The 72,089-nt window shown below is 39.4% G+C and overlaps 2 protein-coding genes and 1 pseudogene across 2 annotated transcripts in view; all 3 read left to right on the forward strand.

Annotated features, from left to right (window-relative positions):
* The first annotated feature begins 5,605 nt into the window (after positions 1-5,605).
* Positions 5,606-40,229, forward strand: LOC132144311 (zinc finger protein 658-like; annotated as a pseudogene).
* Positions 40,230-46,896: 6,667 nt separating this feature from the next.
* On the forward strand, positions 46,897-55,211 carry LOC132144312 (zinc finger protein 665-like). Its single transcript, XM_059555089.1, has 8 exons — positions 46,897-46,917; positions 47,973-48,140; positions 48,257-48,509; positions 49,123-50,152; positions 52,671-52,686; positions 52,884-53,051; positions 53,168-53,395; positions 53,780-55,211. Exons 1-8 carry the CDS (start codon positions 46,897-46,899, stop codon positions 54,794-54,796), a joined length of 2,901 nt encoding a protein of 966 aa, XP_059411072.1. The 3' UTR covers positions 54,797-55,211.
* A 15,752-nt stretch (positions 55,212-70,963) lies between these two features.
* LOC132144313 (zinc finger protein 664-like) overlaps positions 70,964-72,089 on the forward strand; it is a 2,768-nt gene continuing 1,642 nt past the window's right edge. Inside the window, exons 1-2 of the mRNA XM_059555091.1 lie at positions 70,964-71,122; positions 71,239-71,491. Coding sequence (XP_059411074.1) covers positions 70,964-71,122; positions 71,239-71,491 — 412 coding nt within the window. The remainder of the gene's footprint in view (positions 71,123-71,238; positions 71,492-72,089) is intronic.

Consider the following 72,089-nt stretch of genomic DNA (forward strand, 5'->3'; position numbering starts at 1 on the left):
ACAATGGATGTGGACTTAAAATATGTTGGCACAGTTGCTTGGGTGAGGGACAGGTTGAAAATGTCTGTGAAGACCCCTGCAAGCTGCTCTGCACATGCCCTAAGCACACGTCCAGGAATGCCGTCAGGGCCAGCAGCCTTGCGTGCGTTGATCCGGCTCAGTGCAGTGTGGACATCTGTGGAGGTGAGTTTGAGAGGTTGGTGGTCTGCTGAGTGTGTAATTTTGGTGGCCGTCTCCTTGCTGTCGCTGTTGAAGCGAGCATAAAAGTAATTTAGCTCGTTAAGGAAGGAGACGTCCGTGACCGTTGGAGTGGAGTTGCTTGACTTGTAGTCACTGATGATTTGGATGCCCTGCCACATGCGTCGGGGGTCAGAGTTGGAAAAGTGTTCCTCTACCTTCAGCTTGTAGCAGTACTTGGCCTTTTTGATGCCCCTTTTCAGGTTAGCCCTGGATTTACTGTAGGCCTGAGCGTCATCTGACCTGAAGGCAGTGTTGCGGGCTTTCAGCAGAAGTCGCAACTCCTTGTTCATCCATGGCATCTGATTAGGGTATGTTGTTATGTTTTTCTGTTGTAACACTGTCAATGATGGTGTTGATGTGATCCAGTACAGAGGAGGTGTAGATATCAATGCACAATTCACCACCTCTTGTCTTGCCGGAATCATCTGCCGTTCTATCTGCCCGGAACTTGTAGCGTCCGGCTAGCTCAATAGCATTATTGGGTACGTCGCTGTGTGGCCATGTTTCTGTGAAAACCATGACATTGCAGTCCAAAAGTCTCTTACTGTGAGTGATGCGAAGTCGTAACTCATCAATTTTGTTCACCAGTGACCACACATTAGCGAGGAAAATGCTGAGTAAAGAGAGCCGGAGCGGTGTTGGCTTTAGCTTGACTCTTAAACCTCCGCGCTTCCCCTGCCTTTGTTTACGATCTCGACGACGCTTGCGAGCACTTCCGCCCGACTGGGTAGAGTGCGTAGCCTCGGGTGTTCTAGCGATCTCAGGGATGAGTCGAAGATTGGTGATAAAACTGTTGGAAAAGTCCTCACCGATATCCAAAAGCTCCTGTCTGGTGTATGATGTTAAAGCAAAGCTGTTCAGTACGAACAAACCCGAGATGAGCAGGAATAATACTGCAAAATTGCAAAAACTGGAGAGATGCTGAGCCTTGCGATGTGTTTGCGCCGCCATCTTGGTTTTTGGATTTAAAGGCTTTGCAGGTATTTTGAGTTGATTAGCTAATTAGAGTGTGGCACCAGGTGTCAAATAATGAGAAGGAACCAAATTGCCTATCACAGCTATGCTGATGATACCCAGATTCACCTAGCCTTATCTCCAAATGACAACAGCCCCATTGACTCCCTCTGCCAATGCATTGATGAAATTAATAGTTGGATGTGCCAGAACTTTCTTCAGTTAAACAAGGAAAAAACTGAAGTCATTGCATTTGGAAACAAAGATGAAGTTTTCAAGGTGAATGCATACCTTGACTCTAGGGTTCAAACAACTAAAAATCAAGTCAGATCTTAGTTTCAGTAGTCATGTCAAAGCAGTAACTAAATCAGCATACTATCATTTAAAAAACATTTCAAGAATTAATATTTTGTTTCTAGTCAAGACTTGGAGAAACTTGTTCATGCCTTCATCACCAGCAGGGTGGACTATTGTAATGGGCTCCTCACCGGCCTTCCCAAAAAGACCATTAGACAGCTGCAGCTCATCCAGAACACTGCTGCCAGGATTCTGACTAGAACCAGAAAATTTGAGCATATCACACCAGTCCTCAGGTCCTTACACTGGCTTCCAGTTACATTTACAGGGAACTACACTGCGACCAAAATGGTCGCATATGCGACCTTTTGAAATGACATTGCACATTTGCGACTAATTGTTATTTGGTCGCAAATGCATCACTGATTATTTTTGTACCTACCTTATGTTTTAGGCAATATCCTGATTTACTATGAGCATTTATTAAAACAGAAATTTTTATTTTAAAAAATGTTTTATAATGTGCTCTGGGCATTCAACACATCAAGTTGGCTTCAGCCAACTTCAGCACAAACTTTAAAAAAAGGAAACATTGTGTAAATAGAACGAACATACAGTAAATATTAAACCATTTCAAACAGGGCCCACTGTACAACCTGCACCAGCTGCGGCCCTGGGTTAAAGGTGCCATGTGCAAAAATTGAGCTAAAAATATTTTAAAAATTACCTACACGCATCAAAAGTATGAGAAGAAATAAGGGCGATGATGTCATTAAAAAAATGTAAAGTTATAATGCTGCAGAGATATCAATCTTAATTAGCAGTAGCATTACTAGCCCCGGCCCGACAGGTGTCGTAATACCAGTTTCGGCCATGGGAGGCGGTATGCGGGCAACATAACCACCAGCCAACCTGCAATACACGAATAACTCGCACGGCTTGTGGGCGTAATCTAACCTGATGTCAATCAAGCGGAAGGATGGTTGAAGCCCTTGGCAAGAGACCACCACCCGCTACAGGGAAACAACCGCGCTCGGAAACACAAATCAAATCCGATAAGAAAAGGAGCCGAACCAGAGTAAACATCGGCACTGCTTTCAATCGCTGGAGACAACTGATGGACCTGAAAGAAATGAGGTTCGACACCGAACTTGCAACATTTCTTTTGGATTGGTAAGTTAGATGCTGTTAGTATTTCGCTAGAAGTTTGTTTTATATGTTTGTGTATTTTTTTTCGGGAAGTTATAACATAGAAATGTATCGAAGGCTGTTCTATAAACGTGCTAATGTTAGCGATGGCTAACCGTAGCTGCGTTTGATAATTAGCTAGCTATAACTTACCCATATTTTTATATCATAAGTAACCTGCTCTGTCTAGTCTGTTGGTCTCCGTGTCCTCTTTGCTTCGTGGTTTTTCTATACGTGAGAATGTGTGGCGTGAAAGCGTGTGAAAAGAGTCAATTGCGTGTGTCTCACGGTGAATGCTTGAGAGTTGCCAGCTCTGGTTACGTTGGTTGGCGCTAGCTTGGTCAACATCAGCTGTCTGATGTTGACCAATGATGTTGACAGAATGCTGTCTGTCAAATTAATTTAATTCCAATAATGTGTATATACAACTCAATGTAATATGAACAAAATGAATATGAACATATTCACTGGTAAAGGTGAAGGGGAGTAGCTTGAAGATGTCATGTTTCAAAATCACTTGACATCACCCAACGTTCCTCTGGAGATAAAACGTCCTCTTATAGCAGCGGTTCTCAATTCCAGTCCTCGCGCCCCACTGCTCTGCATATTTTGCACGTTTCTATTTGTTAACACACCTGATTCAGATAATCAGCTCGTTAGAAATGAACTCCGTGCATGAACTGTGTTCTAATTGTTCATTGCTCCCTACTCTCTGAGCAGGGGAAATCTGTTGAAGTTTACCTCACATCTAAACATTCATTCACTGATTTGTGCTGTGCAGCGTCTTTAAACATGGACAACTGTGACATCATATACCTCTGTAAATCAATACAATTTAAATTCATGTCTTGCACACTTCGATGCACTTTGTTTGGAACATATAGCTACGTTCACTTCGAATTGGAATCATGGCTGAATATCCTGTGATGACCACTTCGCAGGGCACTTATGTTCGAATAGAACAAATGTCTGAAGCGCTAAGAGAAACGTTCAAAATGTGCAGAGCAGTGGGGCGTGAGGACTGCAATTGAGAACCGCTGTCTTATAGGCTTCGGCTATGCTCTAGTGTTGTTGTGAAGTTAGGGGCGGAGCATAGAGACTACGCAGTTTCTCGTTTGTTACTCTAGAGTAGACCAATTCACTTTATTGAAGCATACTGCCCCCATCTGGTATGGAATGTGGAGTATGACTTGATTTTTTTGCCAGATATGACAGATGGCACCTTTAAGGTACCAAGACGGAGCAATGCACTGTGTGAACTTTAAGAAATAAAACAAGAAGTAATGTGGTTCAAAAGATGGCAAGTAAAATAAAAAGCACATCTGTATGCAATACAGTTTCATTATTATCCAGAGCGGCATACTATAAAAAATTTGTGTGACCAAATTATGTTTTGCGCCAGTAACTGAAAAAGTTAGTCGCGCAAGTGCCACCAGTTGAAAAGGTTAGTGTAGTTTCCTGATTTTGGATTGATTTTAAAGTACTTTTACTCGTATATAAGTCATTAAATGAGCTAGGACCGAAATACATAGCAGATATGCTCACTGAATATAAACCTAACAGAGCACTCAGATCATTAGGATCGAGTCAGGGTTGACACAATACAAGGGGAGTCCTCCTTTAGTTACTATGCTGCCCGCAGTGGGAATCAACTTCCAGAAGAGATCAGATGTGCTAAAACACTAGTCACATTTAAATCTAGACTTAAAACTCATCTGTTTGGCTGTGCATTTATTGAGTGAGCACTGTGCAATGTACAAACTTATTCATTTTAAATAAGTATGTTTTTTTATAATTTTTAATAAAGTTTTAAAATTGCTTGTTTTATTCTTGTTATTATTTTTCTTCATTATTATTTTACTTTTATGCACTTCGAATTACCATTGTGCACGAAATGTGCAATATAAATAAACTTGCATTGCCTTCAATATTGAACCTTTTCACAATATTCTAATTTTCTGAGATACTGAATTTGGGATTTTCCTTAGTTTTCAGTTATAAACAACAAAATTATAAGAAAAACTTTTGAAATATATCAGTCTGTATGTAATTAATGAATAAAATATATAAGTTTCACTTTTGAATGGAATTAGTGAAATAAATCAACTCTCATCAACTCATCTCTCCCTCTCTCTCTCTCTCTCTCTCTCTCTATCTCTCTATATATATATATATAACAATAAGAATAAGAATATTTTCTATTCAACAATGAACTTAAACAGATGAGTCTTATCAAAAAAATAAATTTTATATCTGACTTGTTTCTAAATAGGGATGGGACGATAACCGGTTTTATCGATAACCGTGATAAAATGTGCTGAAGGTTAGTAATATCGTTTAAAAATGAATTATCATTAAAATCGTGTTTGATTATCGCGGTTTTAATAACTCGCTATTAAATCATGTCCAGTCAGCAACAGTCTGACGCAAGCGCAGCGCACAATGTTTTTTTGTTTGTTTTTCGAGAAGGAATGGCGAAAGTCAGTGACTTTTCTATGCTTTTCTATGCTTCTACACTTTTCATTGTAAGGAAGGAAATGCCACAGAATTTAATCTTTCTTTAAATTAAGTGCATAGAGTTGCTTGTTTTATTAGTTGTTTGTTGATTATTAAATATAAAACTTGCTGAAATGTTTTCAGTGTGAGCATCAACTATTTTTGAACACTTTCATCTCGTTTCAACAAAACCGTGATAATATTGATAATCGTGATAATTTTAGTGACTATAATCGTGATATTAAATTTTCATACCATCCCATCCCTATTTCTAAATATTATCCAGAAGTAAATTTTCTTCAGTTCTGTGTAGTTATGCTCTTATATTTGTTTGATCAGTTTATTATAATGTATGTTTATAATAAATATTAAAATATAAATACAGTATATCTTGTAATAATGATGAAGTGTTTGTGTTCAGATGTTGAGCATGAAAGCGCAGGTGGATGTGGTCTGCTGTAAATCAGTAGGAACTGATCTGTCCATGCTGGATATTGAGGATTTCATCACAGAAATCTGTCAGCTGAAGAAAGAGGTGGCTTCACTGGAGGCAAAGCTGAGAGAAAGAGGAGACAAACTGAACAGAGAGGTTTGAACAGATCTTCATTTCATCTTTAGCTGCTAATATGGACTGATTGTTGTGTGAATCAATGTCTTATTGTTAATCATACTCTCACTAGATATATTACTGATTGTGTTTGTCAGGATGTGGAGCAGGTTTGGGTGCGTGAGACTGATGGGACAGAAGCTCAGGATTCAGTCTGGAGCGTCAGAGATCAGAGATCCAGAGACACACAGGACTCAGAGCTCAGCCTCACTTTACTCTGTTATACTGACGCTCAGGATCATGAATCCACTGATCAAACCTCTGACTGTAACGCTGGAGAACAGCAGATGCTGCAGACGCCGCTGAAGATGTGCTCCGTCAAACTGGTGGACTGCAGGAACCTGATCGAGAGCAGAGGAGAAGAAACCACCGCAGAGAAACAACAACAACACACTGATGAGGAAGAGGAGGAGGAGGAGAATAATGGGGAGGAAGATGAAGATGGTGATGATGATGATGAAGATTTCATCCCTCCCGGTATGTTTCTTCCTTTTATGACCTTTCGTTGTTTTTCATGACACTTGAATGTCAGCAGAGACTCTGCAGAAACATGTTCATATTAACTGATGGTCTCTGATGATCTGATCAGGTTTGAGTAAAGATTTTCTGAGATATTTGGGAAAACAAAGGCAAATGATAGTATTTATTTTTTTCCTCTCTTGAGAGCTAGAATGTGTTTTGTAAGAGACAGATTTGCTGTGCCTGTTTGTAAGGCAGCCTAATTTGACCAAAAATCTAATTTAAATTAATTTTATTATGATATACAAAATCGTGAAAGAAAAACATTTTGATTGCGGTATTATTATACTGTAAAATGACATTGTACATAAAATGAAATGGTTGGCGGATGTTGCATTTCTAAACTCATTTTTTAATATGTCTGTGCATGGGTTTATTTAATTAACTTGAAGTGTTTCACACAAACTCTTTTCCAGTATATTTTAAAACCCAGAATTTATAACCATTTTGTTTATTTCAGATGATAAAGGCTGTTCATCTTCTGATGGAGAGACAGACTTAACATCAAAAGAGCAGCTGACGGTCAAGAGTTTCTCCTGCAGCACCTGTGGAAAAACACTGAGTTCAGAGGGTCATTTAAAGAGACACGAGAGAAAACACACAGAACAGAAAGACTTCAGCTGTAAGATATGCAACATCAGCTTTCCTACCGCAGAAGAGAGGAGACTTCATTCAAAAGAGCACAGCGGGAAGAAGGAGTATCACTGTGAACAGTGCGGGGAGATTTTTTTCATTCATTCTAGACTAAAAGTTCACTTGAAGACTCACGGTGAAAAGTCTTTCCACTGCAGTGAATGTGACAAGTATTTCAGCACCAAAGGAAGTCTTGATGCTCATAAGCGAATCCACACGGGAGAAAGACCATACAAGTGTCCGCACTGCGAGAGAAGATTCAATTATGGATCTCATCTGAAGACACACGTGCGTTTGCACAACAATGAGAGACCGTATCAGTGCAGTGAATGTGGGAAAGCCTTCACAAACTCATTCTGTCTAAAGTCACACCAGAAAATCCATTCAGATGAGAAACCGTTTCAGTGCAAACACTGCGACAAACGATTCCGTCAAAGATCTCATCTGAATTGTCACGAGAGGACACACACTGGAGAGAAACCATATCTGTGCGCCCACTGCGGGAAGAGCTTTTCTGATCCAACTCATTTCAGGGAACATAAGCGAGTCCACACTGGAGAAAAACCATATCAATGCAGCATTTGTGAAAAGAGTTTCAGTAAACATGGTACATTTCAAAACCACATGAGGACTCATACTGGAGAAAGACCGTTTAAATGCTCACAGTGTGAAAAGACGTTTGCTCGATCAGACGTCCTTAAGGTCCATCAGCGAGTTCATACAGGAGAGAAACCTTACTCCTGCTCCATCTGCAGCGAGAGATTCGCTTATTTAGGTAGTTTCCAGACCCACCAGAACAAACACGCTAAAGAACAAACTGAATCATCAGAGTGATTTTCATCAGTCAATCTGGGGAAAAAAAAATCTTTCAGCTCATAGTAAAACTGTACATTGAGCTCTTACTGCCAGTACGGGGCAATGAGCGTTCATGTGGTGGATTAAACCCAACGCTGAAGGCATGTTTGACAGAGTAGAACAATTATTTTATATTAAACAAGAGAGAACTATTAAAAATCTTCAAAATAAAATACTACAATATAAGCGCTTGGATTTCATAAGGATTTCAAAAAGTTTTGTGTGGTGAAATGCCATAAAGAATGCATGGAGGAGAGTCACTGGCAAAATACAGTTCTTCATTGCTGGACGGGTTTCTTTTAATCAAGAAAGAGCCATAGTTGAAAGATTATCTATTTCATCACTATATGGTAGAAACAAATCCTGTGGGTGGAAAAGTTTGAGGGTTTTGTGGCAGCTACTTGAACTTCACTGTAATGTCAGTAAGAAAGATTAGATAGTTAAGAAGTGTAGAATTTAAATGTTTGTGACATATTTGAAATATTGATCTCATGTGAACACAAAACTGAGAGCTAGCTGTTAATACTGAAAAAAAAATTGCCATTTATGACATCCACTTTAAACATTACAATGCTCATAATAACCTTTGCTAACTCTATAATAAATAAATCTGGATGGACACTGAGCAGATTTAATCTATAAATGGTTATTATTAGTCTATTTTCATAACTTAAAAAAAAAAAATTCAAATAAAAACGTTGCAGATGTTTTTGTTTAATGACTTAAAGAGCCCTGAAATTCGTTTAATGCAACATTTATGAAAATACAGAAATAAGATCAACCAAAACACGTTTTAAATTATCATTTCACAGACAAGGCTTATGCCTAAATGTAAGTCTGAGATGTTTCCACTTAATTAAACTTCTAAGCCACAAAAAAAAATCCTTATGTATTAAATTTAACTATGGCCTCCTGGCTAGTGTAAGACCTGTCTGTGAAACAGGCTGTTGAATCATATAACAGAAATCAATTTCGTTGGTAATCTCTATTTACTGAGCGCCTCTGATCTGCGCGCGCTTTTTCAGCAACAGCTTTTACTTCCACAGAGAGCCGCGCGATCGCGGGATTTAAAAAATAACGGTCGTTTTGTTTTACTGCCTGACTGACTCGCTCGTTTGTCGATCTCTTTACTAAATGATTACTTAAAATTAATATTATTATTAGGTTAAAGATGATGTCGGAGGAATTTGACATGCCTAACTGACGAGAACATGATGATCTTGCTAGTTTAAAAGAAATTAACTAGAGCGAATTCGTCACTGGAATTCAATTGCATTTTTGAATAAGATACAGACGAAAAGACCTATCCAGACCCAGCGCTTATTATTTACTCACCATCGCTCGTACTGTAGAGAAGGCGCTGTGACGAACTTTAGTTCACTGGTAAAACCACTGAAGAAAGCAAGAAGGTTGGTGTGTCTTTAATGTTTTATTTATGCGGTTTATCAGTGTGCATGTTTTATTTTTTTAAAGTGTTACAGTCACTTTAAATAAAGCTTGTGTCACCTAATCTCCTCGCTTGTGAAAATTAACTACGGTTTTACTTCAGGAACTATAATTTAATTGGGTATTTGTAATAAAACCACACTAACCACATTTGGCAATGTTTTGCTTCAGTGACCATGTTAAAAGTTTGTAATAAAGCCATAGATGCTTAAGTAGCACATTATTTTAGTTTCAATCCTGGACACTTTCAAAGAATGTTTAGAAATGGGTGCACATCTTAAAATATCATGCTTAGTTTACAACTATAATTTAGGATTTTTAAGCGTCTTTTATCACAAAGTGTTTGTGTTCAGATGTTGAGCATGAAAGCGCAGGTGGATGTGGTCTGCTGTAAATCAGTAGGAACTGATCTGTCCATGCTGGATATTGAGGATTTCATCACAGAAATCTGTCAGCTGAAGAAAGAGGTTTTTTATTTAAATGAGAAAAGCAGGTGCAGATATAATATCACACGCAGTCGTTCTGACTCGGAGAGATTAGCACTTCTCGAACTGTAGGAGGCGCTGTGACCATCTTAGTCCAGTAAATCCACCGGTAAAACCACTGAAGAAGAAAAGACGGTTGGAGGTTTACAGACTCGGTACGTGTTTTAACTCTTTATGTTTTGTTACCTTTAGCACGCTAATGAGCTTGAATGAAGCGTTTGATATCCAGATCTGGTTTAAATTAAGCCATAGGTTTTACTAAAGTAACCATAGTTTAACTTGGGTATTTGTTATAAAACCACATTAGGCTAAGCACAAATTTACCATTGTTTTACTTTACTGTAATTACAGAAAATTAATGGTAAATTTGTGCATAGCCTAAAATAAAAGTGTCCAGCATATAACCATATAACTATTGTAGTATGCCGGAATTTTTTTTAAAGGATGCCTAAAATCGATTAAATTTCAATCCTTTTTAAGTTAAAGCGTTAAGTTTATTAAATACAGCTTAACTTAATTGATAGATTTAAAATATTCCTATAAATAATATATTCCTATTCAGCAATGAGCCTAAACAGGTGAATCTTTTCAAATACATTTTAAATCTGATGTTTCTGAATATTCTTCAGAAGTTAATTTTCTTTATTCAGTTCTGTGTAGTTATGCTCTTAATTTTTTAGCAGTTTATTATAAATAAATGTAAAATGGTTTATAATAAATATTAATATTTAAATATTATATATATTATATTAATCACAAAGTGTTTGTGTTCAGATGTTGAGCATGAAAGCGCAGGTGGATGTGGTCTGCTGTAAATCAGTAGGAACTGATCTGTCCATGCTGGATATTGAGGATTTCATCACAGAAATCTGTCAGCTGAAGAAAGAGGTGGCTTCACTGGAGGCAAAGCTGAGAGAAAGAGGAGACAAACTGAACAGAGAGGTTTGAACGGATCTTCATTTCATCTTTAGCTGCTAATATGGACTGATTGTTGTGTGAATCAATGTCTTATTGTTAATCATACTCTCACTAGATATATTACTGATTGTGTTTGTCAGGATGTGGAGCAGGTTTGGGTGCGTGAGACTGATGGGACAGAAGCTCAGGATTCAGTCTGGAGCGTCAGAGATCAGAGATCCAGAGACACACAGGACTCAGAGCTCAGCCTCACTTTACTCTGTTATACTGACGCTCAGGATCATGAATCCACTGATCAAACCTCTGACTGTAACGCTGGAGAACAGCAGATGCTGCAGACGCCGCTGAAGATGTGCTCCGTCAAACTGGTGGACTGCAGGAACCTGATCGAGAGCAGAGGAGAAGAAACCACCGCAGAGAAACAACAACACCACACTGATGAGGAAGAGGAGGAGGAGGAGGAGAATAATGGGGAGGAAGATGATCAGAGTGATGATGATGATGATGACAGTGTTGATGAAAAAGATGAAGATTTCATCCCTCCAGGTAAGTTTCCTCCTTTTCTGAGATAATTTGGAAAAAAATGAAAAATGACAGTATTTTTCTCTCTTTCTATTTTGATCTCTGAAATGTGTTTTTTAAGTGAGCCAGATTTGCTGTGTCTGTGTGTATGACTGCACAATTTGGCCAAAAATGTAATTCATTTTTTTTATATTTAATGATTTATAAAATTATAAAAGATATACATTTTGATTAGTAATTATACTATTTTACTGTAAAATATCACAATAAATATTGTAAAATGTGTGCCATTTTCAAACTCGCTTATTAATTTGTAGGCTTTTTGCAATTGGATAACTGCAGTAAATTAATTGTTCACTCCTAGATGTTAGACAGATGTCACAGAATTTCTGTATGTTCCCTGAGTGACAAACAAATATATATTTTAAAACCCAGAATTTATAACCATTTTGTTTATTTCAGATGATAAAGGCTGTACATCTTCTGATGGAGAGACAGACTTAACATCAAAAGAGCAGCTGACGGTCAAGAGTTTCTCCTGCAGCACCTGTGGAAAAACACTGAGTTCAGAGGGTCATTTAAAGAGACACGAGAGAAAACACACAGAACAGAAAAGCTTTAGCTGTAGGAGATGCAAAATCAGCTTTCCTACCGCAGAAGAGAGGAGACTTCATTCAAAAGAGCACAGCGGGAAGAAGGAGTTTCACTGTGAACAGTGCGGGGAGATTTTTTTCATTCATTCTAGTTTAAAAGTTCACTTAAAGACTCACGGTGAAAAGTCTTTCCACTGCAGTGAATGTGACAAGTATTTCAGCACCAAAGCAAATCTTGATGCTCATAAGCGAATCCACACGGGAGAAAGACCATACAAGTGTCCGCACTGCAAGAAAAGCTTCAACCAGGGATCTCATCTGAAGAGACACGTGCGTTTGCACACTAATGAGAGACCGTATCAGTGCAGTGAATGTGGGAAAGCCTTCACAGACTTAGGCTCTCTAAAGTCACACCAGAAAATCCATTCTGATGAGAAACCGTTTCAGTGCAAACACTGCGACAAACGATTCCGTCATATTAATAGTTTGTACATTCACGAGAGGAAACACACTGGAGAGAAACCATATCTGTGCTCCTACTGCGGGAAGAGCTTTTCAAATCCATCTCATTTTATATTTCATAAGCGAGTCCACACCGGAGAAAAACCATATCACTGCAGCATTTGTGGAAAGAGTTTCGGTAAACATGGTACATTTCGAAACCACAAGAGGACTCATACTGGAGAAAGACCGTTTAAATGCTCACAGTGTGAAAAGACGTTTGCTCGATCAGACGTCCTTAAGGTCCATCAGCGAGTTCATACAGGAGAGAAACCTTACTCCTGCTCCATCTGCAGCGAGAGATTCGCTTATTTAGGTAGTTTCCAGACCCACCAGAACAAACACACTAAAGAACAAACTGCTCCAGAATCATCAGAGTGACTTTCATCAGTCAATCTGGGAAAGAAATCTTGTTTGGCTCGTCCTGAAAATGTTCATTGAGTTCTTACTGAGTGAACTTTTTTAATGCTGTGGATTGATCCAAGTGCTGTATATAATGTCACGTTTGACAGAGTAAAGCAATGATTTTATGTTAAACAAGACAGAACGATTAAAAATTCTCAAAATAAAATACTACAATAATATGATCTCCTAGGTTTTATAAGGCATGTTTTATGTGTTGAAATGCATGAAGGAGAGTCTGGCAAATACACTCTACTTTTTCATTGTTGGACCGGTTTCTTTTAATCAAGAAAGAGCCATGGTTTCTAAACTATCCATTTCATCACTGTTCTTCAAGAGCATTTATGCTGCTGTGTAAGGTAAGAGATTTACTTGGTAGAAACGAATCCTCTGGGAGGAAAAGTTTGGTGCTTGGACTGGAGTTGAAAACCTCTGCCACTGATGGTACATGGACTGTTCTGACGATGTCTTTCATACTTTTCTGGACCTTGACAATGTAGTCTATGCGAAAGTAACAAGCCTCCAAAAACGTAATTGTGCATTTTGGACTTTGCAAGCATGACGGTGTACACTGAAATTAAATATGCGGTTTTTATTTAAGTGAGAAAAGCAGGTGCAGATATAATATCAAACGCAGTCGTTCTGACTCAGAGAGATTAGCACTTCTCGAACTGTAGGAGGCGCTGTGACCATCTTAGTCCAGTAAATCCACCGGTAAAACCACTGAAGAAGAAAAGACGGTTGGAGGTTTACAGACTCGGTACGTGTTTTAACTCTTTATGTTTTGTTACCTTTAGCACGCTAATGAGCTTGAATGAAGCGTTTGTTATCCAGATCTGGTTTAAATTAAGCCATAGGTTTTACTAAAGTAACCATAGTTTAACTTGGGTATTTGTAATAAAACCATATGAGGCTAAACACAAAGGTTTATTAAATGCAGCTTAATTGAAGTGATAGATTTTAGATATTCCTATAAAGAATATATTCCTATTCAACAATGAGCCTAAACAGGTGAGTCTCATCAAATACTTTTGACATTTCCGAATATCCAAAAGTTAATTTTCTTTATTCAGTTCTGTGTAGTTATGCTTTTATTTATTTTTTTGATCAGTTTATTATTAATAATGTATATTTAAAATAATATATAAATATTGTATATATTGTAATAATCGTGACGTGTTTGTGTTCAGATGTTGAGCATGAAAGCGCAGGTGGATGTGGTCTGCTGTAAATCAGTAGGAACTGATCTGTCCATGCTGGATATTGAGGATTTCATCACAGAAATCTGTCAGCTGAAGAAAGAGGTGGCTTCACTGGAGGCAAAGCTGAGCGAAAGAGGAGACAAACTGAACAGAGAGGTTTGAACAGATCTTCAATTTATTCTTCAGCTCAGTCACTGTCAGTTTGTCCAGTAAAAATTGTATAGCTTCTATTAAAGGGATAGTTCACATAGAACTGAAAGTTATTTCATGAATCACTCGCCTTCGTGTAATTCCAAACCTGTAAGACCTTTGTTCATCTGTGGAACACAAATTAAGATATTGTTGATTAAATCCGAGAGCTTTTAGACCCTCCACAGACAGCAATGCAGCAGAAATGTTCCCAGTTTCAGAAATATTGCAAGAACATAGTTAAAACAGTCCATGTGCCATCAGTGGTTTAACTCTAACTTAATGAAGCTACAAGAATATTTTTTGCACAAAGAAAACAAAAAGAAGGCAGCGGTTATATTTAAGCCCTTTGTCTCACTAGAAATTTCGTTCCACTGACTTCCATTCATAGGCATGTGACTGCGTCAGACCGTAAACACAAGCCCATGCAAAGGTAATTTTGCATGCTCTAAGTCTAGTGTGGCCGCGCATTTACACTGTTAAAATAGCAGGATCTTCTGCTATTTAAACTATTTATTGCAAATAGTGGCAATTATCTGCTCCTTGGTATTGTAGTGCATTATAAAACATAATCCAAAAATAACGTATTTAGTTTAAATTATAATTTTTAAATGGATAACATTAACAGTAGAGCCTAAAAATCAAGTTCAGTGGTGCCTAGGGCAGAAGAGGGGAGGGGGGCAAGTTCGGGATGGAGTTCAGCTTCCTGACAACCTGGTGGATGAAGCTGTCCTTCAGTCTGCTGGTCCTGGCTTGGAGACTCTGCAGTCTCCTCCCTGATGGCAGCAGGCTGAAGAAGCTGCGTGACGGGTGGGTGGGATCACCTGCGATGCAGAGGGCTTTGTGAGTGAGACGGGTTCCGTAAATGTGCTGGAGGGAGGGGAGAGACACCAATGATCATCTCAGCTGCTCTCACTATGCGTTGCAGAGTCTTTCGGCAGGAAGCGTTTCAGGCGCCATACCACACAGTGATGCAGGCTGACATTATGCTCTCGATGGTGCCTCTGTAGAAGGTGTACATGATGGGGGCCGGGGCTCTGGCTCTCCTCAGTTTGCGGAGGAAGTAGAGACGCTGTTGTGATTTCTTGGCCAGTGCTGCTGTGTTTTCAGTCCAGGAGAGGTCCTCTGTGATGTGCACACCCAGGAACTTGGTGCTGCTCACTCTCTCCACAGTCGCACCATTGATGTTCAGAGGAATGTGCTGAGTGTGTGCTCTCCTGAAGTCTACAACAATCTCCTTCTTCTTCTCCACGTTCAGAGAGAGATTGTTGTCACTTGCCCACTCGGCCAGGCGGCTCACTGCGCTCCTGTAGTTTGTCCCATCTTTGTTGCTAATGATACCCACCACAGTCGTGTCATCCGTAAACTTAATGAAGAGGTTGGAGTTGTGTGACGGTGTGCAGTCATGGGTCAGTAGAGTGAAGAGGAGGGGGCTCAACACGCATCCTTGGGGGACACCAGTGTTCAGTGTGATGCTGCTGGATGTGTTGCTGCTGACCCGTACTGCCTGAGGTCTTCGTGAGCGGAAACCATCGCCTCGTTGGAATCATGAGCGGACACCACCGCCTCGGGGGCCTCGTGAGCGGACACCGCCGCCTCGGGGGCATAGTGAGCGGACACCGCCGCCTCGGTGGCATAGTGAGCGGACACAGCCATCTCGTGGGAATCGTGAGCAGACACCGCCGCCTCGGGGGCATCGTGAGCGAGCACCACCGCCTTGGGGGCATCGTGAGCGGACACCGCCGCCTCGTGGGAATCCTGAGCGGACACCGCCGCCTCGTGGGAATCCTGAGCGGACACCACCGCCTCGTGGGAATCCTGAGCGGACACCGCCGCCTCGTGGGAATCCTGAGCGGACACCGCCGCCTCGTGGAAATCCTGAGCGGTCACCACTGCCTCTGGAGCTGTCTGAGCGCACACTGCTGCCTCGGAGGAATCGTGAGCAGACACCGCTGCCTCGTGGGAATCCTGAGCGGACACCGCTGCCTCGTGGGAATCCTGAGCGGACACCGGCGCCTCGTGGGAATCCTGAGCGGACACCGCCGCCTCGTGGAAATTCTGAGCAGACACAACCGCCTCTGGAGCTCTCTGAGCGCACACCGCCGCCTCGGGGGAATCTTGAGCGGACACCGCTGCCTCTGGAGCTTTTTGAGAAGTCACCACCACCTCGGGGGAATCGTGAACCATATCTGCGGCTTCTGCAAAGCTAGCAGTGAGCCCCGCTGCCTAAGAGGGAACATCAGCAGGTTCCACCACTTTGTGAGTCTTACGCTTACCACGCTGCTCGCACCGACATCAGCAGTGATTCCTGCATGCAGCATATCAGCCCGTGAAGCTCCGGGAACCGGTGTGAGGCACTGGATGCAGCCGACGAGGCCTCTGGTGACTCCTGGACTGTCGCTTCGGGAGAACCTTGAGCCAGGTTGATGTAATCCTCCAGCCTCTCCTCAGGGTGCCAGAATGGCATTAGGGACTTGAAGGGCTCGGCTAGGCCTCCCCAGAAATAGACCATCAGGCAGGTTTTTTTCCGCAGCCGATAACCGAGCCGCCCCCACAAAGTCCCTGGCGTAATCCTCAAGGCTCCGATCTCCCTGGCGGACATTAAGGAACTTCCCTGCTGGGCCCATGTAGCTGGCTGTATTCTGTCACGGCGCGGTAGGACGCACAGAGGAAGAAACAGGGTCTGGGTCCAAATGCGGGGAATTTATAACTTTTTAATAAAAGAGAACAAAAAGGCCAACATGGAAAAAACAGAACAAATCACGGTGACAAGCAGGGATGCAAAGACACGAGTACCAGGAACCACAGCATACACAAACAACAATTAATACAGCCAGACAGAGTGGTGTGTGAGACGAGAATATATAGTCCATGACAATGAGCAACTGCTGCGTGTGTGATTGAGAGACAGGTGTGCGGAGTGAAGGTAAATGAGTCCGGGAGCAAGGAAGAAACACAGGTGTAGCAACTAAAGCAATGATGTGGTGACAAGATAGGCGGGGTAAGAAAAGAGACAGGACAAAGCACATGGCACCAAACAAACACAACACTCACAGAAGACAGTGACAGAAAGACAGAAGACTGTGACATTGTCCACTTGATCCGATTCCATCTCATCTCCTTCAAGCCATTTCTCCTGTAGTTGTACCTGCGTTCACTCACATCATCAACACATCCCACACTGGTGTTTTTCCCTCAGCATTTAGACCGGCTTATGTAACCCTACTTCTTAAGAAACCAACACTTAACCCACCTCTTTTAGAGAACTACAGACCAGTTTCCCTTTCTTTCATGGCAAAAACAGTTGAACGAGTTGTGTTCCACCAAGTCTCTTCTTTTCTCACGCAGAACAACCTCCTCGACAGCAACCAATCTGGGTTCAGAAGTTGACTTTCAACCAAGCCTGCCTTGTTCTCAGATTTTTAAGCCCTAAGACTGGCAAGAGCAGATTCCAAATTTTCAATACTTATTTTGCTGGATCTGTCCACTTCTTTTGACACGGCTAACCACCAGATCCTCCTGTCAACCCTACTGGCAAAGGGCATCTCAGGAACCACACTCCAGTGGTTTGAGTCTTATCTCTCAGATAGTTCCTTCAAGATTTCTTGGAGAAGTGAGTTTTCACAACATCTAACTACTGGGGTGCCTCAAGGCTCAGCTCTTGGATCACTTCTCTTCTCTGTCTACATGGCATCATTAGGTTCTGTCATTCAGATACATGGCTTTTCATACCACTGCTATACTAATGACACTTAACTCTACCTCTCATTCCATTCTGATGATCCGATGGTAGCTGCTCGCATCTCAGCTTGTCTAACAGGCATTTCTTGCTGGATGATGGACCTTCACCTTCAACTCAACCTTGCCAAGACAGAACTGCTTGTGGTTCCAGCAAACCCATCGTTTCATCACAATTTCACCATCAAGTTAAGCATATTAACCATAACTCTTTCTAAAATAGCCAGAAGCCTTGGAGTTATGATTGATGATCAACTGACTTTCTCAGACCAGATTGCTAAAACTGTCCAATCCTGCAGTTTTGCTTTATTCAACATCAAGAAGATCAGGGGTCTCATTTATAAAACTATGCGTAGGATCTTTACTAAAAGTTTACGTGCGCCCAAAAGCCAAAAATGGCGTACGCCAAAAAATATTCCGATTTATAAAACCGTGCGTACGCACACCTGTAAGCAATGTTCCCTTTATAAATCACAGATCACCCGCAGATGTGCGTACGTGAACCAGCCTCATATCCCGCCCTGTACACGCCCATTTTTAACCATAAATAGTCAATGCAAATCACCTCATGATTGCTGATCAGCATGTAAATGAGAGTGGAATCCCATATATACCTGGAAAACTGGCATGCGACCCGCCAATTAATTAATCCAAGAAAGTGAAAACGTGCATTTCTGTTAGCCTAATTGTAATAATGGCGACAGGTGAGAAAAGAGGAAAAAAACGTAATTTCTCAGATACTGAGATTGAAACACTTGTAGGGGAGGTGGAGGCTCGGAAAACTGTGTTATTTGGTGGCCACAGCAGTGGGGTCACTAATAAAAAGAAGCAGTGCGAGTGGCAAAGTATTGCTTCTGCCGTCAATTGTGTCAGTGGGACAGAACGGACAGTTGCAGAATTAAAGAAAAAATGGTCCGACCTGAAGGTATACAAATTTTTTTTTTACCAACATATTACATTTGTGTTTTATTAGGCTATATACCTATATAAATAGCAATATTGATTTTCAAAAAGTTTTATTTACATGTGCTTACAGTATGCAAAATATGTGAAATAAAGATTCTCATTCATTCAAGGTGGAGGCAAAGAGAAAACTGTCCTCCCACCGCCAGAGCGTGGCTGCAACTGGTGGGGGCCCATGTACAGCTGATCTCACATCAGTGGACAGCAAAATCGCGGCTATAATTGGGGAGGTCAGCGTGTGTGGTATTGTGTCGGAAAAGGAGGGAGACACTGACGTGACTGAAACCACAGAGGAGCAAGGTTAAACCGATTTTTAATCATTAACGCTGTACATTTGAGTGTGTGGGGTGATAAATGGATAAATGTTGCCAATTGTTTGTCCTCCAGTCCTTCCGGAGTCTGAAGCTGTAAATGAACAGGAGGTTCAGGGTGAGGGGTTCTCAGATGCAGATGCACAGCGTCCGGCTCAAAGCAGTGCCCCTTCTGCGTCTGGCACGTCCAAAAGTGGTCGGGTACTCACTGACGCAGTCCTGCAGTTACAGCGAGAGACAATAAACGCTGTCAACAGGGTTGCAGATGAGCTACGGCAGATGAGAGAAGTGATGCAAGAAATTGCACAATCATTAAAAGATGCAGTTAAAACATGAACCTTGAGTTTTGTCTTTCTTTACAAACGCCGCATGACATCCTCACGGATTCTTGCACCTCGTTGATATCCCTCTTGTCGGCCAGGGGGCTGTGGCTCGGGGTCGTAATGCTGGGGTAGAGGGAGATCAGGAGGGAGAGGAATACCGTTTCTCAGTGCTATATTGTGCAAAACACCACACGCCCTGACAATCTTGCACACTTTTGCTGGATGGTATAAAAGTCTGCCACCCGAGGCATCCAGAGCACGCCATCTGCATTTCAGGATGCCGATGGCACGCTCCACAACTGCGCGGGCACGAGAGTGGACCTCGTTATAATGAGTTTCCTCTGCGCTCTGCGGGTTTAAAAATGGGGTGAGGAGCCAGCGTCTCAGGGGGTAGCCACTGTCGCCTGCAGGTTATAATTATATTAAAAACAAAATTGTTACAGTTTCTACTTTTTAATATTGTTAAACTCACCAAGAAGCCAGCCATCACGTACTGCGCCTGCATTTAGTCTGTTCCCTACACTGCTATGTGTCAAGATAAAGGAATCATGTGTTGAACCAGGCCAGCGTGCCACAATGTTTGTGAGGGTCATGTTGGAGTCACATATGATTTGCACATTAATAGAATGCACATGCTTTCTATTAACATAAGCAAATTCATTTTCAGATGGTGCCCTTATAGCAACATGAGTGCAGTCAATTGCGCCGATTACATTTGGGAAACCAGACATTGCTGCAAATTGCGTTTTAATTTCGGCCTGTTCTCGCACAGTGTAGGGGAACCTGATGTATCGACTAACCATATTAAGTATACCATTTAAAACGACAGATATTATGGCACTCAGGGACGGCTGTGATATACCAGACCTATAGGGTGAGATGATAGATTCCAATAGAATTATTTCATATACAAAAAGGTCTTAGAGACAAATTTGAGGATTACTTATAGTTTTTTTATATTATTAATTTACCTGTCTGCCAATTCCCGCTGGAAACAGCCGGTTGCCAAGAACCCCAGAGTGGTGAGGACTTGTATTTGGACTGGGATGGCATGGTTCCGGCGTGTTGCCCTCTCTAATACTGGACCCAATTCAGCACATAGATCCAAGAGCACAGCTCTAGGGAATCTAAATCGGCTTATTAGCCAGTCATCATCATGGGCCAGGAAATCATCATGGTCCCTGAAAACTCGTTCTCTCCTTATTCTGCCATTAGCGTAATCCTCCAACAGTGCCAGGAGTGCCATCATGAAGCATTACATACCCGGGTCACCGGAGAATTTATATGTTTCTAGCAAATAGACTGATCGTTAACACCTTGACAAAATCACTTAATTAATTTGTGGGCGAAAATTTAAGACGAAAATGTTATAGTGAACACATGCTTCTTGACGGTTTTGTAATGAACACCGTAATAGTTAGGACCGATGATGAGTAGCGATTGTGCTTCATGACTGTATTTGCAGACTTTGACATTTTATGATATAGGCTATGTACATTAAGGAAAATATTTCCTTTTTACACTGTGTTCTGCAGTTCTCTAATAAAAGGGTATTTCATGCTATTCTGTAGGCTATCACATGTATCGCGCCATGTCCTCCTGTGCTCCCGTTGTGGACAATGTGACTGTAAGGCAGCGCTGATTATTATTTTATTTTACTTTTAATACATTTTGAATTACGTTTGGATTTTACTAGATGTATATAGCCTAAAACAATCGGCACAAATAACACTGTTGGATTTAATCTTCATGATAATGTGGATATAACGTATGAAATGGAGTGAAAATTAAATGTCATTCATTCTTATAATCGTTCTTCTCACATTTATTTTCTACAATCTAACTTCAGTTCACGACCTCACCATCGGTGTCGCCAATTCCCTTTGTCTCCAGAATGTGCGTACGCACGGCTCAAAGTTTGCTTAAAGGTGCGCACATTCTCCCGTCAAGTTTGTTTTTTATAGATCACAACCTTTGCGTGGGAACTGGCGTACGTACGTTTCCAGCCCCGTTTTGTGCGTACGCACGCTTTATAAATGAGGCCCCAGGCCCTTTCTTTCGAAACATGCTTCACAACTCCTTGTTCTGTCCAGGACAGGCAGGAGTATTGCATTGCTCTCTTGGCAGGTCTTCCAGCCAGTTCTATCAAACCTTTACAAAAACCTTTAGTGTCTGTGTGAATCACACTGTTCAGCTTTTATGCATGTTATTATTTAAAAGCTGCTTGTGATGGGCTTTGGTTCATCATGTGACTCTTATCACCACCTGCATTTAATGAATAACAGTGTATTACCCAGGTACAAAACCGATTTCAGTACTTCAATAGTATGTTGTATTAACATTATATCAGTTAATGAAATTAAGGTATTTCAATGTAAATTTAAGTTGAAACGTTAAATGTTGCTACCATATTTTACACTAAAATTCTGGCAACCACAGCTGTCATTTTGTACTGTAAACTTTACAGAATTTTCTTAAGGTGTATCTATGACACGTGTTTGGATGCTGCTGTTGCTCTGGGCCTTGTATACAAGATGAGGAAGACGCATGCTGTATGCAAGCTATTGAATTGTTCATTGATTGTAGGGATGTCCTGATACCACTTTTTCACTTCCGATACCGATAGCCGATTCCGATATCAATCCAATATTTTTATTTTATTCTTGAACTAATACTACTACTAATAATAAAATAAATGGAAGCACTTTACTCACTTAGCCACCTAAAAACTTTGTCATTATTTTGTCTTATAAAAAATAGAACAAAGATTCACATTACAATTATACACAATACACAAATAAATAGTGTTTTGCATGTACTATAGTATTTAGCAGGACCTTTCAAAAAAATTGAATGAACAAGTCAAAATAAAACAATTATTATTTACAAATTACAATTGTACCTAGACAGTTGCCTATGGCTATGATTTTACTAATACAGTTGTCTGATTAATTTTATAGTCTCAAGCATTAAGAAATGACATACAAGAAAATTTTACTTCAATAAAAACAAGGATTAGTTGTTTTTAAGGGTTGTGATGTCCACATGTTTTTGTTGAGGAAATTATAGAGGTTAGCATTTCTATCGAAAAAGGTGGCCAAAAATTAAAGATTAAGTGAATATTTGAATTGAATTAATTAAACGGTACGTTGAAACTCTAAGAGGATATTAAGGCAGATGCGGCTGTGATATTATCACCAACATTAAAACACGTTATTAACTTAATGCTATCAAAATCCAAAAAAGGATTATAACAGGATTATAAAAGTATCTAAGAGTAATGCATGGGCCTCATCTTGTGCTTTTTTCTTTTCCTTATCTCGGTGCCGGACTACTGTTGTCTGTTTCCGGGCAAAGTTGTCCAGCCACAAACATGAGGAAAGGTCAAGCACGACCGTGGCTGTGGGAATGGTGCATCATGTGTGCTTAGCCTGTCTACTGTCTTCATCGTGAAATGCATTTTTTATAATTCTGTTTACATGTTTATTTACGTATACGTTAATATACATGTAAAATGAATGTTTTTTTGTTGTTTTTTTGAGCAAATGGGATGGTGCCCTCCTGGGAGTTGGTGCCCTACTGCGTTCTCTGTATGGAAGCGGCGGTACTGGACATAGACATAAATACCTGTTTACTGGATATGTCGGCTGTCGCAGTATTCCATGGATAGAATGTGTGCAGCAGCATAATACAATGATATTTCTGCAGATTGTGGAGAATTTTTTATCGTCAACAATCAAAATGATTCATTTTGCACACCCCTTCCCTCGGAAAAAATCACAGACCGAAGGCAGACCGGAACTCAAAGGGACAGGGGCTCAAACCAACACACAAGAGAAGACCTATGATAAAACAAAAAAGGAAGCAAGAAGATATCAAAAGACCTTTCAACGAAAAGTGGAAGTCAGGTCGATAATGGCTGGTATAGGATATGAGAGTATATTCACAACAACAAAAATGTGGCTAGTAAAAATGCTGTGTGGCTAGTAACTTTGGAAAACCACTAGCCACATTTGCTAGTGAGCAAAAAATTTAATGTCAAGCCCTGCTGACAGCATTGCCACCCCTCTCAAAGATTTGCATCGCAAATTTTGCATTTGCTTTTTTCCTCTTTAAAGATAAAATACTTCCACACCACTGACATGGCTATTCTGTAAGTTAGCTAACTCTCATACTCATGCGAGTATAATTGGCTACTACTGTATTTTCCGCACTATAAGGCGCACCGGATTATAAGGCGCACCTTCATTGAATGGCCTATTTTAGAACTGTTTTCATATATAGGGCGCGCACCGGATTATAAGGCGCATAGAATAGAAGATACTGCAGTCAAACATTTGACTGGGTTTGCGTTATGCATCCACTAGATGGAGCTGTGCTAAAGGGAATGTCAACATTTTGACAGAGCGCCTTAATCCATATATAAGGCGCTCCGGATTATAAGGCGCACTTTTTTTGAGAGTATTAAAGGCTTTTAAGTGTGCCTTATAGTGCGGAAAATACGGTACTTTTATCATGTGAAAGGCTGCGTGAGTAACTGTATGTCGCAGCAAGGGAATTGCTCATATTCAAGCATTTAGGCAAAAAAAAAATTTAAGCTAGATTTTCCCATGGTTTGTGTTGAATAGGTATCGAATCACATTTTTCTTCGCTCCGATCTCTGATCTAGCGTTCTGGGCCATTATCTGCACAATACTGATGTCGTGGATCAGATCGGGACATCCCTAATTGTTTGTGCTTTACATCTTGGTGTGGTCTTTCAAATGGTGCTAAAGTGTGCATTTCCTGGATACCTGATTTGTGAGAAACCAGTGAGAGTTTGTAAAAGTACTTCACTAATGCTGACAGCTGAAAGGCTTACCTTTCAGACTTCGTATATACACGATTTAGAGCAAGTAAATGATTCAGAGCGACTGAAGCTATGGCTGTTGAGCGGGATGTTGATTTACTGCTTCGAAACATCAAGCAAATGAGGTTGTGCAGTGAACATTTTTCAGTGGACTACTTCAAACCGGGTCAAGGAAAGATATGATGATTTCTGAAATTTGCAAACCACAGAGGTATGAGTAGAAGCATCATGGGGAGATTGTTGAGGATGTTCAGTTGCTCTGAATCATCAGCTCTTGTGTCAACATGTGAACGCGCAGTGGAGACAGAGTGACACGGAAGATAGGACATTTCTGAATAAATGTATTTTTGTTTTTTTTGTGCAAAAAAAGTATAATTAAAGCTTCATAATATTAGAGTTGGACCACTGATATCACATGAACTGTTTAACCAAAGTCCTTCTAGTGTTGCTTTCCTTTCATCAACTAAAATTATGGCTAAATATCGTCGTCAACTAACCTTTATCATGTAACAAAAACGAAGAGAGACACAACAAAAATGCTGGCCATGTGACGATGACTATAATTAAATGTATAATGCAATATTGTTGACGAATAAAAACAAGACTAAATGTGGTTTACAAAATAAAAACTATGCTAAAATGTCTCTTCATTTTCATTGACTAAAACAATAATATAACAAGATAACCTTGTTTGAAATGGGTTTGGCTAAAATAAAATTTTGGTTTTGTCTATACTTCTAGGTATATACTGACTTAAATAAAATTGCGTTAGAATTGCACACAAAGACTAGACTAAAACTAAAATTAAAACAGCCCGCCAAAAACAACACTAGTTCTTACTGTGTTTCTAGGCCTGGGAACATTTAAGTTGCATAGCTGTCTATGGGATGGTCAGAAAGCTCTCGGATTTGATCAAAAATATCTTAATATCTGTTCTGAAGATGAACAAAGGGCTTACAGGTTTGAAATGACATGAAGGGGGAGTAATTAATGGCAGAATTTTCATTTTAGGATGAACTATACCTTAACGTTTCAAAGTTGATCCATGACTGTCCGAATCAATGGACATATGATTCTGTATTGATAAGCTGATTGTGTTTGTCAGGATGTGGAGCAGGTTTGGGTGCGTGAGACTGATGGGACAGAAGCTCAGGATTCAGTCTGGAGCGTCAGAGATCAGAGATCCAGAGACACACAGGACTCAGAGCTCAGCCTCACTTTACTCTGTTATACTGACGCTCAGGATCATGAATCCACTGATCAAACCTCTGACTGTAACGCTGGAGAACAGCAGATGCTGCAGACGCCGCTGAAGATGTGCTCCGTCAAACTGGTGGACTGCAGGAACCTGATCGAGAGCAGAGGAGAAGAAACCACCGCAGAGAAACAACAACAACACACTGATGAGGAAGAGGAGGAGGAGGAGAATAATGGGGAGGATGATGAAGATTTTTGTTTCTCCTTTTATGACTGTTTGTTGTATCTCTGACACTTGAATGTCAGCAGACTCTCTCCAGGATCAGGTTCATATTGGCTTTTGATCTCTGATGATTTGATCAGGTTTGAGTAAAGATTTTCTGAGATATTTGGGAACACAATGGCAAATGATAGTATTTATTTTTTCCTCTCTTGAGAGCTAGAATGTGTTTTTTAAGAGAGACAAATTAGCTGTGCCTATTTGTAAGGCTGCCCAATTTGATCAAAAAAATTATTTAAATTACTTTTATGATATAATTATAGCTAAACTATAGAATCATGAAGTAAAAATATTCCCTTGTGCATTGTTCAAATTCACTACCCTTACGTTATGTTCGGGATGAAATTTTTTTTTTACATTTTTTTACATAAATCTATTAATCAACTTCAGTCCTGATCAAAACTACCAAATGTTTTTAAATATTCAAGATTTTAACTCTTTAATTGCCAAGTTCATAAATGATGTCACTGATTTGGGGGGAGGGGGGGGGGCACACAAAATGACTTATTTTCAAAATAAAAGTAATTGTGGCTGGATTTTTTTTTTTTTTACTTTTTATAACAGTCTTGGGCATGTCAAAGATTAGTAGCAACATTGGCTTAGATGCATTTGTAGTTTTTGTGCAACATTAGATTTTAATTTTTTCTCCCTAATTTGTTGTTGGTGGCTGTTTTTGCCCCATTGACTTCCATTATAACAACATTTTTTGATTGCACAACCATGACACCATATAATCATGCATTCCGATTGTTTGTGGTTTTCCCTTTTGGGAAGAGGTAAAATTTGTTAATTTTACAGTTGATCACTAGGTGGGACCATTAACCCTTTAGATAGGCCTGTGCAAAAAAAGGCTTAGTTTCTGGCTTGTATATGGTGTTATATGGAGTATAACAGCAAATTATAGTGTGAGTGTGTGTGTGAGATTCTTGATTGTTGGTGGTTTTCCCTGTTGGGAAGAGGTAACATTTGTTATTTTTACAGTTGATCACTAGGTGGGACCATTAACCCTTTAGATAGGCCTGTGCAAAAAAAGCTTAGTTTCTGACTAGTATATGAAGCTATATGGAGTATAACAGCATAGTATATTATGTTGTTAAGTGATGACGTAAGAAGCGCTGTTTCCGGGTCCAGGCCTCAACTCGCTTCACTTGAGAATATGACCTCAGCAGCCGTTTATGAGCACTGTTTATTCATATTAATAATTTAAGCTAAACGCTTTCAAACTTACGGGATACACTACAGTCTCCGTGCTCACAGCGTTCCAAACACAAATAATTTATATATATATTTTTTTTTAATTTATATTTTCATTGTCTGGCTATCTAGGACTTCGGTATGGAGTAAAAGGAGATTATAACTTTTTCGCTAGTATTCTATCACATTGTGAGTTTATATTAGCACCTTTTGTTGTTTTCTCGTGGTAACTGATAGAGCGTTTGGACACGGAAGCGCTGCTACATGAAGTCAGACTTAACAAGCGAATAGACTAAACAAAAGCAAAGTACGTGGATTTAAACACTTGCATGCCATCGTGCTGGTCATTTAATGGTGAGAAGAGCAGTAAGCAACACGAGAAAGTGTACCAAAGACTTGTGCCAAAGTTTTAGAAATGATTATGCAGCTTGACCCCTCCAGCGAGCTGCAGTTTATTTGAAGTTGGTATTGGATTTTGGTTCATAATACATTGTTCATAAATTTGATGCAAAGTAGATTTTTTTACAGGATTTTAAAGTTTTAAACTGGCTTTACCATCAAGAAAAGCTGAGCATTTCACACATAGGCCATCCGTACTTTTCACCATCAGAAGGCAGCAGGTGCATAAACACACTCTTTTTTTTTATTGTTTACTCCCATGTAGTTCTGAGAGCATGAGGTGCATATTTGGATTTTTTCAGATACATCAAGGTAAGTGCACAAAGGTCTCTCCCTATCTCTCTCTCTCTCTCTCTCTCTCTCTCTCTCTCTCACTCACACACACACACACTATAATTTGCTATTATACTCCATATAACACCATATACAAGCCAGAAACTAAGCCTTTTTTTGCACAAGCCTATCTAAAGGGTTAATGTTCCCACCTAGTGATCAACTGTAAAAAATCACAAATGTTACCTCTTCCCAACAGGGAAAACCACCAACAATCAAGAATCACACACAAAAACACTATAATTTGCTGTCATACTCCATATACAAGCCAGAAACTAAGCCTTTTTTTGCTAGGGATGGGACGATACACTTAAACTCACGATACGATGCACCTCGATATGCCAGGGTCACGATACGATACGTCACGATACGATATCAAAACAGAAAGAAAAAGAAGAAAATATTACTGTATAACAACAACTTATTTATTTTTGTTTCAGCTGCACACAGGGAAACACAAGGCCTAACTGGCCAAACACAAACAAGAACACTCCCTTAGTGCTGCTCTAATCCTAGGTTAAGTTATCTCAGGACCGGTTCTTCTTCAAAAAAACTAACATATCAACATGTTCTGGTGTAATCAGTGATCTTTGAGCAGACACAATGTCTCCTGCTGTGGAAAAGACACGCTCACTGGGCACTGACGTAGCAGGAATGCAAAGACTTTGGCCAGGGGGGCAAGTATGGGGTAAGCATATGCATTAACTTTCCACCATTCAAGTGGACTACTGTTGAGTGGGATAGGAATCCCATTTCTGTAGGAGAGTATCTCCATTTCAATCCCTCTGCTGGACTGCACTGTCTCAACAACAGTAGTGTAGGAGCTCCCAAGGAGATCCTCTAACGCTGTCTTTTTTGGTGGGGGAGGCTGTGTCACGTCCTGCATCTGCCTTTCTCCTTCCACTGGCTCTGCTCTGCTCCCTGTGCTGCCTCAACCATGACCCTGGCCTGCTCTGCTGCTGCCCCTGATGTTGAAGCACTGGCCCTAGTGGTTCTTTCATCTATGTCACTGGTCTGAAAAAAAATAAAAACTAGCTCAAACATTTCTGTCTTTCAATCCTTCACTCCCTCCCTCTCTCACAGACACACGCACACAGAGACTCTCTCTCTCTCTCTCTCTCTTTCTCTCTCATCGACTAATAAAAAAACAAAACAAAAATATGAGAAATAAGTTTTCGGGCTCTGGCCTACACATACAGAGTTACACACACGCGCAGGGCACCTCATTTTTCTTTTCAATAAAAGTTAGCCTACCTGGTTGCGCTGCTCATGAAGTGCTGAAGCTTTTTCACATATTCGGGCCTAGACGGACTCGTGTTGTTCATCATTCAGATGGGACAGGCTTCGGAATCGTGGGTCAAGCGCAGTGCACTCCTGCAGCATGTCATTACAGTCCCCAGAGTACCGGTCCGAGATGTCGAGTAGAATGGCGCTTTTCATGTTGGTGATGGTCTGTGTGTCTTTTTCGTCTGGTGACATGCTTTGCTCGATCATGAACTTCAGTGGGATTATCAGTGAAACAGTGGGCTCTTTTTCATCACAGACAACTGTTGTGGCTGTCTTCAGTGGCTTAAGCAGTTTCACTATGTCCTCGACATCTGATATATCACTGTTATCCAGAGTGTCAATTTCTCTCGCATTCCTTCGGATTCCTGGGCAGCTCAGCGCTGCTGAGACAGCTGCTTGTTGCTCCAGGTAGCGCGCCAGCATGTCGTATGTGCTATTCCACCTGGTTTGGACATCGGTGATAAGTTTATGCCGAGGCAGCTCTAACTGGGTTTGCTTGTTGATCAGGACGGCGGTGGCCATGGTGCTCTTGTGAAAGAATGAAGTTATTCTTCGCACACGACCAAGAAGGCGCGCGACACGGGATACAGCCAAGCCTCGCTTACTGGCCAGATTCACAACATTCGCTAAGCACTTGATGTGAGGGTGGAGACCACTCTCTCTCACAGCAATGTCCATGTTGCTCGCGTTGTCTGTGACACAAGCAATGGTTGTTTGTGGCCTCGTTAGCTCCCACTCACTCACACAACACGTGAGCTATGTTAACACCAGTATGACTTTCACTTAGCTCACGAGTTTGCAACACAAAGCTTTTTCTCTCCCATTTCTCGTTGATGACTTCTGCCGTGATGGTTATATAACTCTGTGTTGCACGCGAGGTCCAGCTGTCGGTGGTCAGGGCGACACAGTCAGCATTTTTTAGATACTCTTTCACGCTTTGTTTGGTTTCTTGTAAATTTCCGGGATTACCTTCTCTGAAAAATGTCCTCAACATGGCATCTTAAACTTGGGCTCCAGCACATTGAACATTTGGATGAATTTTCTGTTCTCTACCATGTTAAATGGAGCCATATAGTCCGCTATGAATTCGTCAATGAGCCTGGTTATCTGTTTTGCACGCGGACTTGACGGAGGTAGAGTTGGTGTCAGTGCTTGTTTCATGGTCAGCTGTCCCTTCGGTAGGCTCGTTTTCTCTGGGGCCGTCTTCACATTTTTATGGTGACGTTGAAGGTGGTGGTTCATGTTTGATGTGTTAGATGTGGTGTACGGAATGACAGCATGGCATAGCTTATACACAGTCTTAGTCTTGTCAGTTACTCTATTGCCGTCTTTGTCTTTTTTAATGAGAAAGCCAAAATACTGCCAGACATATGACTTGTATCCAGGCGGAGCATCCTCAATTTCAACTCCATGGTCGGCTGTTTGGGGGCAAGGCAGTTGGTGCTAATGCTAATATTTGTTAGTTGTTGTTGCAACATGCGCTGTCTTGACGTGACGACGTACCGCACCATTCCCCGGATATAATTTTTTTTTTCATTTAGGTTTTTACTCTGCTTGATCAGCAGATAGTGCTGCCAGCCTGCCACCATAGACTGTATGTCTGCCCCATATACATACACACACATATAATACACTAAATTATTTATATACTACGCAAATCATGCAGCAGTGCCATCTATCTTTATTTCGCGATCCATTTTTTTCGACCTCGATGCGTTTCGTCACGTTTTGTATCGAGATATTTTGTCAAACGATATTTCGTCCCATCCCTATTTTTTGCACAGGCCTATCTAAAGGGTTAATGGTCCCACCTAGTGATAAACTGTAATAATAACAAATTTTACCTCTTCCCAAAAGGGAAAACCACAAACAATCAAGAATGCATGATTATATGGTGTCATGGCTTTGCAATCAAATAATGTTGTTATAATGGAAGTCAATGGGGCAAAAACACCAACAGTAAATGAGGGAGAAAAAATTAAAATCTAATGCTGCACAAAAACTTAATAAATGCATCAAAGCCAATCTTGTTACTAATCTTTGACATGCCCAAGACTGTGATAAAAGGTAAAAAAAATATCCAGTCCACAATCCCTTTTTATATTGAAAATATGTAATTTTGTGTGTTTTTGTCCCAAATCAGTGACATAATTTATGAACTTGGTAATTAAAGAGTTAAAATCTTGGATTTTTAAAAAAACATTTGGTAGTTTTGATCAGGACTGAGGTTGATTAATAGATGTATGCAAAAAAAATGTAAAAAAATATTTATCAGATTTTTACAGCAGTTTAATTTAGTGGATGTTTTCATCCACGAACATAACGAAAGGTTAGTGAATTTGCCCACAGTGTACCGTTGAGTTTTTGAAAAATTTCAAAGCATTTTCCCAAAATATGGGTCAAAATAAGATTTGCCACCAAAATCATTCCATTAGCTCAAACACACAGAAAGTTGTGGCCAAAATAAGACTCAACTTTACCCCCTAGACAACAACGCATAAGGGTTAAATTGTAAAATATGATGAATTGGGTGACGAATGTTGCATTTCCAAACTACTTTTTTCAATATGTCTGTGCATGGGTTTATTTAATTAATAAACTTGCGCAGAGTTTCACACAAACTCTTTTCAAATATATTTTAAAAAACAGAATTTATGATAATTTTGTTCATTTCAGATGATAAAGTCTGTACATCTTCTGATGGAGTAACAGACGTTACATTAAAAGAGCAGCTGACGGTCAAGAGTTTCTCCTGCAGCACCTGTGGAAAAACACTGAGTTCAGAGGATCATTTAAAGAGACACGAGAGAAAACACACAGAACAGAAAGACTTCAGCTGTAGGAGATGCAACATCAGCTTTCCTACCGCAGAAGAGAGGAGACTTCATTCAAAAGAGCACAGCGGGAAGAAGGAGTTTCACTGTGAACATTGCGGGGAGATTTTTTCATTCATTCTAGACTAAAAGTTCACTTGAAGACTCACGGTGAAAAGTCTTTCCACTGCAGTGAATGTGACAAGTATTTCAGCGCCAAAGGAAATCTTGATGCTCATAAGCGAATCCACACGGGAGAAAGACCATACAAGTGTCCTCACTGCGAGAGAAGATTCAATTACGCATCTCATCTGAAGAAACATATACATTTGCACACTAATGAGAGACCGTATCAGTGCAGTGAATGTGGGAAAGCCTTTACAAACTCCAAAAGATACACACTGGTGAGAAACCGTTTCAGTGCAAACACTGCGACAAACGTTTCCGTCAAAGATCTGCTCTGAACAGTCACGAGAGGACACACACCGGAGAGAAACCATATCTGTGCTTCCACTGCGGGAAGAGCTTTTCAAATTCAACTGATTGTGTATTTCATCAGAGAATCCACACCGGAGAAAAACCATATCAATGCACCGTTTGTGGGAAGAGTTTCATTAAACATGGTACTTTAAAAAACCACATGAGGATTCATACTGGAGAAAGACCGTTCAAATGCTCACAGTGTGAAAAGACGTTTGCTCGATCAGACGTCCTTAAGGTCCATCAGCGAGTTCATACAGGAGAGAAACCTTACTCCTGCTCCATCTGCAGCGAGAGATTCGCTTATTTAGGTAGTTTTCAGACCCACCAGAACAAACACTGTAAAGAACAAACTGCTCCAGAATCATCAGAGTGACTTTCATCAGTCAATCTGAGGAAAAACCTGTTCGGCCTGTCCTGAAAGTGTTCATTGAGTTCTTACTGCCAGTAGGTGGCAGTGAACTTTTTTAATGCTGCGGATTGATCCAAGTTCTGTATATAATGTCATGTTTGACAGAGTAAAGCAATGATTTTATGTTAAACCAGACAGAACTGTAAAACCATCCAAATAAAATACTACAATAATATGATCTCCTAGGTTTCATAAGGCATGTTTTATGTGTTGAAATGCATGAAGGAGAGTCTGGCAAATACACTCTGCTTTTTCATTGCTGGACCGGTTTCTTTTAATCAAGAAAGAGCCATGGTTTAACTATCAATTTCATCACTGTTCTTCAAGAACATTTATGCTGCTGTGTAAGGTAAGAGATTTACTTGGTAGAAACGAATCCTCTGGGAGGAAAAGTTTGTTTGTGCAAGGACTGGAGATTATCACTTCTCGAACTGTAGGAGGCGCTGTGACCATCTTAGTCCAGTAAATCCACCGGTAAAACCACTGAAGAAGAAAAGACGGTTGGAGGTTTACAGACTCGGTACGTGTTTTAACTCTTTATGTTTTGTTACCTTTAGCACGCTAATGAGCTTGAATGAAGCGTTTGTTATCCAGATCTGGTTTAAATTAAGCCATAGGTTTTACTAAAGTAACCATAGTTTAACTTGGGTATTTGTAATAAAACCACATTAGGCAAAACATAAACTTACCATTGTTTCACTTTACTGTAATTACAGAAAATTTTATGGTAAATCTGTGCTTAGCCTAAAATAAAAGTGTCAAGCATATAACCATATAACATTTGTAGTATGCTGGAAGTGTTTGAAGGATGCCTAAAATAGATTAAATCTCAGTCATATACAAGTTATAGCATTAAGTTTAATATATACAGCTTAATTGAAGTGATAGATTTTAGATATTCCTATGAAGAATATATTCCTATTCAACAATGAACCTAAACAGGTGAGTCTCATCAAATACTTTTTATATCTGACATGTTTCTGAATATTAAGAAGTTTTATTTATTCAGTTCTGTGTAGTTATGCTCTTATTTTTTGTTTGATCAGTTCATCATAAATCATATATTTATAATTAATATATAAATATGTAAAAATCCAGATGTGTTTGTGTTCAGATGTCGAGCATGAAAGCGCAGGTGGATGTGGTCTGCTGTAAATCAGTAGGAACTGATCTGTCCATGCTGGATATTGAGGATTTCATCACAGAAATCTGTCAGCTGAAGAAAGAGGTGGCTTCACTGGAGGCAAAGCTGAGAGAAAGAGGAGACAAACTGAACAGAGAGGTTTGAACAGATCTTCAATTTATTCTTCAGCTCAGTCACTGTCAGTTTGTCCAGTACAAATGTTATAGCTTCTATTAAAGGGATAGTTCACGTAGAACTGAAAGTTATTTCATGAATCACTCGCCTTTGTGTAATTCCAAACCTGTAAGACCTTTGTTCATCTGTGGAACACAAATGAAAATATTGTTGATGAAAGCCGAGAGCTTTCTGACCCTCCATAGACAGCAAAGCATTTGAAATGTTCCTAGGTTTAGAATTATTGCAAGAACATTGTTAAAACAGTCCATGTACCATCAGTGGTTTAACTGTAAACTTATGAAGCTACGTGAACACTATTTGTGCACAAAGAAAACAAAAAGAAGGCAGCAGCTATTTGCACTGTGTAAATAGTTAAAGGTTATATTTAAGCCACTGTCACACTAGAATTTTCGTTCCACTCACTTCCATTCATAGGCATGTGAATGCTTTAGACCGTAAACACAAGCCCATTATTTAGCATTTTGCTGCGTAGCAAAGTTCAAGTTTGGTGAACCTGCAAATTCGTATCATGTGTTACTGTGTGTCCAACAACAGATCGATACGTCACAGCATGACCTTATAGCTGAATTAAATCAACATTAATTTAAAACTGAGCCCTTCAAACTGGTGTTTTTCCCTCAGCATTTAGATAGGCTTGTATAACCCCACATCTTGAGAAACCCACTCTTAACCCATCTCTTTTAGAGAACTACAGACCAGTTTCCCTTCTTCCTTCCATGGCAAAAACACTTTAACGAGTTGTGTTCCACCAAGTGTCTTCCTTTTTCACACAGAACAACCTCCTTGACAGCAACCAATCTGGGTTCAGAAGTTGACATTCAACTGAGGCTCTCAGTTGTTGAATCCAAATCTTCAATACTTATCCTGCTGGATCTGTCCACTGCTTTTGACACTGTTAACCACCAGATCCTCCTGTCAACCCTACTGGCAAAGTAGGAACTACACTTCAGTGGTTTGAGTCTTATCTCTCAGATAGTTTCTTCAAGATTTCTCTGAGAGGTGAAGTGTCCAATCACAACATCTAACTACTGGGGTGCCTCAGGGCTCTGTTCTTGGACCACTTCTCTTCTCTGTCTACATGGCATCACTAGGTTCTGTCATTCAGATACATGGCTTTTCATATCACTGCTATGCTAATGACTGACAATAATAATGGTCTGACAATAGCTGCTTGTATCTAAGCTTGTCTAACAGACATTTCATGCTGGATGTAGGACCATCACCACTTGAAAATCATTGCCCTTTTGGTTAGTTTTGATTCCTTTCATTGTCCTCATTTGTAAGTTACTTTGTATAAAAGCATCAGCTATATGTCTAAAATCACAATGGAAATGTTAATTTCCTTAATTTCTATTGAAAACAAATGCTTTTCCAATGTGATATGAGATCTAAAAAAGGAGGGACAAAACATTTTGCAAAAGGTGAATTCAAACTTGTCGATTGCATCAAAAATGACCACTGCACGCACTTTACCTTCGACATCACTGGAGTTATTGTGTTTTCAGTCGGGCTCCAAAATATATCACCGCCCTGCCCAACGGGCTATCATGATGTAAAATTCCCAACTTGATTCGCGTTGTTCACATGCTTGAAGGGGTGAAACGGATCGTAGTTGATCATTTGCACTTGTTTCTAAATCTTGGCGATTTAAGAGTTTTAAACCATTCGCACGCATTCGGAGCTTGTGCTCACTCGTTCAAAGCACGTGCTGAGAACAGCATTTCAGACAATGCGCGTACACAGAAATTAATTCATCTTTCGTGTATCGTAACTTCTGAATGAACACATAACACACAAAATTATCTCAAAATAATTGTCTTTGCAAGTATTCTAGTAAACACAGTCGGTTATGTTTTAAGTGAAGGTTTTTACATTGTAACATGTGCATTGATTGTGCTTTACATCTTGTTGTAGTCAAGTTAAGTCACCTTTATTTATATAACGCTTTAAAATACATTGCGTCAAAGCAACTGAACAACATTCATTAGGAAAACAGTGTGTCAATAATGCAGAATGATAGTTAAAGGCAGTTCATCATTGAATTCAGTGATGTCATCTCTGTTCAGTTAAATAGTGTCTGTGCATTTATTTGCAATCAAGTCAACGATATCGCGATGGATGAAGTGTCCCCAACTAAGCAAGCCAGAGGCGACATCGGCAAGGAAGCGAAACTCCATCGGTGACAGAATGGAGAAAAAAACCTTGGGAGAAACCAAATGGTAGCCTTTCAAATGGTGCTAAAGCATGCATTTCCTGGATACCTGATTTGTGAGAAACCAGTGAGAGTTTGTAAAAGTACTTCACTAATGCTGACGGCTAAAAGGCTTACCTTTCAGACTTCGTATATACACGATTTAGAGCAAGTAAATGATTCAGAGCGACTGAAGCTATGGCTGTTGAGCGGGATGTTGATTTACTGCTTCGAAACAGTAGAAACAAAGTATTATCATAGCTTCATAACATTGTAATTGGACCACTGATATCACATGAACTGTTTAACCAAAGTTCTTACTGTGTTTTTGGGCCTGGAAACATTTAAGTTGCATAGCTGTCTATGGGATGGTCAGAAAGCTCTCGGATTTTTTCAAAAATATCTTAATATCTGTTCTGAAGATGAACAAAGAGCTTACAGGTTTGAAATGACATGAAGGGGGAGTAATTAATGGCAGAATTTTCATTTTAGGATGAACTATACCTTAACGTTTCAAAGTTGATCCATGACTGTCCGAATCAATGGACATATGATTCTGTATTGATAAGCTGATTGTGTTTGTCAGGATGTGGAGCAGGTTTGGGTGCGTGAGACTGATGGGACAGAAGCTCAGGATTCAGTCTGGAGCGTCAGAGATCAGAGATCCAGAGACACACAGGACTCAGAGCTCAGCCTCACTTTACTCTGTTATACTGACGCTCAGGATCATGAATCCACTGATCAAACCTCTGACTGTAACGCTGGAGAACAGCAGATGCTGCAGACGCCGCTGAAGATGTGCTCCGTCAAACTGGTGGACTGCAGGAACCTGATCGAGAGCAGAGGAGAAGAAACCACCGCAGAGAAACAACAACAACACACTGATGAGGAAGAGGAGGAGGAGGAGAATAATGGGGAGGATGATGATCAGAGTGATGATGATGAAGATTTCATCCCTCCAGGTTTGTTTCTCCTTTTATGACTGTTTGATGTTTCTCTAACACTTGAATGTCAGCAGACTCTCTCCAGGATCAGGTTCATATTGGCTGATGGTCTCTGATGATCTGATCAGGTTTGAGTAAAGATTTTCTGAGGTATTTGGGATTATATTTTTCCTCTCTTGAGAGCTAGAATGTGTTTTGTAAGAGACAGATTTGCTGTGCCTGTTTGTAAGGCAGCCTAATTTGACCAAAAATCTAATTTAATTTACTTTTTTTATGATATATATATACTAATAAAAGAAAAACATTGTGATAGCAGTTAGGGCTGTGACGGTGGCTGATTTTTACCACCGCGGTAATCATGGACCAACAACCGCCGGTGGCGCGGTGTTTGAAAAAAAAAAAAATTATATATATTAGTGTCAAAATTTGCTCGTTAACCAAGGCGATAATCTTTTTCCAGTTTAACTTATTCAAATTATTTTACGTAGGGGCGGGGATGGCCACCCACTCACAACTGCTGCTTCTGTCACTTTTTCTCATGACAAGAAGTGAATTTATTCAGTCGCAGACTCGCAGAATGACTGAACAGGAAACGTTTCAGACACGCGCTCCACTTCACTTTATTATCAGGTGTAAGTTAAGCGAGCGCGGACGGTCCTGTGCTCAAAGGCGGTGCGCGCTTCCTTTGTGCGTATCCTTTCATATCAAACTGTGAAATAAACTATATGCAAGCAGTGTCGTGGTCAGTTAATTCATGGAATTACCAAAAAAGGTGATTAAAGCTGACTTAAACTGTGCATGCATGTAATATATTTTATATATATTATATACAGGATATATTTATATGCACGTCTAGAAATCAGCCCAGCACTGTCTCACTCATCTAACACATCCTATTTAACTCGTCAGTTAGTGTTTATTTGAGCACTTCTGTCAGTGAATGCCACCTGCAAAACACTAAAATAAATATCAAATAAATAATGCTTATTTAGGCTACAAGAAAGTAGCCTAAATAAGAAAGTTAAATTCACCCTAACGGACGCGAGCGACGCAACACGAGAAAATACTCATTATAATCAGTGATGCTACACTGGATGCAGCACAACACGACATGATAAATCCTCGTCCGGTCTGTGATGTAGGCTACTGACACGGAGTTCATATGTCCTGTATAGACACTAGACAGACTAAACCTGTCGCAACGCGGTTGTTGCGTCTGGTTTACTTTTCCGCCACCAAGCAAGCTCAGTAACTCCTCATCTGCACCTCTTTGAAATAGGAATCGTTGCCATATTTCTTGTTACCATCTTTTATTTATCGCTGTCTCGTTTGTATTTAGCCAGTTTATAGAAAGCCTCACCAAACCTGACCAGCCAGCGTTTGCGATCACGAGAACTTGTGTAAACGCTGATGGGTGACATGAATGCAGATGACTCCAGATCGGTGATGTGGTATTTGCTTTCCCAACAAGATCCATCGCCCAACACTAAATTAATTTGTTGAATGTATAAACTGTATTTTCCCGCGCTCAAATCTGCCAATCTAAAGGAAACGCTGTGTTTGAGGTAATTTGTTAATTACCATAGACTTAGAATTTGCAACTATTACAGTTATTACACTTATATACAAAACTTTGTATTATGTTTGTGACGCCACGTGCACTACCGCCGGTGGCAGTAGACAACCGCGGTAGCAACCGACCACCGCAGTGACGCGGTTGTCACGGCAACCGTCACAGCCCTAATAGCAGTATTATACTGTAAAATGACATTGTAAAATATGATGAAATGGGAGGCGGATGTTGCATTTCCAAATTCATTTTTCAATATGTCTGTGCATGGGTTTATTTAATTAACCCGCAGATTTTCACACAAATACTTCATATGTTTTAAAACCCAGAATTTATTATAATTTTGTTCATTTCAGATGATAAAGGCTGTTCATCTTCTGATGGAGAGACAGACTTAACATCAAAAGAGCAGCTGACGGTCAAGAGTTTCTCCTGCAGCACCTGTGGAAAAACACTGAGTTCAGAGGGTCATTTAAAGAGACACGAGAGAAAACACACAGAACAGAAAAGCTTTAGCTGTAGGAGATGCAAAATCAGCTTTCCTACCGCAGAAGAGAGGAGACTTCATTGGAAAGAGCACAGCGGGAAGGAGTATCACTGTGAACAGTGCGGGGAGGTTTTTTTCATTCGTTCTAGTTTAAAAGTTCACTTAAAGACTCACGGTGAAAAGTCTTTCCACTGCAGTGAATGTGACAAGTATTTCAGCACCAAAGGAAATCTTGATGCTCATAAGCGAATCCACACAGGAGAAAGACCATACAAGTGTCCTCACTGCGAGAAGAGCTTCAATCATGGATCTCATCTGAAGAAACATATACGTTTGCACACTAATGAGAGACCGTATCAGTGCAGTGAATGTGGGAAAGCCTTCACAGACTTAGGCTCTCTAAAGTCACACCAAAAGATACACACTGGTGAGAAACCGTTTCAGTGCAAACACTGCGACAAACGATTCCGTCAAAGATCTAATCTGAACAATCACGAGAGGATTCACACTGGAGAGAAACCATATCTGTGCTCCCACTGTGGGAAGAGTTTTTCCAATCCATCTCATTTTGTATTTCATAAGCGAGTCCACACCGGAGAAAAACCATATCACTGCAGCGTCTGTGGAAAGAGTTTCAGTAAGGTTGATACTTTACAAAAGCACAAGAGGACTCATACTGGAGAAAGACCGTTCAAATGCTCACAGTGTGAAAAGACGTTTGCTCGATCAGACGTCCTTAAGGTCCATCAGCGAGTTCATACAGGAGAGAAACCTTACTCCTGCTCCATCTGCAGCGAGAGATTCGCTTATTTAGGTAGTTTCCAGACCCACCAGAACAAACACGCTAAAGAACAAACTGCTCCAGAATCATCAGAGTGACTTTCATCAGTCAATATGGGAAAGAAAAAAACATGTCAGCTTGTCCTGAAAGTGTTCATTGAGTTCTTACTGCCAGTAGGTGGCAGTGAAATTTTTAATGCTGTGGATTGATCCAAGTTCTGTATATAATGTCATTTTTGACAGAGTAGAGCAATAATTTTAAACCAGACCGAACTATTAAAAATCATCCAAATAAAATACTACAATAATATGATTGCCTAGGTTTCATAAGGCATGTTTTATGTGGTGAAATGCATGATGGAAAGTCATTGGCCTAGTGAATAGAGAATTGGACTCCTAATCCTAAGGTTGTGGGTTCGATTCTTGGGCCGGCAATACCACATCTGAGGTGCTCCTGAGCAAGGCACCGAACCCCAAACTGCTGCCCGGGCACCGCACCATAAATGATGCCCTTGTGTGTGCGTGCGCGCCAAGCGTGCCGCACAAGCCCTGAAAAGTGAAGCCAAAACGTCTCGATCGCCCCCTGGTGAGTGGTCCTAGTATAAACCCCGCCTCCCCATGTTATTCAATGGGACGCGAGACCAACTAAACAATTAAATTACCCTTCAAATATCTTTTTTCCGAAGCTGTTTTTTGTCATTTACTGTAGTTTGTATTACGCTAATGTAAATTCAAGTGTTCGTTTTTAAAATAAGTTGTTTTTTAGATAGTTATTTAATGCTCTAAAAACGGTGGTGTGACGTCGTGATTGACAGCTCTCTGAGCCGAGGAGGCACTGAAGCGTCAACAGGCTTTTTTCATGATCTTCGGAGGACTGAGGAGATTGTATTTGCCTTATTTTAATGAGATTGGAGTGGAACGGAGCAGACAGAGTTCACAGGAGCAGGACTCCACTTCCAAAACAGTGCAGCCCAGCTAGCAAAAAGTCGTCTATTAGACGTTGAATAGACGTAAACCTTCAACGTCTAATTACGGTCCACTGAAGGTTGAAAATGAAAATTGAAAAGACGTCAAATTTGTCCAACTTTTCAACGTTGAAAACAGGTCGATCTTCAACGTCTAATTGCGGTCCACTGAAGGTTGAAAAGACGTGAATTTGTCCTACTTTTCAACGTTGAAAACAGGTCGATCTTTAACATTTACTAAATGCCTATTGTCAATTCTCAAGTCCACATTAACATGCCAAATAACATTTTATATTAACATATGAAAGAAATAAAGCTTTAAATGGTTAGCTTTTAATAACTTTATTAAAACAAGACATTTTAAATGGTGCAAACAGTCAGTAACCAACACAGATTTCACATTAGAGTAGTGCAATAAACACAGGTCGGTCCAGTAACCAACACAGTTCACTTTCCAAGAGTCAACAAACCACAACTCTAAGAAAGAAAATGTACACTAAATGTTCACACTTTGCGACCTCCACCTCCAGCTCTCCCTGGAGCATGTTTAAGTGTCTCAGCCATGGCAGCCCTGATTTCCACTTCTGTGGCTGTTTTACTCCACTTCATTACTGCGGCTGCAAAAGAAAATATATTAGATGGTGCATGAATAAACCACGTCTTACATCATCTTACATACTACACATTGTATTTACATTATCAATTGCATGGATTTGCATACCTTGCCAAAAGAAATACAATTGGTAAGCTAAAGTAGATATATACACAGGTGCTCCTCAAATTAGAATGTCATGAAAAAGTTAATTTCAGGAATTCAACTTAACAGATGAAACTAATATATTATATAGACTCATTACATGCAAAGTGAGATATTTCAAGCCTTAAATTTGTTGTAATTTTGATGATTATTGGCTTACAGCTTATGAAACCCCCAATTTCAAAATCTCAGAAAATTAAAATATTACATAAAAAAGATTGTAAATACACAAATGTTGGCCCTCTGAAAAGTATAATCATGCATATGTATTCAGCAGGGGTGATTCCAGGATTTAAAAAATGGGGGGACCAAGAGAACTAGTGAGGGGGGCCCATGGGAAATCAGAAAATTAAACTGGAAACAAATAATTTATTTAGAAAAGAAGCAAAGATTTTTTTGAAATGCCCAGTGCCTTAATATAGACACCACACAGTTTTGTTCTAATACATAAAAATAAAATAAATTCCATTTAAAAAACCAAGTACTGAGTACATATGCATGATTATACTTTTCAGAGAGCCAACATTACTGGATTTAAAATCCCCTTTTTTTTATCAATTTTGATGTAATATTCAAATTTTCTGAAATTTAGAATTTGTAGGTTTCATAAGCCATAATCAAAATTATAACAAATAAAGGCTTGAAATCTCTTTGCATGTAATCACTTTGCATGTAATGAGTCTATATAATAAATTTGTTTCACCTGTTAAAGGTCCAATATGTAGGAATTTTGTAATAAAATATTCCCAAATCACTTGAACAGTGTTATATTTCCTGCAGTTGTGTACTTAAAATATCCCAAAAGTCCCCAAAGATTTTTAATTTCAGAGAAATTTTAAATTAAATAATTATCCGCCCCAGAAATTTTTTTCACTTGTCGCCTGTCACTGACGTAATATCCGCGTTCTCCCTGGTTTCCGCTGTATTCGCTTGTTAAGTCTGACGTAACGTAGCAGCGCTTCCGTGTCCAAACGCTCCATCAGTTACCACGAGAAAATAACAAAAGGTGCTAATATAAACTCACAATATGACAGAATACTAGCGAAAAAGTTATAATCTTAACCTTTAACTCCATACCGAAGTCCCAGATAGCCAGACAATGAAAATATATATATAAAAAAATATACTGTATATAAAAATTATTTGTGTTTGGGACGCTGTGAGTACGGAGACTGTGGTGTATACCGTAAGATTGAAAGCGTTTAGCTTAAATTATCAATATGAATAAACAGTGCTCATAAACGGCTGCTGAGGTTGTATTCTCAAGTGAAGCGAGTTGAGGCCTGGACCCGGAAACAGCGCTTCTTACGTCATCACTTAACAACAGGATAGTAACCAGAGCCCTCTGATTGTAACCAAGGCGACAGACATGGACAACTGTGTAGTTCGAAATGTCTACCTGCACGCTTGTTGTTTCGTTCAAACATTATGGACCATGGCAAGCAGACTTTAGATGAAAAAAAAAACTAAAACGTGGATCAACATCAGCGCGGTGTTTTCAAGATGTTGAGAGCTCTATGTCCGAGACTAACTTCCACTTGACACTGCTCTTACATGTAATTTATTAGACAGGTAAGAAAATGTATGTAAAACTAATCAATGTTATATAGTTTACTTGATGAAATGTTATTATAAGATCTGTATGTTATTCTAATGTTGAAATTACTGCTAGTCTCATACAGACAAACTAACACATAGAATAACATTATAACTTACAAAACACTAGTTTAGTTTGATCGTGTAACAGTTTGACCAAGTGAAACAGCGCTGCAAGTTTCATTCGTCTAATAAACTGACCTGTGAGTAGTAATTCAACACTTCCATGTATTTCGGTAGAATTGTCAATATTGCTTTATATTCCAGGACTCGTGTCGCGTGTGTCTTGTAAGAGGTTAGCAACCCCCAGCGGCGAAGAAATTTACATATTGGACCTTTTAAGTTGAATTCCTAAAATGAATAGACTTTTCCACTATTCTAATTTGAGAAGCACCTGTATAAACATGAAAAATGCAGTTACCTTTTACCACAGAGTAATGAACGGTATCACTGCGACCCCGCCTCTTCATGTTGAAAGCAGCCATTAGGCTGTTGGTGAAAAGCTTGAGAAAACATGCAGAAAATCATAGTGAGGTCAACGCCTAAATTCTACAAATATTCCTTTATGCTTGCGTTATTCCTAATGAATCATCTCTTTCTGCATTTATGCTTTTATATGTGCTAAGAGGAGGGCAAACAGAGCAGAAAATGAGTAAAAATTTAACTGCATAATTACATTCTATATTCTGAGCATGTGACAGTTGTTTAATACCTGTCCATAACTTTATGGACGCAGTCTTTGTTATTCCTCCCTCCCACCTTTGAGAGCTGGGACACCTGTACATGACACATGATTGAGCTTAAAGTTGCCAGATTGAGCTTAAATGGGAACTAGTCATGTTGATTCATCCATACAATAACACATCCTATAAAGCTGTGTGCATGTTAACAGATGCTGCAAAAAGCATATTTTTTGCACAATATAGATAATTTCGACTTTTTGGAGACTTGGAGGTCTAGTCTTATTGACACGGTTTAGTCCAATTTCTGTGGAAATCATACCTTTTGTTCCCAGAGGTTGCGTTCCTTGAGACGTGCCTCTTCTTCAGCAAAATCTTCAAAGTTTTCTAGCCTAGCAACGTGGACAGCAGAATTCAGTGGCTCATAGTGCCTTCCGACTCTTTTTATCTCATCAAGAATTTCTACTAGCTTTCCAAGCACTGACTTCTGGTATTCTGTGGAAGAAAATACATTAATTTATTTATTTTTATTACTTTATGATTATTAAAGAATCATACAATAATAAATATTGAACATGGACGTACTAGCTTGAGACATGGGGAATAAGCCTCTCTCGGACTGTGATGGCATTTGAACTCCACGCTGAGGTGTGCGAGAACGCCTAGATCCTGAAAAAACAAACAAAAAAAGTTGAAGCTCATTAAAATTTAAAGACAGCTGCTCCTGCAATAATGTCAATAAGTGAGGTAGGAGAATTGACAACTATGAAGAATGCAACTGATCATGGACTCACTGGATGAGGACGCCCGACCTTTTCTGCTCCCGGACTGTGATTGCTTTCGAACTCCACGCTGAGGTGTGCGAGAACGCATAGACCCTTAACAAAAAAAAAAAACAAAAAAAAAAAACCTTCGTTGAAGCTCAATGAAATCGTTTTTTATTCCTGCAATAATGTCAATGAGTGAGGTAGGATAAATTACAACTATGAAGAATGCAATTGATCATGGACATGAAAAAGAAAATTGTACTAGCCAATTAAAAAATTTTTTTACTGACTTACTGGCTGACTCTGGACTAAATGCTTCTAATGATTCAGACCTTGTGGGTGAACGGTGATGCGTTGAAAAAGAACATCCAGAAACTGAAAAAGGAACAGGAATGGTTGAAATACTTTGTTTTGAACCCAGACTTAAAAATACTTTATATTGCATTTGCATTGTGAACAAGTAGAATAAATAAAAACATGAAATTACTGTCTGAAGATGCAGGACTCTCTGGTTGTCTAATGGTAGTGTTAGCCAGTTCAATGGGGTTTTGTGCTTGTTAGCTTGAAGAAAAAACACATATTTTTTTATGAAAAAACATAAGAAAAAACACATATCTACCTCGATATAAAATTACTACGTTACAAAATAATCACAAACAGTTAAACCTTAATGGCTTATTAATATCCGCATTTGGGTAATTTATTAGCTAACTTTCCATCCGTGGTGTGGCTGTGGACACTCATGGTAGCCGAATGTCTAGCTAGCTACTGCTACAGTACTTACGTTTACAATAAAAAAAGTCAGGTTTGGTTGAAATAAGGTAAACGTTTATAACGTTACACTTATTTTGCTATCATATCTAATTATTTTGTCATAGCTACTTACTTTACACAGCTGCTTTCTGAGTCGTGAAGAGCTTTCTGGAATCTGGCGGTTGGCTGCCTGGGCTTTTTTCGCGCCACATTCACGCGCCTCTGCGTCAGTTTAATGGCGGTTGGCAATTATCTTTAATGGTGCATTACCGCCACCTGGTGGGGTGGGGTAATTATTGCAATGTATGAATCCTCACCTCAATCGCAGTTGTGTCTAACTTTGACGGAATATGTAAAACTCTTTACATTTATTTAAGATAATAATGAACATGGTTTGGTAATTTGTTTTCTCCGTTGTTTTAGCATGTATAACAGATTATCTAGCTGTCTTTAGATTATCAGAAAACATGATCAGTTGAAAACACGTAGTCAAACAGTCCAGCCTAAACTACTTAGTTGAAATCACGTCGTAAACCAGTCCCAGGCAGACCGACTTATTTTCAACCATATTTCAACGTTGAAAGACGGTAATTGTTTACTGGGAGATTACGGTATGTGCATTCTGCGAGGGAGAGTGAGGGCGGGGCACAGGGGCGGGGCCGTTGATTTCGCGGCTTTAAGGCTTTACTTCCTGCTTGCTACTGCGCATAGCTACTGCGCAGAACTGGTCCCTAGATCGCTATCTGCGCAGGCGCAAGTCCAAGATGTCAGCGCCATGTCGGAACACTGGCGGCTTCAGTTTTGACCAATGGAAGAGAGCGAAGGCGAGTCGTCCATCTTTTTTTACAGTCTATGGTGCGCGCACACTTTGGATGGGTTAAATGTAGAGCACAAATTCTGAGGGTCACCATACTTGGCTGTATGTCACTTCATTTCACTAGCAAATCACTCTGCTTTTTCATTATTGGTCTGGTTTCTTTTAATCAAGAACGTGCCATGGTTTATAAACTATCCATTTCATCACTGTACTTCAAGAGCTTTTATGTGTCAGTGTGATGTTGGTAGAAACAAATCCCCTGAAAGGAAAAGTTTGTTGGTTTTGTGGCAGCTACTTGAACTTCACTGTAATGTCAAATAGAATTAAAGATCAGATAGAATTAAAGTGTATGTTTATATAATATTTGGAATTATGACCACACAAAAGTGTCACAGCTTCTTTTGGCCACATCATGGCTATAAATGACAGTTTTTTTACTTTAATTTGCAGTAGAAATTCAAAGAAATACAAAAAAAACAGTATATTCAATAATAATAAGAATGAAGATAGTATGAATTAAATTAGCACTATTTCTCCCATGGTGTTACGGTCACATAACCTACCAGAGTTGGTAAAGTTGTGTTACTTAAAAGCCATTTATAAATCTGCTCCGTGTTCTGACGGAACACCATTCCCGTAAGAATGGAGCGGACGTTAACCCGGGTACTTTTTGCCTACTTTTTTTCAAATATGAATGTCGTGCTTTCTTATTGTGTACCACGTGAATAACTTGACCAAACAAGTATGTAGCAATTCAAAAGGATGACTCTGAAGTGTCCATATGGTCATTTTAGTGCCCCTTGTGTCACATTTGAGCGTCATTACTTGGATGAATTAAATGTTTATTTGACCATAGAAAACCATTTAACACATAAGTATATACGTTTCAAAAACTAAATCGTGTATTTCGGGCTTTGAGAATCGGGCTTTGCAAGCATGACGCTGTACAGTGAAATTAAACGTGCAGTTTTTATTTAAGTGAGAAAAGCAGGTGCAGATATAATATCACACGCAGTCGTTCTGACTCAGAGAGATTAGCACTTCTCGAACTGTAGGAGGCGCTGTGACCATCTTAGTCCAGTAAATCCACCGGTAAAACCACTGAAGAAGAAAAGACGGTTGGAGGTTTACAGACTCGGTACGTGTTTTAACTCTTTATGTTTTGTTACCTTTAGCACGCTAATGAGCTTGAATGAAGCGTTTGATATCCAGATCTGGTTTAAATTAAGCCATAGGTTTTACTAAAGTAACCATAGTTTAACTTGGGTATTTGTAATAAAACCACATTTAGGCTAAACACAAATTTATCATTGTTTTACTTTACTGTAATTACAGCAAAATAATGGTAAATTTGTGCTTAGCCTAAAATAAAAGTGACCAGCATATAACTATTGTAGTATGCTGGACACATTTAAAAGATGATTCAAATCGATAAAAAAAACAGTCATGTTTAAGTTATAGCATTTAGTTTATTAAATGCAGCTTAATGGAAGTGATTGATAGATATTAATAATGTATGATATATTCCTTCTTGAAAATGAAACCAATCAAATCATTCAAAACAAATACATTTATATCTGACATTAATGTTCTTGAATATTCTCCAGAAGTTAATTTTCTATTGGCTGTTCAGTTCTGTGTAGTAATGCTCAGATTTTTTGTTAGATTTAGTCCATTATAAATGCATCTTGTAATAATCGTGATGTGTTTGTGTTCAGATGTTGAGCATGAAAGCGCAGGTGGATGTGGTCTGCTGTAAATCAGTAGGAACTGATCTGTCCATGCTGGATATTGAGGATTTCATCACAGAAATCTGTCAGCTGAAGAAAGAGGTGGCTTCACTGGAGGCAAAGCTGAGAGAAAGAGGAGACAAACTGAACAGAGAGGTTTGAACAGATCTTCATTTCATCTTTAGCTGCTAATATGGACTGATTGTTGTGTGAATCAATGTCTTATTGTTAATCATACTCTCACTAGATATATTACTGATTGTGTTTGTCAGGATGTGGAGCAGGTTTGGGTGCGTGAGACTGATGGGACAGAAGCTCAGGATTCAGTCTGGAGCGTCAGAGATCAGAGATCCAGAGACACACAGGACTCAGAGCTCAGCCTCACTTTACTCTGTTATACTGACGCTCAGGATCATGAATCCACTGATCAAACCTCTGACTGTAACGCTGGAGAACAGCAGATGCTGCAGACGCCGCTGAAGATGTGCTCCGTCAAACTGGTGGACTGCAGGAACCTGATCGAGAGCAGAGGAGAAGAAACCACCGCAGAGAAACAACAACAACACACTGATGAGGAAGAGGAGGAGGAGGAGGAGGAGGAGGAGAATAATGGGGAGGAAGATGAAGATGGTGATGATGATGATGAAGATTTCATCCCTCCCGGTATGTTTCTTCCTTTTATGACCTTTCGTTGTTTTTCATGACACTTGAATGTCAGCAGAGACTCTGCAGAAACATGTTCATATTAACTGATGGTCTCTGATGATCTGATCAGGTTTGAGTAAAGATTTTCTGAGATATTTGGGAAAACAAAGGCAAATGATAGTATTTATTTTTTTCCTCTCTTGAGAGCTAGAATGTGTTTTGTAAGAGACAGATTTGCTGTGCCTGTTTGTAAGGCAGCCTAATTTGACCAAAAATCTAATTTAAATTAATTTTATTATGATATACAAAATCGTGAAAGAAAAACATTTTGATTGCGGTATTATTATACTGTAAAATGACATTGTACATAAAATGAAATGGTTGGCGGATGTTGCATTTCTAAACTCATTTTTTAATATGTCTGTGCATGGGTTTATTTAATTAACTTGAAGTGTTTCACACAAACTCTTTTCCAGTATATTTTAAAACCCAGAATTTATAACCATTTTGTTTATTTCAGATGATAAAGGCTGTTCATCTTCTGATGGAGAGACAGACTTAACATCAAAAGAGCAACTGACGGTCAAGAGTTTCTCCTGCAGCACCTGTGGAAAAACACTGAGTTCAGAGGGTCATTTAAAGAGACACGAGAGAAAACACACAGAACAGAAAAACTTCAGCTGTAAGATATGCAACATCAGCTTTCCTACCGCAGAAGAGAGGAGACTTCATTCAAAAGAGCACAGCGGGAAGAAGGAGTTTCACTGTGAACAGTGCGGGGAGATTTTTTTCATTCATTCTAGTTTAAAAGTTCACTTAAAGACTCACGGTGAAAAGTCTTTCCACTGCAGTGAATGTGACAAGTATTTCAGCACCAAAGGAAATCTTGATGCTCATAAGCGAATCCACACGGGAGAAAGACCATACAAGTGTCCTCACTGCAAGAAGAGCTTCAGTCATGGATCTCATCTGAAGAGACACGTGCGTTTGCACAACAATGAGAGACCGTATCAGTGCAGTGAATGTGGGAAAGCCTTCACAAACTCATTCTGTCTAAAGTCACACCAGAAAATCCATTCAGATGAGAAACCGTTTCAGTGCAAACACTGCGACAAACGATTCCGTCAAAGATCTCATCTGAATTGTCACGAGAGGATTCACACCGGAGAGAAACCATATCTGTGCGCCCACTGCGGGAAGAGCTTTTCTGATCCAACTCATTTCAGGGAACATAAGCGAGTCCACACTGGAGAAAAACCATATCAATGCAGCATTTGTGAAAAGAGTTTCAGTAAACATGGTACATTTCAAAACCACATGAGGACTCATACTGGAGAAAGACCGTTTAAATGCTCACAGTGTGAAAAGACGTTTGCTCGATCAGACGTCCTTAAGGTCCATCAGCGAGTTCATACAGGAGAGAAACCTTACTCCTGCTCCATCTGCAGTGAGAGATTCGCTTATTTAGGTAGTTTCCAGACCCACCAGAACAAACACGCTAAAGCACAAACTGAATCATCAGAGTGATTTTCATCAGTCAATCTGGGGAAAAAAAAATCTTTCAGCTCATAGTAAAACTGTACATTGAGCTCTTACTGCCAGTACGGGGCAATGAGCGTTCATGTGGTGGATTAAACCCAACGCTGAAGGCATGTTTGACAGAGTAGAACAATTATTTTATATTAAACAAGAGAGAACTATTAAAAATCTTCAAAATAAAATACTACAATATAAGCGCTTGGATTTCATAAGGATTTCAAAAAGTTTTGTGTGGTGAAATGCTGTAAAGAATGCATGGAGGAGAGTCACTGGCAAAATACAGTTCATCATTGCTGGACGGGTTTCTTTTAATCAAGAAAGAGCCATAGTTGAAAGATTATCTATTTCATCACTATATGGTAGAAACAAATCCTGTGGGTGGAAAAGTTTGAGGGTTTTGTGGCAGCTACTTGAACTTCACTGTAATGTCAGTAAGAAAGATTAGATAGTTAAGAAGTGTAGAATTTAAATATTTGTGACATATTTGAAATATTGACCTCATGTGAACACAAAACTGAGAGCTAGCTGTTAATACTGAAAAAAAAATTGCCATTTATGACATCCACTTTAAACATTACAATGCTCATAATAACTTTTGCTAACTCTATAATAAATAAATCTGGATGGACACTGAGCAGATTTAATCTATAAATGGTTATTATTAGTCTATTTTCATAACTTAAAAAAAAAAATTCCAATAAAAACGTTGCAGATGTTTTTGTTTAATGACTTAAAGAGCCCTGAAATTCGTTTAATGCAACATTTATGAAAATACAGAAATAAGATCAACCAAAACACGTTTTAAATTATCATTTCACAGACAAGGCTTATGCCTAAATGTAAGTCTGAGATGTTTCCACTTAATTAAACTTCTAAGCCACAAAAAAAAATCCTTATGTATTAAATTTAACTATGGCCTCCTGGCTAGTGTAAGACCTGTCTGTGAAACAGGCTCTTGAATCATATAACAGAAATCAATTTCGTTGGTAATCTCTATTTACTGAGCGCCTCTGATCTGCGCGCGCTTTTTCAGCAAGAGCTTTTACTTCCACAGAGAGCCGCGCGATCGCGGGATTTAAAAAATAACGGTCGTTTTGTTTTACTGCCTGACTGACTCGCTCGTTTGTCGATCTCTTTACTAAATGATTACTTAAAATTAATATTATTATTAGGTTAAAGATGATGTCGGAGGAATTTGACATGCCTAACTGACGAGAACATGATGATCTTGCTAGTTTAAAAGAAATTAACTAGAGCGAATTCGTCACTGGAATTCAATTGCATTTTTGAATAAGATACAGACGAAAAGACCTATCCAGACCCAGCGCTTATTATTTACTCACCATCGCTCGTACTGTAGAGAAGGCGCTGTGACGAACTTTCACCGGTAAAACCACCGAAGAAAGCAAGAAGGTTGGTGTGTCTTTAATGTTTTATTTATGCGGTTTATCAGTGTGCATGTTTTATTTTTTTAAAGTGTTACAGTTACTTTAAATAAAGCTTGTGTCACCTAATCTCCTCGCTTGTGAAAATTAACTACGGTTTTACTACAGGAACTATAATTTAATTGGGTATTTGTAATAAAACCACAGTAACCACATTTGTCAATGTTTTGCTTCAGTGACCATGTTAAAAGTTTGTAATAAAGCCATAGATGCTTAAGTAGCACATTATTTTAGTTTCAATCCTGGACACTTTCAAAGAATGTTTAGAAATGGGTGCACATCTTAAAATATCATGCTTCGTTTACAACTTTAATTTAGGATTTTTAAGCGTCTTTTATCACAAAATGTTTGTGTTCAGATGTTGAGCATGAAAGCGCAGGTGGATGTGGTCTGCTGTAAATCAGTAGGAACTGATCTGTCCATGCTGGATATTGAAGATTTCATCACAGAAATCTGTCAGCTTAAGAAAGAGGTTTTTTATTTAAATGAGAAAAGCAGGTGCAGACAGAATATCTACTAACACGCAGTCGTTCTGACTCGGAGAGATTAGCACTTCTCGAACTGTAGGAGGCGCTGTGACCATCTTAGTCCAGTAAATCCACCGGTAAAACCACTGAAGAAGAAAAGACGGTTGGAGGTTTACAGACTCGGTACGTGTTTTAACTCTTTATGTTTTGTTACCTTTAGCACGCTAATGAGCTTGAATGAAGCGTTTGTTATCCAGATCTGGTTTAAATTAAGCCATAGGTTTTACTAAAGTAACCATAGTTTAACTTGGGTATTTGTTATAAAACCACATTAGGCTAAACACAAATTTACCATTGTTTTACTTTACTGTAATTACAGAAAATTAATGGTAAATTTGTGCATAGCCTAAAATAAAAGTGTCCAGCATATAACCATATAACTATTGTAGTATGCCGGAATTTTTTTTAAAGGATGCCTAAAATCGGCTAAATTTCAATCCTTTTTAAGTTAAAGCGTTAAGTTTATTAAATACAGCTTAACTTAATTGATATATTTAAAATATTCCTATAAATAATATATTCCTATTCAGCAATGAGCCTAAACAGGTGAATCTTTTCAAATACATTTTAAATCTGATGTTTCTGAATATTCTTCAGAAGTTAATTTTCTTTATTCAGTTCTGTGTAGTTATGCTCTTATTTTTTTTAGCAGTTTATTATAAATAAATGTAAAATGGTTTATAATAAATATTAATATTTAAATATTATATATATTATATTAATCACAAAGTGTTTGTGTTCAGATGTTGAGCATGAAAGCGCAGGTGGATGTGGTCTGCTGTAAATCAGTAGGAACTGATCTGTCCATGCTGGATATTGAGGATTTCATCACAGAAATCTGTCAGCTGAAGAAAGAGGTGGCTTCACTGGAGGCAAAGCTGAGAGAAAGAGGAGACAAACTGAACAGAGAGGTTTGAACAGATCTTCATTTCATCTTTAGCTGCTAATATGGACTGATTGTTGTGTGAATCAATGTCTTATTGTTAATCATACTCTCACTAGATATATTACTGATTGTGTTTGTCAGCATGTGGAGCAGGTTTGGGTGCGTGAGACTGATGGGACAGAAGCTCAGGATTCAGTCTGGAGCGTCAGAGATCAGAGATCCAGAGACACACAGGACTCAGAGCTCAGCCTCACTTTACTCTGTTATACTGACGCTCAGGATCATGAATCCACTGATCAAACCTCTGACTGTAACGCTGGAGAACAGCAGATGCTGCAGACGCCGCTGAAGATGTGCTCCGTCAAACTGGTGGACTGCAGGAACCTGATCGAGAGCAGAGGAGAAGAAACCACCGCAGAGAAACAACAACAACACACTGATGAGGAAGAGGAGGAGGAGGAGGAGGAGGAGGAGAATAATGGGGAGGAAGATGATGAAGATGATTTTATTCCTCCAGGTTTGTTTCTCCTTTTATGACCTTTCGTTGTTTTTCATGACACTTGAATGTCAGCAGAGACTCTGTGGAAACAGGCTCATATTGGCTGATGGTGAGTGAGTGGTGAATGCTGCATTTCCAAACTCATTTTATCAATACGTCTGTGCACAAATTGAATTACCTTGAAGTGTTCCACACAAATTATTTTCAAGTATATTTAAAATCCCGGAAATTATAACTTTTTCTTTTGTTTAATTTCAGATGATAAAGGCTGTTCATCTTCTGATGCAGAAACAGACTTAACATTAAAAGAGCAGCTGACGGTCAAGAGTTTCTCCTGCAGCACCTGTGGAAAAACACTGAGTTCAGAGGGTCATTTAGCAAGACATGAGAGAAAACACACAGAACAGAAAGACTTCAGCTGTAGGAGATGCAAAATCAGCTTTCCTACCGCAGAAGAGAGGAGACTTCATTGGAAAGAGCACAGCGGGAAGAAGGAGTATCACTGTGAACAGTGCGGGAAGGTTTTTTTCATTCATTCTAGACTAAAAGTTCACTTGAACAGTCACGGTGAAAAGTCTTTCCACTGCAGTGAATGTGACAAGTATTTCAGCACCAAAGCAAATCTTGATTCTCATAAGCGAATCCACACGGGAGAAAGACCATACAAGTGTCCGCACTGCGAGAAGAGCTTCAACCAGGGATCTCATCTGAAGAGACACGTGCGTGTTCACACCAATGAGAGACCGTATCAGTGCAGTGAATGTGGCAAAACGTTTAAAAGCTCATGCTCTCTAAAGTCACACCAGACAATCCACTCCGATGAGAAACCGTTTCAGTGCAAGCAATGTGACAAACGATTCCGTTTGATTTATCATCTGAAAAATCATGAGAGGACTCACACCGGAGAGAAACCATATCTGTGCTCCTACTGCGGGAAGAGCTATTCTGATCTACGTTCTTTTTTTTCTCATAAGAGAATCCACACTGGAGAAAAACCATATCACTGCAGCATCTGTGGGAGGAGTTTCAGAAAAAATAGTATTTTACAAAAGCACAAGAGGACTCATTCTGGAGAAAGACCGTTCAAATGCTTTCAGTGTGAAAAGACGTTTTCTCGAGCAGACATCCTTAAGGTCCATCAGCGAGTTCATACAGGAGAGAAACCTTACTCCTGCTCCATCTGCAGCGAGAGATTCGCTTATTTAGGTAGTTTCCAGACCCACCAGAACAAACACACTAAAGAACAAACTGCTCCAGAATCATCAGAATGACTTTCATCTGTCAATCTGGGAAAGAAATCTTGTTTGGCTCGTCCTGAAAGTGTTCATTGAGTTCTTACTGCCAGTAGGGGGCAGTGAACTTTTTTAATTCTGTAGATCAGGGTTATTCAAATCTTGCCCTGGAGGGCGAATGCGGTGGAGAGTTTGTCTCCAACCCTGATCAAAGTCATCTGCCTGTGATTTTCTAATGATCCTAAAAAATATTGATTCGCATGCTCAGGTGTGTTTGACTAGAGTTGGTGCCAAACTCTGCACCGCATTGGCCCTCCAGGGCAAGATTTGAATAGCCCTGCTGTAGATTGATCCAAGTACTGTATATAATGTCATGTTTGACAGAATAGAGCTATGATTTTGTTAAACCTGACAGAACTATTAAAAATCCTCAAAATAAAATACTACAATAATATATTCGCCTAGGTTTCATAAGGCATGTTTTATATGGTGCATGAAGGCGAGAAAATCTTTCAATCAAGAAAGAGCCATGCTTTAACTATCAATTTCATCACTGTTCTTCAAGAGCATTTATGCCGCCATGGAAGGTAAGATATTAACTTTGTAGAAACAAATCCTCTGGGAGGAAAAGTTTGTTGGTTTTGTGGCAGCTATTTGAACTTAACTGTAATGTCAAATAGAATTAAAGATCAGATAACATTAAAGTGTATGTTTATGGAATATTTAGAATTATGACCACACAAAAACGTCATGGCTTATTTTAGTAGTTTTTAATGCTGCCACATCATGGCTAAAAATTACTGTTTTTCCTTTATGTCCTTTAATTTGCATTAGAAAGTCAAAGTCCATTGTTTGTTCACTCTGCCATTACGTCTCCAAGGTAAAACAGGTGCTTCCCCAAAAATAAGAATATCATGGTAAAGGCCTTGAACGAGCTGTGTTCAACCAAGTTTCTGTCTTTCTCACACAGAACAACCTCCTTTATAGCAACAAATCTGGCTTTTGAAGTGGACATTCAACCGAGAATGCCTTGCTCTCAGTTGTTGAAGCCCTAATACTGACAAGAGCGGAATCCAAATCTTCAATACTTATCTTGCTTGATCTGTCAACTGTTTAGACATGGTTAACGACCAGATCCTCCTGTCAAATCTATTGGCAAAAGGCATCTCAGCAACCGCACTCCAGTGGTTTGAGTCTTACATTTACATTACATTTAATCATTTAGCAGACGCTTTTATCCATAGCGACTTACAAATGAGAACAACAGAAGCTATCAGACAACAAGAGAACAACAACAGTATACAAGTGCCATGACAAGTCTCAGTTAGGCTAATACAGAACACGTAGCCAGGTTTTTTTGTTTTGTTTGTTTTTTAAGAATATGATAGACAAGAAAAGAAAAGGTAAGTGCTAGTATTAGTTGGTTAAGTGCTGGTGAAAAAGATGAGTGTTTTTTGAAAATGAGTAAAGACTGTGAGAGTGATTTTGAACCTCTTTGGGATGGCACCACACAGTGTCGTTCATTTGCAGAGCGCAAACTTCTGGAAGCCATATAAGATTGAAATAGTGAGTTTAGGTATGTTTGTGCCGTGCCAGTGGTCGTCTTGTAGACAAGAATCAGTACCTTGAATTTGATGCGAGCGGCTACTGGTAGCCAGTGTAACCTGATGAGGAAAGGAGTAACATGAGCAGTTTTTGGCTCATTGAAGACAACCCTCGCTGCTGCATTCTGGATCAATTGCAGAGGCTTGATCGTACATGCAGGAAGAGCCAGGAGAGCATTACAATAGTCCAGTCTGGAGAGAACAAAAACTTAATGTGATAGTCTTACCTATCAGATAGATCCTTCAAAGCATCTTGGAGAGGTGAGGTGTCCAAGTCGCAACATCTAACTACTGGGGTGCCTCAAGGCTCAGTTCTTGGACCACTTCTCTTCTCTGTCTACATGGCATCATTAGGTTCTGTCATTCAGATACATGGCTTTTCATACCACTGCTATGCTGATGACACTCAACTCTACCTCTCATTCCATCCTGATGATCTGACGATAGCTACTCGCATCTCAGCTTGTCTAACAGACATTTCTTACTGGATGAAGGACCATCATCTTCAACACAACCTTGCCAAGACAGAACTGCTTGTGGTTCCAGCAAACATATCATTTCATCACAATTTCACCATCAAGTTGGGCACATCAAACATAACTCATTTAAAAACAGCCAGAAACCTTGGAGTTATGAAATGATGATCAGCTAACTTTCTCCGGTCCTGCAGATATGCTTTATGTCACATTAAGAAGATAAGGCCATTTCTTTCAGAACATGCTGCACAACTCCTTGTTCAAGTTCTTGTTCTGTTCAGGCTGGACTATTGCAATGCTCTCTTGGCAGGTCTTCCAGCCAGTTCTATCAAACCTTTACAATTAATCCAGAACGTGGCAGCAAAATTCATTTTTAATGAGCCGAAAAGAATACACGTCATACCTCTGTTTATCAATTTGCACTGGCTACCAATAGCTGTTCGTATACAATTCAAGGCATTGATGTTTGCCTGCAAAACCACCACTGGTTCTGCACGTCCTTACCTAAATTCATTACTTCTGACTTATGTGTCCTCTAGAAGCTTGCGTTCTGCATGTGAACGTCGCTTGATTGTGCCATCCCAAAAAAGCACAAATGTCCTTAGCCATCTTCAAGTATCAGCTTAAAACACATTTCTTCCATCTTTATTTGACCCTCTAACTGTAGCATTCACTATTCTAATGCAATTCTTTAAAAAAATCGAACTACCTATCGAATTTTTTATCTATTTGTATTTTATCCGTTTTCTTTTCATTTATTATACAATTATTAAAAAGAACTTGTGACACTAGTTGCTCTATTCTTTTTCTATTCTGTTTTCTTTTTATTTAGTATATTATTTAAAAGTCCTTTCTACGTGTTCTGCGTTTAAGCTAATTGAGACTTGTTATAGCACTTGAATATCTTTACTGACTTGACAGTTTTCCAGAAGATGATAATCAACACCCTCCACAAGGAGCTAAGTCACAGAAGGTAAGTGCTGAAAGGATTGGCTGTTCACTGAGTACTGTATCAAAATATATTCATAGAAAGTTGACTGAAAGGAAAAGGTGTGGTAAGATAAGGTGATTGATGACCACAGCCTTGGGAAGATTGTCAGGACAAGCCGATTCAAGAACTTGGTAGAGCTTCACTAGGAGTGGACTGAAGCCGGAGTCAGCGCATAAAGAGTCACCACACTCGGATGTCTTCAGGAAAAGGGCCACAGCTGTCACATTCCTAGAATCAAGCCACTCCTGAACCAGAAAAACAGAACAGTCTTCTTTTCAGATTAAAGTAACTTTAGCATTTCATTTGGAAATCAAGGTCTGGAGAGGCACAGAATCCAAAGTCCAGTATGAAGTTTCAGAAGTCAGTGATGATTTGGGTAGCTGTGACATCTGCTGGTGTTGCTCCATTGTGTTTTATCAGTCCAAAGTCAATGCAGCCATCTACCAGGAGATTTTGTAGCACTTTATGCTTCCATCTGCTGATATTGCTGACATATTTCAGTTTGTGTGCAATGAATCTAGAATATAATAAAGTGCTTTTTTGAATTAAAAAAAAGAGGAACATTTCCATGATATTCTAATTTTTTTTAGATGCACCTGTATTTCAGACATCCTAGGCTTACTGTGCACTGAAATTGCATACAGTGAGTAGGAAGTAAATTTGAATTTGAATTAGGATGCAAGTACTATATCTGCTATGGTGTTACAGTCACATGCCCTACCAGAGTCGGTTGTGTTGCTTAAAAGCCAATTTATAAATCTGCTCCGGTCCCATGGAATAGTAAGTGTCTATCGAATGCACACTTCAGAATCTTGGTGGAAGTGGACGTTGATCCGGGTACTTTTTGCCTATTTTTTTTTTCAAATATGAAATATAATGCTTCTTTATTGTATACCACGTGAATAACTTGATGAGTATGTCGGAATTCAAACGAATAGGTAAAAAATGCCTTGACAATACCTCCAGCGAGACTCTGAAGTGTCCATATGTTAATTTTAGTGTCCCGTGTGTCACATTTGATTGTCATTGAGCAACATGACTTGAATTAAGTGTTTATTTATACACTATTAACCACATTAGTTTATAAATTTCAAAAACGTAATTGTGAATTTTGGGCTTTGCAAGCACGACGGTGTACACTGAAATTAAATGTGCAGTTTTTATTTAAGTGAGAAAAGCAGGTGCAGATATAATATCACACGCAGTCGTTCTGACTCGGGAGAGATTAGCACTTCTCGAACTGTAGGAGGCGCTGTGACCATCTTAGTCCAGTAAATCCACCGGTAAAACCACTGAAGAAGAAAAGACGGTTGGAGGTTTACAGACTCGGTACGTGTTTTAACTCTTTATGTTTTGTTACCTTTAGCACGCTAATGAGCTTGAATGAAGCGTTTGTTATCCAGATCTGGTTTAAATTAAGCCATAGGTTTTACTAAAGTAACCATAGTTTAACTTGGGTATTTGTAATAAAACCACATTAGGCTAAGCACAAATTTACCATGGTTTTAATTACAGCAAAACAATGGTAAATTTGTGATTAGCCTAAAGTAACAGTGTCCAGCATAGAACTATATAATTGGGTCACTGTTGGTGTATGTTGGTGACATTTCTGTTTCAATGATTTATTCATATTCTCTCTAAAATGAGTCAAATATTTATAAGAAATTGATTAAATTGTATATTTAGGTCTTCATCACTTTAACCGAGATAATATACATTATAAATACTATTTCGAATTGTACACATCTTTTATTGATGTATGCATTAAATTTTATGTCATCAGTGCAAAGTAATCAACTTCCACAAGAAATGTAAACAATGAAATTATACAAATTATGGAAGTATGTTAGACTGGGCTAAACTGCCTCTTATCATACATATAAATCATGTGAAGTTATAGCTTGTTTTATTTTTATAGTTTTCTTCAATTACCATGTCCCTAAAGTCATCTTCCACTTTGTTAGTATATACTTTCTTGCCTTCCAAAACCAACTGCAATTTCAATTAAGACCATTTTCATTTATTTTTCCCACTGGAATTCAACCGTACAAACTGAGGTAAACTTTCTTTTTTAGTTTTTGAAATGTTATCCTGGTTGTCCCAGCCTTAAATTCCACCCTGTTAGGCTATATTGTGGAGAATGTTTGTCCTATCAAAAAACAAATCTGACATAGTTAAAAAAGTTCTGTGAATATGTAGAAGGTTAGCTAGCTAAATGTTAATCACTCAGAGCTATGGCTAATTTAGCTCAAAATGTTCAGTTCCTGCAAAGCGCAGGAATATGTTTCCAACACCCTGTTTTAATGTGCATTCTAAGTATCGAATAAGAAACGAGTGATGGAAATGCCAAATTCCCCTCCAAAATAAAATCCCTTAGTTTGCTTGCTTGAGGTGGATTTTGACTTGTGCAAAAAAGGATTAATGCGAATAATGGGAGATGGAAATGCATTTTGCGAATAAACTCCTCTAAGCGCATATAAAAAAATAACTGAATTTGCGATGAGGCAGCGGACTGCATGATCCCAAACAGCAGCATGCATCCGCCTCCGACAGCAATTACATCATATGTTGTTTTTCGCATGCTCACTCTGAGACGCAAGTCATTTATCATATATGACAATTATTATATTCAGTTCTCCTAGTTTTCTTACTAATATTTAGTGCCAGTGTAAGGATGAAAGAACCTGAGATACTTTGATCTCCTGAGAAACAGACAATACAAACATACACAGGCATCTTCGAGACACCCCACAGAGTGGAGGAGCAGGAGACCTCCTTCCCTTCTGGCCATTTGTTTCATTTTAAATCCCTTCACCCATTCTTCCTTCTACTCAGTCTGCTCAAAATGATTACATGAAAATGTTAATGCAAGTGAACTAACACTCATGTCTAGTAACATTTGAAATGTCTCAGTGCAACTGGTACAATGGTCTCAATCTTACAAACGTAGATTAAAAGATGATACAGATCCTAAGAGTTAAGAGATATTTTGTCTACTGTAATAGGAGTGCCCCTTCCCAGGATCCTCCATGTAAATTACCCCCTGTTCCCATTGAGTTGTAAAATCACCCAGGCTTTGGACCTGTTTGTCTTGGTTTTATGTATTTAAAGGACTGCAGCAAAAGGATCAAGGCCTTCTGTAGCTGGAATGAGCCCATAGCATGAAGTGTGAGATTTTAGATATCTGACTAACCGCTTGAGTTTAGTTAAGTTGTACTCAGTTGCATTAACTATGGGGGGCTAGTCAAAGTACTGGTCATAACCGCTGGTTATTGTCTCAGCTTTAATTAAGTTGTACGTAGTTATATGACTGTCGTGGGGGCTAGACAGATAGTGCTAGCATAACCGCTGATTATTGTTTTGAGCTTTAACTAAGTTGTACATGGGTAACTGAGGGGGACTACTAGTCATAACTAGGGATGTCCAGATCCGATCACGTGATCGGAAATCGGGCCCGATCGCGTGGTTTCAGACTCGATCGGAATCGGACGTTACCTCCCGATCAGGACTCGGATATATATATTCTCATAAATTTTTAACACATCTTTAGTTATGCGGTGGCACAGAGTTAGACCCTTTTGACTCCACACAGAAACAGCGACGCGTGCGGCATGACATCACTTTGATTTCAAGAGCTGGTGTGAATAAATATAGATTCAAACTCAAAGAGACATGATAGTTTGCGCATGACCTGATATTTCATTCGGACTCAGGATACAGTGAGATGAACATCACAGAGCACTAAACTCTCCTGCAGTGTGTGTTTCATTCATACTCGAAGCCGGAGCGCGCTCTCGCGCTGATATCAGGATATTCCTAATATGGACAAAAGCGTCCAGCTATGCTGTGGTGCGCACAGGAAAACAGAAACTTATGCAAACACGAAGACGTTAATATACGATCACGACAATAAATTGTTCTTCAAGTCATCTCCAGAAGGTGATAAATAAAGTATGAACAATGCAGTGCTGATTGACATAGTATTTATTACAGTATAGAAACTATTCTGCATTATTATGTGATAAACAGTGTTTGTAGTATATAAACAAATCATTATTATTTGTTATTGTCCAGCATTTATAGATTTCTAAGCCAATTAAAAGCTAGAAATTAGAGAAAAAATAAAGTTGCCTATACTACCAGTCAGAAGTTTTTGAACAGTAAGCTTAAGGTTTTTTTTTTTTTCTAAGTCCCTTCTATTCACCAAGCCTGCATTTATTTGATCCAAAGTACAATAAAACAGTAAGATTTTGAAATATTTTTACTAGCCTATTTACAATTGCTGATTTATATTTGAATATATTTCAAAATGTAATTTATTGAAGATCCTGGATCTGTTTTTTCGCTCTTCTTTATTCTTTTTTTATGTATTATAGAAGTATTGGATCGGGACTCGGTATCGGCAGATACTCAAAATCAAATGACTCGGACTCGAGGACAAAAAAACCTGATCGGGACATCCCTAGTCATAACCTCTAGCTACTGTTTAGACTGGCGAGTTTGTGATCGTGGGGCGCACGTAGAAGAACGGCCGTCGTGGGGCACCCTGAGCGACATAGTTTCCTAATAAACGAGTCAAATAAAGTAAAGGGTTAAATTAGAATAATCAAATATCATAAGAATAACAATAATAATAAGAGACCGACAAACAACCAATTTGCCTTTCAACCTAAATTCGAGGTCATAATAAAATGGAGTCAGATTAGATAATAAAATTGAGTCAGATTTGAGTTTAACCTAAATTGAATAACTCTACGTGCTGAAAGACAGAACATGCAGGAAACCTTCATCCAGCACCGGATACCTTCCTTGGGCCGAGTGCCTGGACCTTACACCAGTTTAACATGAAGTGATGGTTTTGTTCTATTCGATGCGTTGGATGGATTGGGGGTTCAATTCCCCGGGAACACATGATAGGTAAAAATTGATTGCCTGAATGCACTGCAAGTCACTTTGGATAAAAGCGTCTGCTAAATCCATAAATTTAATAAATTTTTATTTAATATGTTGGCTAACGTTATATGTAGATGAAGAATTCTATCAGGCTATTGATTGATTTTTAATTGTTCTGCATTTCCCAATCTGATTTTAATAAATAAGCATTGGGACATATATATAGCTGTGTTATATATTAAATTGTGTTCAATTTAATATATAAATATTAAATTTATATATTTGTGTTCAACCAAGCCTCTGCATTTCTCACACAGAACAACCTCCTTGACAGCAACCAATCTGGCTTCGGAAGTGGAAATTCAACTGAGAATGCCTTGCTCTCAGTTGTTGAAGCTCTAAGACTGGAAAGAGCGTAATCCATATGTTCAGTACTCAACCTGCTTGATCTGTCCGCTGCTTTTGACACGGTTAACCACCAGATCCTCCTGTCAAACCTATTAGCAAAGGTTATCTCAGGAACCACACTTCAGTGGTTTGAGTCTTACCTATCAGATAGGTCCTTCAAAGTATCTTGGAGAGGTGAGGTGTCCAAGTCACAACATCTAACTACTGGGGTGCCTCAGGGCTCAGTTCTTGGACCACTTCTCTGTCTACATGGCATCATTAGGTTCTGTCATTCAGAAACATGGCTTTTCATACCACTGCTATGCTGATGACTCTCAACTCTACCTCTCATTCCATCCTGATGATCCGACAGTAGCTACTCGCATCTCAGCTTGTCTAACAGACATTTCTTGCTGGATGATGGACCATCACCTTCATCTCAGCCTTGCCAAGACAGAACTGCTTGTGGTTCCACAATTTCACCATCAAGTTAGGTATATCACCCATAACTCCTTCAAAAACAGCCAGAAGCCTTGGAGTTATGATTGATGATCAGCTGACTTTCTCAGACCACATTGCTAAAACTGTCCGATCCTGCAGATTTGCTTTATTCAACATCAAGAAGATCAGGCCCTTTCTTTCGGAACATGCTGCACAACTCCTTGTTCAAGCTCTTGTTCTGTCCAGGCTGGACTATTGCAATGCTCTCTTGGCAGGTCTTCCAGCCAGTTCTATCAAACCTTTAAAAATTAATCCAGAACGTGGCAGCAAGATTACACCTCAAGAAAAGAATACACCTCACACCTCTGTTTATCAATTTGCACTGGCTACCAATAGCTGCTCGTATAAAATTCAAGGCATTGATGTTTGCCTACAAAACCACCACTGGTTCTGCACTCCTTTACATAAATTCATTGCTTCAGACTTATGTGCCATCTAGAAGCTTGCGTTCTGCAAGTGAATGTCGCTTGATCCTGCCATTCCAAAGAAGCACAAAGTCACTTTTACGTAGTTTTAAATTAAATGTTCCATCCTGGTGGAATGACCTCCCCAACTCAATCCGAGTAGCTGAGTCCTTAAATAAATCTTCAAGAATCGGCTTAAAACTCATCTCTTCCATCTTTATTTGACCCTCTAACTTTAGCACTCACTATTCTAATTCTATTCTTTAAAAAAAATCTAACTACCATTCTAATCTTTTTGTATTCTATTTTTTCATTTATTATGCAATTAGCCTTTCGCCGAGCCCCGACCCCCTTAGTTACTGTTGCTACTTCCGACAAACAAATGGTCAAACACGACCAGCGAGACGGATTGCCATGACGGGAAGAGGTATACCCGTGCGTGTCAGTGACCTTTTTTTGGTGTAATACCTCCGCGATATCCTCCAGATCGAGGCAAAAGGGGTTACAGTATGCCGTGGAGGGAAAAAAAGCGAAATCTAAGAAACACCATGACCTGTACCTCAAATGCAACCAGCACAGCCTTGTGTACCAGTCATGCTCTTGCACTGCCGGGAAAGTTCTCTTTCATATGTTATGGTCTATTATTGTCTATTGCGAGTAGCTATTTTTATTATTATCTTGGTGAGTAAAGGTTTTAAAAATGATAACTAAATACTAATTGAGTCTTAAATGCATAATGTAGACATGTAGGCTAGCCTATATAGGCTAATGTTGGCATTATTCTTTTATTAAATCTCAGCTGCTATGGCGAAGCAAATAAGATAAATGAGTCTCTATCTTAATTTCGTTATTGCCAAATACCCATCTTAATTTAGAATATCTTAATTAAAATTCTTAAGAAAGACTCGTTTTTATTGGTGCGTTGGTCTATTTATAGGCTAAATGAGTCTATACCTAGGGCTATTTAGAGTTCTGAGATGTTACGATGTCACAGAGGACTTATTTTATTTCTTTGTTCAAACTTCCAAGTGTCCTATTACGTTAGTCATGTATAAATTATGTTAAAACATGTATAAATGACTCATTCTTGACAAAAGGCAAAAGAGCTGTGTGCGTGCATACATTTGAATAATGTCGGGCTGTAAACGGGTTCGGGCTTTTAAAAATCTGCCGAAATCTGTCGGGCTTGGGTCCTGTCGGGCCTAACTTTTTTTAACCATCTTGCTTGGAGTCAAAGTTTGTCGGAACTGCCTCACATAGTAACGGTTGCTATGATGTGTGATTGGACAATGGCCGTTTTGGGGGAGGGGCCGGCGAAAGGCTAATTGTGTTTGTGTGTGTGTGTGTATGTATATATTATATATATATATATATATATACAAGACCTCTAACACTAGCTTGCTCTATTCTTTTTCTATTCTATCTGTTTTATTTTTATTTATTATATTATTTAAAAGCCCTTGCTACGTGTACTGTGTTAAGCTAACTGAGACTTGTTATAGGACTTACACTCACCTAAAGGATTATTAGGAACACCTGTTCAATTTCTCATTAATGCAATTATCTAATCAACCAATCATTTGACAGTTGCTTCAATGCATTTAGTGGTGTGGTCCTGGTCAAGACAATCTACTGAACTCCAAACTGAATGTAAGAATGGGAAAGAAAGGTGATTTAAGCAATTTTGAGCGTGGCATGGTTGTGAAAAGAGAAAAACATCCAGTATGCGGCAGTCCTGTGGGCAAAAATGCCTTGTTGATGCTAGAGGTCAGAGGAGAATGGGCCGACTGATTCAAGCTGATAGAAGAGCAACTTTGACTGAAACAACCCTTAGTTACAACCGAGGTATGCAGCAAAGCATTTGTGAAGCCACAACACGCACAACCTTGAGGTGGATGGGCTACAACAGCAGAAGACCCCACTGGGTACCATTCATCTCCATTACAATTAGGAAAAAGAGGCTAAAATTTGCAAGAGCTCACCACAATTGGACAGTTGAAGACTGGAAAAATGTTGCCTGGTCTGATGAGTCTCGATTTCTGTTGAGACATTCAGATGGTAGAGTCAGAATTTGGTGTAAAAAGAATGAGAACATAGATCCATCATGCCTTGTTTCCACTGTGCAGGCTGGTGGTGGTGGTGTAATGGTGTGGGGGATGTTTTCTTGACACACTTTAGTGCCAATTGGGCATCGTTTAAATGCCACGGCCTACCTGAGCATTGTTTCTGACCATGTCCATCCCTTTATGACCAACATGTACCCATCCTCTGATGGCTACTTCCAGCAGGATAATGCACCATGTCACAAAGCTCGAATCATTTCAAATTGGTTTCTTGAACATGACAATGAGTTCACTGTACTAAAATGGTCCCCACAGTCACCAGATCTCAACCCAATAGAGCATCTTTTGGCGCTTTTCCATTACCAGTACCAGCTCGACTCGGCTCGCTTTTCGCTCCGTTTTCCATTGCAGATAGTACCTCCACAATAGTACCTGGTTGTCATAGCGACGCTGCAGGAAACTGCCGTGACGTAATCTTCTGCGCGACACACACCCGCTACCCACACACACAGGACAATGGAGGAAATCGAGTGCATGTTGTTTTTGATCTTCGGGATGTGGCTGTTTCTCACAGCAAGAAGACAAACGTTGTTTCAGGAGAGGCTGAGGGCAGCAAAACGAAACACTGCTGAAAAAAACAGGAGTGTAATGATGACGCAGTGAATAGTGACGATTCTCTCTGACCAATCAGCAGTCTGCTGTGTTTTCACGTCACATTATAGTATCGCCTCAGCTCGCTTGGAACCTCGCTGGAGGTGGTACGAAAAAAAGTACCTGGAAGCCGGTACAGGTACAACTTTTACACAGTGGAAAACCAAACAGAGCCGAGGCGAGCTGGTACTGTGTAGTGGAAAAGCGCCATTTGGGATGTGGTGGAACGGGAGCTTTGTGCCCTGGATGTGCATCCCACAAATCCTATCAATATGGGCCAACATTTCTAAAGAATGCTTTCAGCACCTTGTTGAATCAATGCTACGGCGAATTAAGGCAGTTCTGAGGGTGAAAGGGGGTCAAACACCATATTAGTATGGTGTTCCTAATAATCCTTTAGGTGAGTGTATATATCATTGCTCTTGTTGTTATTTTTGATTGCTTCCACTGTCCTCATTTGTAAGCCACTTTGGATAAAAGCATCTGCTAAATGAATAAATGTAAAATGTATGTATATATATATATATATACAGTCGTGGCCAAAAGTTTTGAGAATTATATAAATATTAGTTTTCAAAAAGTTTGCTGCTAAACTGCTTTTAGATCTTTGTTTCAGTTGTTTCTGTGATGTACTGAAATATAATTTCAAGCACTTCATACGTTTCAAAGGCTTTTATCGACAATTACATGACATTTATGCAAAGAGTCAGTATTTGCAATGTTGGCCCTTCTTTTTCAGGACCTCTGCAATTCGACTGGGCATGATCTCAATCAACTTCTGGGCCAAATCCTGACTGATAGCAACCCATTCTTTCATAATCACTTCTTGGAGTTTGTCAAAATTAGTGGGTTTTTGTTTGTCCACCCGCCTCTTGAGGATTGACCACAAGTTTTCAATGGGATTAAGATCTGGGGAGTTTCCAGGCCATGGACCCAAAATTTCAACATTCTGCTCCCCGAGCCACTTAGTTATCACTTTTGCCTTATGGCACGGTGCTCCATCGTGCTGGAAAATGCATTGTTCTTCACCAAAGTGTTGTTGGATTGTTGGAAGAAGTTGCTGTTGGAGGGTGTTTTGATACCATTCTTTATTCATGGCTGTGTTTTTGGGCAGAATTGTGAGTGAGCCCACTCCCTTGGATGAGAAGCAACCCCACACATGAATGGTGTCAGGATGCTTTACTGTTGGCATGACACAGGACTGATGGTAGCGCTCACCTTTTCTTCTCCGGACAAGCTTTTCCAGATGCCCCAAACAATCGGAAAGGGGCGTCATTGGAGAATATGACTTTGCCCCAGTCCTCAGCAGTCCATTCACTATACTTTCTGCAGAAGATCAATCTGTTCCTGATGTTTTTTTGGAGAGAAGTGGCTTCTTTGCTGCCCTTCTTGACACCAGGCCATCTTCCAGAAGTCTTGGCCTCACTGTGCGTGCAGATGCGCTCACACCTGCCTGCTGCCATTCCTGAGCAAGCTCTGCACTGGTGGCACTCCGATCCCACAGCTGAATCCTCTTTAGGAGACCATCCTGGCGCTTGCTGGACTTTCTTGGATGCCCTGAAGCCTTCTTTACAAGAATTTAACCTCTTTCCTTGAAGTTCTTGATGATCCTATAAATTGTTGATTTAGGTGCAATCTTAGTAGCCACAATATCCTTGCCTGTGAAGCCATTTTTATGCAACGCAATGATGGCTGCACGCGTTTCTTTGCAGGTCACCATGGTTAACAATGGAAGAACAATGATTTCAAGCATCACCCTCCTTTTAACATGTCAAGTCTGCCATTCTAACCCAATCAGCCTGACATAATGATCTCCAGCCTTGTGCTCGTCAACATTCTCACCTGAGTTAACAAGACGATTACTGAAATGATCTCAGCAGGTCCTTTAATGACAGCAATGAAATGCAGTGGAAAGGTTTTTTTGGGATTAAGTTCATTTTCATGGCAAAGATTGACTATGCAATTCATCTGATCACTCTTCATAACATTCTGGAGTATATGCAAATTGCTATTATAAAAACTTAAGCAGCAACTTTTCGAATTTCCAATATTTATGTAATTCTCAAAACTTTTGGCCACGATTGTGTATATATATGTATATATATATATATATATATATATATATATATATATAAGGGGTATAACGGTATGTGTATTCGTACCGGACCGTTTCGGTACAGGGCTTTCGGTACGGTGCACGTGTGTACCGAATGACCAAGTGCAATATTTTGTACGCGGAACGTAGGTGCATTTTCGTGTTTCCAAACGAACATATTAAGTGGCAGAAGTCTCCGCGTTCAGCGCAAATCCCGCCCTGCAGCTGATTCTAAGTCTGGTGACACACTGGCTGCGTGGCGTGAGCGACGAGCGTGGCGTTTCTGCTGCGTGTCAGTTGCGTGACGGCTGCTTCGCATTTTCTGTGTCTTTACACACCAGAATCGTGCCTGATGCGGCGCTGGCGCGCTGCTGCTACTATAGGTGACATAGAGGGAGGCCGCCGACAGACCAAATATAATTACTGTTATTCCATTACTGTTCCTTCTTGTGAAGGTTGTTGTGTTTGTTTATTAATCTAGTTCATCACAATGAAATATAACATCTTTATTTTTAATCAAATTTAAAAAATAATTTATTATGCCTGTCCTTTAATTTGCAATTATTTCTCTAGCCTTCTAAATAGAGAATAATTTTGCCACAATGATTGTGATCAGGAGCCACAGCTATTTTTTGTGTCCCTCCCCCAAAGGAAATATGGATCTTTTTTATTTTTGGGTGTTGTTTTGAACAATGTTATATAGGTGCAGTTCCACACATTACAAATGGGAAACAATGTAGGACAAGGACGGAAAGCTTGTTAACACTGGTGTTCCACCCTGTTATACTCGTTTCCATCCTGTTATGCTCCAACTATTCCACACTGTTATCCTCTCTCTATTCCACCCTATTATGCTCCATCCATTCCACCCTCTTATACTCTCTCCATTCCACCCTGTTACGCTCCATTCCACCCTGATATGCTCCATCCATTCCACCCTGTTGTGCAACTCAGTTCCACCCTGTTATGCTCACTCCATTCCACCCTGTTATGCTCACTCCATTCCACCCTGTTACGCTCCATTCCACCCTGTTATGCTCCCTCAATTCCACCCTGTTATGCTCACTCTATTCCACCCTGTTATGCTCCATCCATTCCACCCTGTTACGCTCCATTCCACCCTGATATGCTCCATCCATTCCACCCTGTTGTGCAACTCAATTCCACCCTGTTATGCTCACTCCATTCCACCCTGTTACGCTCCATTCCGCCCTGTTATGCTCCATCCATTACACCCTGTTACGCTCCATTCCATCCTGTTATGCTCCATCCATTCCACCCTATTAGACAAGTCATTTTAAATAATTTGACAGCAACGTTAAATGTTTGGCATACTTTTGTCTTATTTTGTGTGGTCTAATAGCATATATATGTTTTTGAGTACGTTTTTTGTATTATTTACTACCCTATTGGCAAAAATGGGCACAAAAAAGTACCTGTTCTTAATAATTTAGACGCATTTCATTCATCAATAATTTTTTATTTTGAAAATAAAATGAGATTGCATAAGGGATGTATGTTATCCAAGAAAAGCTCATTATTGTTTAACATTTACATGATTAACATGTTGTAATAACTATCCATATGTCCCTAACAGAGTGGAATATTTTAATGGCCAGTGTCTGAACAATCTACCCATAATTATTATTTTTTGAGTTCCCGAGCTTGACCAATATTTATTCCTAATAGTTAAACATATCTCTATTTTGGTAGAATGAAAAAACCCTTTAAAATCATGTGCCTTTTATTCCAACACTTGTGTATCCAAAATGTTACCACATGCCAGGAATGACACAGCTACTGTAGTATGCTGGACACTTTTGAATGATGCCTAAAGTCAATTGAATCTCAATCATATTTAAGTTATAGCATTTAGTTTATTAAATGCAGCTTAATTGAAGTGATTGATAGATATTAATAATATATAGAGATATATTCCTTCTTGGAAATGAAACTAAACAAATGATTCTTCTGAACAAATACATTTATATTTGACATAAATGTTTCTGAATATTCTCCAGAAGTTAATTTTCTATTGGCTGTTCAGTTCTGTGTAGTAATGCTCAGATTTTTTGTTTGATTTAGTCCATTATAAATGCATCTTGTAATAATCGTGATGTGTTTGTGTTCAGATGTTGATCATGAAAGCGCAGGTGGATGTGGTTTGCTGTAAATCAGTAGGAACTGATCTGTCCATGCTGGATATTGAGGATTTCATCACAGAAATCTGTCAGCTGAAGAAAGAGGTGGCTTCACTGGAGGCAAAGCTGAGAGAAAGAGGAGACAAACTGAACAGAGAGGTTTGAACAGATCTTCAGTTCATCTTTAGCTGCTAATATGGACTGATTGTTGTGTGAATCAATGTCTTATTGTTAATCATACTCTCACTAGATATATTACTGATTGTGTTTGTCAGGATGTGGAGCAGGTTTGGGTGCGTGAGACTGATGGGACAGAAGCTCAGGATTCAGTCTGGAGCGTCAGAGATCAGAGATCCAGAGACACACAGGACTCAGAGCTCAGCCTCACTTTACTCTGTTATACTGACGCTCAGGATCATGAATCCACTGATCAAACCTCTGACTGTAACGCTGGAGAACAGCAGATGCTGCAGACGCCGCTGAAGATGTGCTCCGTCAAACTGGTGGACTGCAGGAACCTGATCGAGAGCAGAGGAGAAGAAACCACCGCAGAGAAACAACAACAACACACTGATGAGGAAGAGGAGGAGGAGGAGAATAATGGGGAGGATGATGAAGATGAAGATTTCATTCCTCCAGGTTTGTTTCTCCTTTAATGACCTTATGTTATTTTCATTACACTTGAATGTCAGCAGAGACTCTGCAGAATCAGGTTCATATTAACTGATGGTCTCTTATGATATTTTATATTTGGGAACATAATGGCAAATGATTTTTATGACAAAATGACAGATTTGCTGTGCCTGTTTGTAAGTCTGCATGATTTGACCAAAACAAAAATCTAGTTACTATTATTATTACATATAAAATTATTATCAATTATCATGTTAGGTAAAAACTGTTAGCCTGAATGCACTGTAAGTTGCTTTGGATAAAAGCATCTGCTAAATGCATAAAATGCATAAATTATAAAATCATGGAAGAAATACATTGTGATTGCTATAACGCTATTTAACTGTAAAATTATAAATATGATGGAACTGGTTGAACTTTTGGATGTTTAAACTCACCTTTTTTTGCGTTTGGATAACTGTACTAAAACATGTTGATCTTTTTTTATTTAAAT

The sequence above is a fragment of the Carassius carassius genome, chromosome 7 (assembly GCF_963082965.1).
Source record: "Carassius carassius chromosome 7, fCarCar2.1, whole genome shotgun sequence".
NCBI lineage: Eukaryota > Metazoa > Chordata > Actinopteri > Cypriniformes > Cyprinidae > Carassius > Carassius carassius.

What these genes read in the sequence shown, in the direction of transcription:
- LOC132144312 (XM_059555089.1), top strand. Translation starts at nt 46,897, where the DNA reads ATGGAGCGGACGTTAACCCGG. An exon ending in GAGACAAACTGAACAGAGAG is followed by an intron (nt 48,141 to 48,256) that starts GTTTGAACAGAT and finishes TGTGTTTGTCAG; the next exon opens with GATGTGGAGCAGGTTTGGGT. An exon ending in AGATGTGCTCCGTCAAACTG is followed by an intron (nt 53,396 to 53,779) that starts GTGGACTGCAGG and finishes TTTTGTTTAATT; the next exon opens with TCAGATGATAAAGGCTGTTC.